The 62,593-nt window shown below is 43.2% G+C and overlaps 1 protein-coding gene across 1 annotated transcript; it reads right to left on the reverse strand.

Annotated features, from left to right (window-relative positions):
- Positions 1–669: 669 nt before the first annotated feature.
- Positions 670–31,983, reverse strand: LOC124622903 (myrosinase 1-like). The gene is made up of 11 exons (XM_047148693.1): positions 31,824–31,983; positions 26,674–26,807; positions 18,259–18,393; positions 18,043–18,165; positions 16,939–17,122; positions 10,430–10,524; positions 8,173–8,320; positions 3,751–3,899; positions 2,209–2,343; positions 1,150–1,256; positions 670–796 (listed from the first exon to the last, which is right to left on the reverse strand). The coding sequence occupies exons 1-11, from the start codon at positions 31,981–31,983 to the stop codon at positions 670–672; spliced, it is 1,497 nt and encodes a 498-aa protein (XP_047004649.1).
- Positions 31,984–62,593: the final 30,610 nt, after the last annotated feature.

Here is a 62,593-nt window from a genome sequence, read left to right on the forward strand (position 1 = left end):
TCAGCTACAGAATGTGAACGGTGCAGTGTTACCAATCCTCAATCACAAGAAGCTTCCTCAAACCACACTCAGTTGCTATAATCTTAATGTGTTTAGGCGGTGTTAAGCACCGTAAACAGCATCAATATGGATATTGTTTTATCTGAGCTACCCAAGCACGACTCACGCCCCGTCCTCACAGCTTCACTTGCCCGCGAAGGGCAAAGGTCCCGAGTTCGAGTCTCGGTCCGGCACACAGTTTTAATCTGCCAGGATGTTTTACTATGGTTGGATGTTGTACACGTATAAATTGTGTAGTTAAAGACAAGGATTGTGGTGGAAATCCTCCTAGAAGAAGTGTGCTTCAGTCATCCACCAGAATACAAAGCAGACGGTGAAGATTTCCTTTTGATGAAATTTAAGATTCTCCCTAAATTTTTAAATACAGCTGAGCGATAGAGCAACTTGTACATGGCGTCTTAAAATGGGAAAATCTGCACACGTATTTCACTGTTTTCCAGGCAGTTGAAGACAGATGAAGGGAGATCACAGCACTTAAGTCACATACCGAAGACTCACTTCAGGTATGTCTGGCATGGAATAGGGATGCAATGGAGATCACGAAACAAACATTAAGTGCTTTATTTATACAAATTTTTATTGTTTCGACTGTCCAATACTTCTTGTAAATTAGTTTAGGTACTCAGCAGGAAGGGTTTTCGTTTTGAAGATTTGTCCAAGAAATTTGCTGGACGCCTTGGGTGTCCTTGTGCGATCTGGATCGTTGAAATCCACATGGTGAAGTCCAAATCTGGTCCTGAAACAACCGAGAAGTACAATATCTGAACGATCTGTGTATGAAGTGGAGGAATTTTTATGGATCTAACTACAGTGTGTTTGTAATTATCAAGTTAAGTGCCCCACAAAAATACACATGATCTATTAATTTTGATGATGGGTGGCAATAGATTACAGGTAAGTGCTGAAGCCGGGAGAAATGTTTTGGTATAATAACAGAAATGCATGTAACACGTTCGTACACATAATGGACATCTTGCATATACCAAATGTTACTGAGCCATCTGATTGTGATACTAAGAGGTCAGGTGGTCTGAAGAGCTGTCCATAATGTTTGATGACAATAGAATGCGATCATCTGGCTTTACTTACGTGAATCCTGTGCCCCACTCGAAGTTATCCAGGAGACTCCAAGCTGTGTAGCCGATTACGTCAACACCATCTTCATTAATAGCCTTGAGCATAGCAGACAAGTAGGACTGTGAACAGAAAAAAACTTTATTTTCAGAAAGAGACCCTATGACATTACCTCAATCATAAGGATGACGAAACCACTGACAGAATAATGTAATGCTGTGTAACAGTTTCGTAAACAGTCAGACTGGTATCCCGCTGCTGTTCAGGGCGCCTCCAGAAGCTTATTCACTGGTCATCAGGGCTCAGTTTGAAGCAAGAGTCATCACTGAAGACAATTCTACTGCATTCCGTGAGATTCCAGGCCAAAGACTCCCCGGAAATTGATGGAATACTAACCTGGCTCTCCCCCACCGTACAGGCCGATAACCGGGAGTGGTGGTCTGGTGCTCCATTTCTTTTCATAGGAGGAACCCTTTGGTTGTCATCCGCTGCACCATACAGCACAACAGTATTTTGACAACATCCTATGCCCCATTTTGATGCCTTTCATTGGAAAGCCATCCTGACCTGACGTTTCAGCAAGATTATGCCAGCCGTCACATGGCGAGAGTTTATGTTGCTTGTCTTCATTCTTGTCAAACCCTACCCTAGCCAGCAAAGTCGCCGGATCTCTCCCCAGCTGAGAAATTTTGGAGCATTATGGGTGCGGTCCTCATACCAGAGCGTAATATTGAGGATCTAACATTTCACCTTGCCAGAATTGGCACAATATCTGTCAAGAGAACATCCTACAACTCTGTCAGTCAATGCCAAACCGAGAAACTGCTAAGAAAAGAACCAGAGGTGGACCATTTCGTTATTGTCTTGCTCAATTTGTGAAGATTGTTCTCATGAACAAATATTCTAATTTTCCTGAAATTGTAATCGTTTGTCTGTAGTTGTGAGTCCCATCTATCAGTTTCTGTTCCATTCTGGAAATTCTTTCGTGGTGCATCTTTTCTTTGTCTTAGAAGATGTACCAGAGAAGTTTATGATAATGTTGATCGAATCGAAAGAATTAGACAGAACACTCACAGCGTAGTAGTCTATTCGGCCCTGGTCCTCGAGCTCTCCAGTGTCCGACCAGCCGTTCTCCATGACGAAGATTGGGTAGCCAGGGTAGTGCTGCGCGAGCCAGTTGAACAGCTTGCGGAAGGCCCAAGGAGTGCTCTGCAAGGATAACGTGGCAATTAGATTGGTTACCAAATTCATTGATATTAAGGGCAACGACGCAAAAATACATGTACAAATGTTTCAGTTCGGATTGTCTTTGAAGAAGTAAAAACTGAAGCTCACAGAGAATCATCACGGATTTGTGTTATGAGCCGGGATTTTTCAGCAGAAAAATGTCTCTCCCCCAGAACATTGTGTAGCACAAACGCGAATGTTTATCAGCAGACATTAAAAGATCAAAGAATTGTGGAATTCATCTAACATTTAACCTCGTGGAACAAAGTGTGTAATAGCAACTCGTGGAGCCACAAACTGTTGCTCAAGTGTTTGAAACAACTCTGCAGAAGTATTAACCCTCGCAATATTAAGGGGGGGGGGCGGGGTTGCTTTATGCTCACCCTTTGCAAATATTGTAATCTAGTCACCTACTTAATATACAGAAAAATATTTTTGTTTTTAATGAATTCTCCTACCAGATTCGCCAAATGTTTTAATTTTTAGGTAAACTTATCCCAGGAATTTAAGTCTTAAGTAGCAGTCATTTTCCACATTGAACGTCATTTCAGTATCTGCAGGTTCAGGACTTTACGCACACATCAGTATCTCTTTAAAAGTATGTTGTTAATCTAATCCATCAACATTTTATGAATTTTGTTCTTTTAAACTTGTTTTGGGCGTGGGCATAAATATCGCCTCTCTCTGTTGAAACGCACCTTATGGAAAATTATTTGGTATTGCTAGGGTTCACTCCATAGTTATTACAGTTTGAAATGATCACGCTATTATTTGCCGTACAAGTCGATCACCTATTAATGACGGGACTGTAGCACAGGAACCAAAATGTTTAGTGAACGTTGTAGAGAATTAGCACTCATTTATAACAAACGATAAAGGTATTATCGGACAGACTGTGAACAGTACAACGTAAGTGTGAAAAACTGGTGAAGAATTTACGCGTTTTTCAGCACAATTTAGGAACTGTGTCATTTCGAGTATCACCGAGGATTGCAAAAAGCAAGAAAAAATACATCTTATAGCATAAATACAGGTGACAGAAACGAAACTTGAATTAAACTTAACGTCAAATTTTTTGTGATACGTAGTAGACGAATCGAGGGAATTTTGCTACCTTGTAAGACGAATACCGCATGATGAACGAAGCAAGTAGGATATAGTAAGCAGACGAGCAAATGTAAAGAGTGAGTTTCTTCGTAATAGAAGTCCCGCTATCAAACATGGCCTCAGTTGAGGAATAAATTTGTGGGAATTGTGTTATCCGACGCTGTTCTAAGCCGACTCCCTTCCAGCGCTCTGATTCACTTTCACCAAATGTCTCATAGAACACATACGCAGTACAGAAGACGGACAAGTATGAGTGATTCAGTGAACATAGAGACTACGAACCCTGAGCCAGGTGGATGCTGCCTGCGGTGCGTCCGTGTATTCCCCGATAACGACGCCCGCGTCAAATTCCATGGAGGGGTCGTAGCCGCTGGAGCCGTCTGATACTGGGTTGGCCGTGTAGTGGTTCAGTCCGTAGAAGTCAGACGTGCCTGAAACAGGTTAGTCCACTGTCACACATATTTCTACACTAGGTACAGCTATTTTATAAATGTAGAACCTCGTTTCTTTAACGATAGAAAATACAGACCATAGCATGTGTCCCAAAAGTGACAGATTTTTTTTCATATAGATGGAAAAGCGTAACATTAAGTAGCGTCAGCGTGAACTGCCACCGCAAAATGTCCGAGAGAAAAGTGTGTTCCCCTCCAGTTGATATTAAATTGGTAACAATAGCCCATATTTTTAATTAATATTATTAATTATTATTATTGCTTTATTTCCGTGCTGTTTCTGATGTGAATTCATTTTCAAATGTATGATACGCTACCACAAAACAATCCTTAGGTAAGTACGTAGAACAGTGTCATGTCAACTATTTACATAAGAGAAGTTAAACGATTGTGTATGGATAACGGCAACGCTTTCAAAACAGGAAATTCAGTGTCGCCAGATTTTTTAGTTGCAGAAGGTCTACGCCAACAGCGCACTACAGCATCGACGCCATTTAATGTCCATGTGGAAGAAGCACTGGAGGAACATATGGAAATACATGAGAGTCCCTGTGGGGATGAAATCTAATTTACACTTCCCTTTGCTGTTGACGAGGTTGTCGTAGTGGGTGACCAGGATGGTGCTGAGTACATGCTACGGAAGTTAAAAGAGGAGTATGAAAGATGGGGCCTGACAATAAGCATGAGAAAAATGGAATATCTGAAAACTGGCAGCAATGCCATAGAGATTCTGGAGGCTAGAGCCAGTAAGATCAGGGGATGTAACTCCCTTAAGAGTCTGGGGATTACGATGTCATCAAACGGAAGAAGCGAAGAAGACTTAAATAATAAAATTGTCGGTGTAGGAGGGCCCGATGGCAGCTGTACTCAGCCCCTTCTAAAGGACCAAACAGTTGATATAACGTTCATTTGTTGTAAACATCACTGCGTACGGAGCAGAAATGTGGATAATAAATAAGCGTCAGAGAAACAAGTTGCTTGCACTGGAGATGGGCTTTTGGAGAGGAAGATGCGGCATCTTTAAGTTGGACCTGCAGCAGATACCAACAGAGGGAGGCTATGGGGGCGACAAATCAGTAATAATCACATTAGAGACGACCCTGAACGTGCTACGAACACATAGAAAAAGAAATCCCCTACTGTGCAACTACACTATTCGTGACAATTGCTGGAAACAGTATCGACCGTAAAATATTTTCGAGTAACTACTCAGAGCATCTAACGTGGAATGAACACTCACAAAAAAAGAAGGAAATGCAGACGCCAACTGTAATTCATAGGAAGAATCTTCAGGAAATATAACTCATCCACGAAGGAAGTGGCTTAGAAGACGCTTGTTCGACCGATTCCTGAGTATTTTACATCAAATACGGTCCCTTACCAGGTAGAACTGATAAACAAATGCAGACGATTCAACAAAGAGTCGCTCACTTCGTCATGGGTTCGTTACAAAGATGCTCAACAAATCCAGTAATAGACGTTACAAGAGAGGCGTTGTGCATCATGAAGTGGTTTACTATTGACATTTCATGCGAGCAGTTTTCGAAAAGAGTCGGATAACATATTTCTTCCTCCCACAAACATCTCACGAAATGACCACGACGAGAAAATTGTAGAAACTAGAGCTAACACAGAGGCCTACTGACAATCATTCTTTCTACGCGACATTGGGGAGTGGAACAGGGAAGGGAGGGTGAGTTAGTAGCACCATAAGCACCGTCCGCCAGCATTAGGTGGCATGCGGAGTAGGAGGTAGACGAGAAGAACGACTCAGTCTTTTGACGCCCTGTGAATCAAAATCGCTTCCAATTGCCAACGACAGTGAATGAAGGTCCATTCACAAGTATTAGCAAGAGAACACTTTAAAGGGAATTGGACGCAGTGAACATTTCGCGTCCGTCACCTCGCAAGAGACCATCGATCATAGTCCGCAGCTTGTGGTCGTGCGGTAGCGTTCTCGCTTCCCGCGCCCGGGTTCCCGAGTTCGATTCCCGGAGGGGTCAGGGATTTTCTCTGCCTCGTGATGACTGGGTGTTCTGTGATGTCCTTAGGTTAGTTAGGTTTAAGTAGTTCTAAGTTCTAGGGGACTGATGACCATAGCTGTTAAGTCCCATAGTGCTCAGAGCCATTTGAACCATTGATCATACAGGCACATAAATAGAACAACAAGCATCATGGTGCTGGAAGAATGTGTGACTATATTTCTGGACGCTCGCCCACCATATTACAACTCGACTGTACTGAGAAATCACCCGACTTGAACTCCAGAGAAAATCTGCGGGACATGTTGGAACAGCGGAAAAGACACTGGCATCAGCATCCTGCAATTTGGTGGAATTGCGCAGTCAGATCCTCAGCGAATGGCTTGCACAGACTTGTGGGCTCATTTCTTAACCAAACTTCGTTAGTTATCAAGTCCAGGGAGGGAATCACCTGATGTTAAATGATGCTAGTAATGACCTATGTAGGGGTGAGTAATTTATTTGTCCAGTGAGTTATTTCCCCACGTTGTCATTTCCTGGAATTTGTATGAGGGTCTAGTCATGACTCATTAACAGCGTAGCTAACGAATACTACTTTGCGTTGCTTCATGTGGTCAGAAACTGTACATTTCGCAGCACTTTGGCCTAGTTTGGAGTTTGATATTTTGTGAAGAATAGCACGACGTTAGGCTGGTTTCGTCAGATAGCAATACCTAATTTATAACCCTAATGTCTGTGGGAAGTCTGGTCCTAGGATGCAGTTTATATAGTGGAATGCACTAACCAAAATACAGAATAGGTTACCATGTGTTCAAAGTATACACGAGGAAATATCGAGACAGAACATCCCATTTTGAGTGTCTCTTTAAAACACTGTTCTGTTCCATCCTGAATGACTTTTCTGTTTGAAGCAAAAGTGCAAGGAATAAAGAGAATTAAGTATTCCTCGAGTGTAACTGTGATGGTTCTCTATGACGGGAGACGCACAAGATCCTAGCTGTGTGGATGTTATTTGTGCATGGCTTTATTACAAGATTATTCATAAGTACCTCTGAAGCTTCAGAAGACGGCTGCGAAAAAGCTGGAAGAGGTACCGAAAATAAACGAATATCAGTGGGTACAGCATCCCACCAAGTTTTTAACTTACATAGAAGTGCTAAATGAGATGTGAAAATCACTAAAATGCTCACTCTTGCTATACATATCTGAATACGTCAGTGTCAAAATAAGTGTCTGCCATAATTAATCCTCCTTGCAACTCTTCCAAATTAAGTGCAGTGGAGCCAGGAACCCACGATCTCTTAGATAACCAGATCAGAAGACATCGAATGGATTAAGTCAGGCGACCGTGCAGGCCACTGAAGAATAGAACTGTCATGGTGGGACGCACAGTAAATCTAACAGTGTGGTAATTTGACATTAAGGTAATACGTATGTCGAAATAACGTGTGGTGGAGCACCATCTTGTTGCAAAACGAAGTCTCCCCTGTCTTGCAGCAATTATGCCACTAACCATTGCTATAGCGTGTACAAGTACATGAAACCTGTCACAGTTTTCTTCATAAAGAAAAACGATCCACAAAATTTTAAAAGGACATGGCACAAAATAAGTTAACTTTTTGTGAACCACAAATGTTTTCCACAAGCTTGTGGATGGTTTGTGCCAAAAACTCACACCTTATGACAATTCACCTTTCTGGACACATGGACCATGACTTTTTCACTGAATACCAAATTCAGTGAAAACCCATGATCCTGCAGTAGCCACTGTGAGTCGATGCAACATTCAGAACGAAGCTCATTTTCCTAAGCAGTCAACGCATGAACAACCATAGCCAGTACTGGTTTTACATGCAGACATTTGCGTACATTGAGATGGTTTATTGAGTTCTTTGTTCGTGTGTGTCGTCGATTTCTTCGGCTTCCTGACTCCCTTTCACAGTCCACTTCATCAGCTGACGATCCCAGCCAGCTTATTTTCTTCAGACCATATAAGCTGATAGTGTCACGAAATGTGTGGTACCACCCATGGATTCGTTTGTCCGTTGTAGCTTTTACTTGATATTTGGTTCCTAATTGTCGCTGAACCATCAATACTGATTCACATTTGGCCAATTCATGGACGTCCCTATCGTTATTTTTTCTGTATGTCTTTTAGCTTTTGCACAGCGTTTATGTGAAGCCAATACCTTATAATAATCTTTACAACGGCTGGTATTCAAGCCCATTAGGCCAGTAGAGAGATGCTGTGGGTAGTGTCGTTTACTCACCCCTGATGTATTCCACCTCCTCTGGCGTGAGCTCCACTAGTCGGGACCTGGGGTAGCCCGCAGCCTTACTGTTTGCCGCAATCCTCTGCTTCACCACCTCAGGCCAGTCTCCCTCGGCCGTGAAAATTGGGTGGTTGTACAGGCCAGACTGGAAGAGAAATTCATTAGGTATAGGCAGTTGCCAAGTACAGAATCTTAAGCCAATCATTCTTCCGCCCATACTGTCTCAAACCTGCAAAATGTGCACTGGTGTGGAACATCAAAAATGATTATGGCAATATGTATCAGATTTGTGTTATTCTTGGAGAGAATGTTGGAAGTAGTTAAGTGTCTGATACCGCTATAGATGTGGATCTTAAGACACGTTCATGCAGGTGTGGGCATTAACCCACTTGGAGGTGGCGTATCCCATTGTGGAAATGTATCCGTTATCAGGTGAGTCGTGCTTGACTACATGTACTTGCTCATTAGTGACTTGCTGAAACTTACGGCGACTGCAGCTGAGTCCACGGTCGCTTGTTTTCGGCATTTTCTAACAAGCTGTGCACCTACACTACTTACCAATTTGAGTCATGTAACAGCTTTTGTGCTGCACAAATTTGACCACTAGATTTTGCTGGAATTCTCAGTGATGGTGCTGCTGACACATTCTGACAACAGAATTGCTTCTGAGTTGGAAATGGATGGTACAGACTTTTGTTTGGCCTCTGATATTTGAACTACGCTTTGTGTTTTTATGTTGTGTGTGACTTTCATGTAGCGGTTTGGCTAGGGCCTCCCGTCGGGTAGACCGTTCGCCGGGTGCAGGTCTTTCGATTTGACGCCACTTCGGCGACTTGCGGGTCGATGGGGATGAAATGATGATGATTGGGACAACACAACACCCAGTCCCTGAGCGGAGAAAATCTCCGACCCAGCCGGAAATCGAACCCGGGCCCTTAGGATTGCCATTCTGTCTCGCTGAGCCCTTAGCTACCAGGGGCGGACACTTTCGTATAGTATGAACAGGACATGAAATAAAAAGAGGTACATGGTCAAGTTGACTGACTCATCTTAGCAGATACCTAAGCGAGGCTTGAAGTCGACAATTTTGCTGTCAGTAGGCGAAGGCAACACAAGTGAATACGAGATAAATGTTGTGGTAAGAGATTGATTTCTAGTATGGCCTGAGGAGTACCTTAATCTTTGGCAACGTTTGCGCCATATTTAATGCACGACATTATGACAACATCTGAGTTGAGCTTCATTGTTCGTTTAGACATTCCTATTTCCGATTTGAAGCCACTGTAGAAAAAATTTGCATAGAATATGAGGCACTTGTCTTTATCAATTTCTAAAATAGCAAGATACATTCAGAAAATCTGTGGTGGTGGTAATGCGGTGAAGACCCTGTACTCGAATTCGACGGGATGTTGGTTCAAATTACCTTTATATACTCAAATTATGTTTTCCATCCAGATACAGGTTTTCCATGATTTACCTAAACTGATTAAGGTAAATGCTAGGTCAGATCCATTGAAAACGGCCCTTAGATTTCCTATACTTTCTGGACTTAGGCTTCGACTGTAATGAATCGATGGGACGTTAAACCCGACTATTTTCTTTCTTTAGATTCCATTTTCGGATCCTCGCAACAGCTATAAGTTATTTTACAAATTCGCAATCCTTAACGTTCATGTCGTCTGAATGTGTAAGAAGCGACAATGCCGATAGGTAACTGAATTAAGTTCGACGGAACTATTGTTTTGTGTCCAAGATAGTGAATCATGCTACAAAAATTTCGGTGTAACTTTTTAAATGAAGGCAAAAATCGCCATATATTCTAGCATTTGTAGAACCTAGCTTTGTTAAACAGATACAAATGTTCACAAAAGTAACCAAAAGACATATTTTTCGTTCTTATGCGTATTGAGTTATGCGTATAAGTCCTGTAAACTTTACTGACAAAATCATTTAGTGGGTTGTATTTCGTCCGTGTCGGTCCCGATGAAAAATGTTTTCTTATCACTATTAGAAAAATCAGACACTTGAGTATTTCTAAAAACATTGTCCCATAATGAATGAAATACAGGCTTAAGTAACATTTCTTCAGATTTAGCTACGAATCAACGTTGAATGTCTCAATATTTACTTGATGTTATGGTAATCATGTTAACCAGAGTCTTCTACCACACTCTGAGAGAAATACACATTTTTCTTGTAATACGGTACTGCAATGCTATTGGGAAGAAAAGTTGCAAGAGTTCCTGGTACTTACATAGAATTGCATCTTGCGTTCTGCCGCCTCAATATCTGCCGGAGAGTCGGTAGCAGGTTCGTACCACATGTTGTTAATTGTGATGCCGACCTTCCCTGTGACAAGAGAGACGCATGTGAGTCATACATTCTGAACTATAGCTAAGAGTAATGATACATGAGGTGCTAATAAACAGACAACAATTAAGCAAAGTAATGTAAATAGAAAGCATTATAACATCCCTGACAGTTTCGAGGGTTGGAAATTTGTCTGTATTCATTAGACAGACATAGGATAGCAAACCTGAGACAAATGAATAACATATTCCCAAATTTAATGCAGAGGAAGTCGAAGACGATTCAAAGTTATACAGAAACTTCGCGTAAAAGTCGAGAGCGTCTTTACTTGATACATCACTGAGGGCATTTACCATAGGTGAAATGTAGTGATTGTACACTGTGTTGGGGTCTATTGTGTAACATTCGTGCTTAGTTAAACAAGTTATCCGGACCAAATATTTGTGGATTTTGTGAGTGCATACCAAATAACGGATAGTACCATCTTTAAAACTGATTGTGATGTGACTGTTCTGCGAAGCATCTTGCTTATTAGCAAAACGCGACCTTTCGTCACAGAACTTTATTCTCAGTTGTGGGCTAGAATCAGTACGTATATTACTAAATTGAAGAGTAGTTCAATAGCTTGGCGCTAGGAACAGAATTTTTTGAAATGCACTCATATGATCTGTCAGGTAAAAGGGAAGTCGGTAAGTATGTAAGAAAATACATGTAAATCGTGCATATTTGCGAAGTCAAATGAGGAAGTGCCAATACGATAATAATACTAGGGCACTCTCAATTACCTTGGTTAAATCCATTTCTAACTTTCTTTTTGTTGTTATGACAACATAATATTTTATTTGAGTAGCCGATGCTCAGGAAAAATTATTCTAATCATCGACAAACAAGTAATTACCGGCCACATTGCAAATACTTGTTTTCTGTTCACCACTTCATTATTTATTATTTGTGTAATATTACCATATTGCAGACGTTAACCTTAATGTCTCTAGTCGCAAGTAATCGGCACGCCACCCCTTTCTGACATAAGAATGCATGTGTAAACAACTCCATGAAAACGGGTATGACCACTCGCAACGGCACAATAAAATGGCACTGGAACAATGTTTACGGGGAGAAATTGCGCCGTTATTTTATAGGTTCGGAGTCTGGCACAATCTACGTACAAACTTCAAACTAATACGACAGGTTTCAAATTATGCTTTTAGCAAATTTGCTTCATTCTTTATGAATAGTGCAATACGTACGTTAACTCTGTTGGCAACTGTGCTGGCGTCTAAACTCGATCATACACTTTCTGATCAAAAGTGTCCAGCCATTCCTATGTAATGCCGAACTGACTGCTAGATGTCGTGAGAGATGGACCCTTCAGTATAAAAGGAAGCGGGGAATACTGTGCTTCCGACCCAACCAACACCTTCAATGGACTCAAGGACCCACAGAGAGCCCAAGTCCCTTTGCAATCGAATACACGATAAAGTGAAACTATTTATCACACCTTGCCACTCCAGAAAAAAATCGCCAAAGGTGATAACTCTCTGGACACAAAATGCCACAAAAAAAAAGAACTATGCTTCCGGTAGAGAAGCATTAACAACAGAATAGGTAGAACATGGGAGCTCTTTGATTTCAGACGTAGACTAGTCTTTGGGTGTCACCTGAGTAACATATCCATCAAGGATATTTCAAACGCTCTGAAACCGCCAAAGTTTGCTGTCGGGGTTGTGACTGTGAAGTGGATACGTGAAGAAACAAACAAAGCAAACCAAGACGAGGCAGAGATCATACTCTGACCTACAGGGACGTCTGTCATTCCAAGGTTGTCGTAACAAATCGCATGAAACCAGCTGAAGGAGTCGCTCGTGAACTACAGAGTACTACCATCAGTCCAGCTAGCACAATGACTGTGCATAGGGAGTTAAAAAATGAAGTATAGTGGTCTGGCAACTCGTCATGAATCACATATTTCGTTAGTTAATGGTAAGCTACGTTTGAGTTTGCGAAAGGAACAGCGCCAATGTACAGCGAATGGCTGGAAATGAGTGATTTTGAGTGATGCATCACACTGTTCACTGTGGAAATCCTGTAGAACGGTTTGGGTTTGGCGAATGCCTGGCAACGTTACCTGCCAACAAGTGTAGTGCCAACACTGAAGTACAAGGAAGTGGTGTTATGGTATTGGGTGTTTTTCGGGGTTAGACTGTGGTCCCGTTATTGCGCTTAAGAAAATGCTAAATGCGGAAGGATCTGAACACATTTTGGAGCTTTTTGTACGGCGTAAAGTAAAGGGAGAGTTCGAAGACGATGTATCAGCATGACAATCCGTCATGTCATAAATCTGCATGTCTGCGGCAAAGATCTGTGGATAGCCACATTCCTGAAATGGATTGGCCTGCCCAGAGTTCTGATCTGAATACTCTGGAACACATTTGGAATGAGTTAGGACACCGACGTTGCTTGAGAACCCAGAGTCAAAAATCCCTACCACGTGTGGTTTCGGTCTTGAATGAGTTACCGTCCTTCCATAGACATTGAGACACTGCATTGATAGTATCATCAGCAGAATCAAGCCGCCATAAAGGTGAAGGGTGGACGCAGCCCATATTACTGTGCATTAAAAGGTGTCCATATACTATTGATCAGACAGTGTAATTAGTGATCTGGCAGTGCCGGCTGGAGTGGCGGAGCGGTTCTAGGCGCTGCAGTCTGGAACAGCGCGACCGCTACGGTCGCAGGTTCGAATCCTGCCTCGGACATAGATGTGTGTGATGTCTTTAGGTTAATTAGGTTTAAGTAGTTGTAAGTTCTAGGGGACTGATGACCTCAGATGTTAAGTCCCATAGTGCTCAGAGCCATTTTAACCTTTTTTTTTTTTTTGATTTGGCCGTCCAGATCAGTGGTTATCGGATTATGTTCCGCAGAATATCTCTTTCATAAAGGTACTGTTGTGATTCAGTGAGAAAAATGGAGGAATTGAAAACAAATTAGACAAAATTTGATTTGAATATTAGGAAGAGACTTGTTTGGTACTAGGAGATAAGCTTATTAATCCGTACTACATTGTGCTACATTCTGTAACATGAGTTATCGAGGTGGGCTGTGCAAAAATGCTGGAGTATAGTGCGTAGCGATAGTGACAGGAAGGTTAGGAAGCATATGGGGGCAGTTGTTTTTGACTAGTTCCTTATGTAAACGGGACAGAGTAGGAATAGGCTAATATTGAAGGACTATGGTTTGTATAATCATGTGCGTACACATAACTCAGATTGGAATGTATACCGCAGAGACAGGCTGAACAGTGAAGGAGGAGGCGTGTTTATAGCGATAGGAAGTGCAATAGTATCGAAGGAAATTGACGGAGATCCGAAATGTGAAATGATTTGGGTGAAGGTCACGGTTAAAGCAAGCTCAGACATGGTAATTGGATGTCTATATAGGCCCCCTGTCTCAGCAGCTGTTGTGGCTGAGCACCTGAAGGTTAATTTGGAAAATATTTCGAGTAGATTTCCCCACCATGTTATAGTTCTGGCTGGAGATTTTAATTTGCCGGATATAGACTGGGAGACTCAAACGTTTATAACGGGTGGCAGGGCCAAAGAATCCAGTGAAATTTTTTTAAGTGCTTTATCTGAAAACTACCTTGAGCAGTTAAACAGAGAACCGACTCGTTGCGATAACATATTAGACCTTCTGGTGACAAACAGACCGGAACTATTTGAAAAAGTTAAAGCAGAACAGGGAATCAGCGATCATAAAGCGGTTACGGCATCGATGATTTCAGCCGTAAATAGGAATATTAAAAAGGGTAGGAAGATTTTTCTGTTTAGAAAAAGTGACAAAAAGCAGATTTCAGAGTACCTGTTGGCTCAACACAAAAGTTTTGTCTCAAGTACAGATAGTGTTGAGGATCAGTGGACAAAGTTCAAAACCGTCGTACATTACGCGTTAGATGAGTATGTGCCAAGCAAGATCGTAAGAGATGGAAAAGAGCCACCGTGGTGCAACAACCGAGTTAGAAAACTGCTGCGGAAGCAAAGGGAACTTCACAGTAAACATAAACATAGCCAAAGCCTTGCAGACGAACAGAAAGGCTGACCGAAGTGGCCGTGCGGTTAAAGGCGCTGCAGTCTGGAATCGCAAGAACGCTACGGTCGCAGGTTCGAATCCTGCCTCGGGCATGGATGTTTGTGATGTCCTTAGGTTAGTTAGGTTTAACTAGTTCTAAGTTCTAGGGGACTAATGACCTCAGCAGTTGAGTCCCATAGTGCTCAGAGCCATTTGAACCATTTGAACGAACAAAAATTACGCGAAGCGAAATGTAATGTGAGGAGGGCTATGCGAGAGGCGTTCAATGAATTCGAAAGTAAAGTTCTATGTGCTGACTTGGCAGAAAATCCTAAGAAATTTTGGTCTTATGTCAAAGCGGTAGGTGGATCAAAACAAAATGTCCAGACACTCTGTGACCAAAATGGTACTGAAACAGAGGATGACAGACTAAAGGCCGAAATACTAAATGTCTTTTTCCAAAGTTGTTTCACAGAGGAAGACTGCACTGTAGTTCCTTCTCTAGATTGTCGCACAGATGACAAAATGGTAGATATCGAAATAGACGACAGAGGGATAGAGAAACAATTAAAATCGCTCAAAAGAGGAAAGGCCTCTGGACCTGATGGGATACCAGTTCAATTTTACACAGAGTACGCGAAGGAACTTGCCCCCCTTCTTGCAGCGGTGTACCGTAGGTCTCTAGAAGAGCGTAGCGTTCCAAAGGATTGGAAAAGGGCACAGGTCATCCCCGTTTTCAAGAAGGGACGTCGAACAGATGTGCAGAACTATAGACCTATATCTTTAACGTCGATCAGTTGTAGAATTTTGGAACACGTATTGTGTTCGAGTATAATGACTTTTCTGGAGACTAGAAATCTACTCTGTAGGAATCAGCACGGGTTTCGAAAAAGTCGGTCATGTGAAACCCAGCTCGCGCTATTCGTCCACGAGACTCAGAGGGCCATAGACACGGGTTCACAGGTAGATGCCGTGTTTCTTGACTTCCGCAAGGCGTTCGATACAGTTCCCCACAGTCGTTTAATGAACAAAGTAAGAGCATATGGACTATCAGACCAATTGTGTGATTGGATTGAGGAGTTCCTAGATAACAGGACACAGCATGTTATTCTCAATGGAGAGAAGTCTTCCGAAGTAAGAGTGATTTCAGGTGTGCCGCAGGGGAGTGTCATAGGACCGTTGCTATTCACAGTATACATAAATGACTTGGTGGATGACATCGGAAGTTCACTGAGGCTTTTTGCAGATGATGCTGTGGTGTATCGAGAGATTGTAACAATGGAAAATTGTACTGAAATGCAGGAGGATCTGCAGCGAATTGACGCATGGTGCAGGGAATGGCAATTGAATCTCAATGTAGACAAGTGTAATGTGCTGCGAATACACAGAAAGATAGATCCTTTATCATTTAGCTACAAAATTGCAGGTCAGCAACTGGAAGCAGTTAATACCATAAATTATCTGGGAGTACGCATTAGGAGTGATTTAAAATGGAATGATCATATAATGTTGATCGTCGGTGAAGCAGATGCCAGACTGAGATTCATTGGAAGAATCTTAAGGAAATGCAATCCGAAAACAAAGGAAGTAGGTTACAGTACGCTTGTTCGCCCACTGCTTGAGTACTCCTCAGCAGTGTGGGATCCGTACCAGATAGGGTTGATAGAAGATATAGAGAAGATTCAACGGAGAGCAGCGCGCTTCGTTACAGGATCATTTAGTAATCGCGAAAGCGTTACGGAGATGATAGATAAACTCCAGTGGAAGACTCTGCAGGAGAGACGCTCAGTAGCTCGGTACGGGCTTTTGTCAAAGTTTCTAGAACATACCTTCACCGAAGAGTCAAGCAGTATATTGCTCCCTCCTACGTATATCTCGCGAAGAGACCATGAGGATAAAATCAGAGATTAGAGCCCACACAGAACCATACCGACAATCCTTCTTTCCACGAACAATACGAGACTGGAATAGAAGGGAGAACCGATAGAAGTACTAAAGGTACCCTCCGCCACACACCGTCAGGTGGCTTGCGGAGTATGGATGTGGATGTAGATGTAGATGTAGAGTGAGTGACATACAAGCAATGTACTGTGGTTGTGAAGTGATTGCTAAAAGCAGATTCAGGGCTACGGATATTCTAAAATAAATGGGCAGTGCTCAACCAGTCAAAAGTTATTTGCCTCAACATTCGAGATCCCCTGGCACATGGCTTTCGTGAATTGGTACTTATACTTCCAGTAAACACGGCTCCTTAAGACGATTTCACGACTTCATTTGTCGTTTCTCCATCGACCCTTAGTCAAGTTTGGGTATCATGCGGCTCACGTTTTCTCCACACCTCGCCAACCGTAGCACCTGCCGTGATGATTGACAATGAGTGTTTACCTTTCTGGGTCTCTCGGTACTTCTCGTCGTAGAGGCGGTAGGCGCCGGCGTGTGCCATGAGCACGGTGTAGGCCGCCATGTAGTCTCCCACGCCTGACGAGTTGATGCCCGGGGCGAACGTGTAGCCTCCAGAGTAGCCGCCCACGAAACTGGCCGGCTCGTTGAACGTCTGCCACCACTTCACCTGCACGCACAACATGTGGTTGGTATATGCTTTGTTCCTACAATTTACTTCAATACGTATCTACTTACTCGAGTCGTATATTAGACTGATAAATATTCGATATTGTCAAAATAAAGAAACTTGAGTGACATCAACACAGATACGGTAATATGGACAGAGTTTGAGATGAGGTCATATGTAGGAATTAGTGAGGGCTTAACTAAGTGGAGGAGGAGGGCATCTGTCAAGGTATGGCACCGTTGGGCTCTGCAATAAGTGGGATATACCCCATGCAGCGCAATAAAAACGAAGAGGATTAGGTTTGAATATCTCTAAAATAACGATATGATTCAAGACGAAGCGCAGGCTCGAACTGCGGAAGGAAATCGGCTGTGTGAATTCAAAGTAACCATGCGCGCTTCCGCCTTAGTCAGTTAAGGGAAACCATGGATAACTTAAAATTGGTTGGCCGGACAGGAGTTGAACTGAAAGTAACAACATCTACTCGAGCAGTTAGCAACAAACTACTGGTGTATTTCAGTGATCCGATCTATCACTTCTCATTTATCTCCAGCAGTTAGGTGAGGTACCAGCCTTACTTTCACTTCTGTATCTACAATTCCACCCTATTGTAACCAGTGAGATTCCTACCTAAGTTCTAAAATATCAAACAGGTATAGTAAATGTTAATTGAGATGCTACTCTCCCTAGCTGTGCATCCATGTGCAACTAGTAGACCACCAAAACGCCTAAGGCTCGATTGAGAACTTACTTACAGTCTCCATCTAGTAACCACCCAAGAAAAAACAATAGAAAAGGTAGAACAGAAATTAAGTAATATTAACTTTTGCCCTACTGTCCGGTTATTAGCTCCAGCATAATATTGACTATGAATATCAAAGTCCAGTATTACTTTACTTCAGTACACTCTACCCACATACCCTGTCGCCGTAGTTGTCGTACAGTACTCTCGCGTACTCGACAAAGTAGTCCGCCAGTCTGGGGTTGGGCCAGCCCCCGATGTCCTGCAGTGTCTGTGGCAGGTCCCAGTGGAACATCGTCACCTGCAACAAACGTATACAACACCGTGTGACGTCACATTTGATTAGTGATCTAACGTCAAGGAACAGAAGCCGGATCTCCGAGGTTGCTCTTACCACTGGAGTGATGCCGTTGGCAATGAGACCGTCGATGAGCTTGTTGTAGTAGTCGATTCCCTCCGGGTTGATGTTGTTGACGTCTCCAGTGGGGAGGACTCTGGGCCAAGATACGGAGAAGCGGTATGCGTCCACCTGCCGCACAAAAATAATATCAGCTTCAATTAAAACACCAGCTCCCGTCGATATTGCCCCTACACAACTTCCACGAACTTCAGCTGCAGCAATACTTTCCGGAAATCAGATTTTGCCACTATAAAATTATGACTTAATAATACTCTCCAACTCATCTTCATTACATTTCTAGAACAAGCCGATCAATAAGCTAGATACAACTCAAAACCACACTGCAATGAATATAAGATTTCAATTTTTATGTATTGTTACCTGGCTACGTAAGTCAGTCCGAAGGCCAGAGAAAGGCAACGGCACATCACCTTCAATAAGACGACGCCTGGTGATGCCCTGTGGTGTTCAAACGAATCTTATGGATGATGATGAACAAAAATGTTCAGAGTAATTCAAGAATACATAAATTCAAGTCGCTGACGAATGAAATAAATAGGAAACGAAGACAAGCTAAGAAGAAATGGCTCCATGAAAAATGTGAAGTCGAAAAAGAAATTATTGACTGAAGATCTGGTCAGCACACAGGAAAATCAAAACAACCTTCTGTGAAATTAAAAGCAAGGGTGGTAACGTTAAGAGTGCAACGGGAATTCCACTGTTAAATGAAGGGGAGAGAGCGGATAGGTGGAAAGAGTACGCTGAAGGCCACTGTAAGGGGAAAATTTGTCTGATGTGATGGAAGGAGAAACAGGAGCCGATTTAGAAGAGATAAGGGATCCAGTATTAGAATCAAAATTTAAGAGAGCTTTGGAAGCCTAATAAGGCAGAAGGGATAGATACTGTAACATACGACCAGAATTTCTAAAATCAATAGGAGAAAAAGCAACAACACAGCTATTCACATTGGTGTGGAGAATGTATGAGTCTGGCAACATACCATCTGACTTTCGGAAAAATATCATCCACACAATTTAGAAGACTGCAAGAGCTGACAAATGCGGGAATTATCGTACAATAAGCTTAACAGTTCATGCATCAAAGTTGATGACAAGAATAATATACAGAAGAATGAAAAAAATTGAGAATGTGCTAGATGACGATCAGTTTGGCTTTAGAAAAGGTAAAGGCACCAGAGAGGCAATTCTGACGTTGCGGCTGATAACGGAAGCAAGACTAAAGAAAAATCAAAACACGTTCGTAGGATCTGTCGACCGCTAAAAAGCGTTCGATAATGTAAAATGGTGCAAGATGTTCGAAATTCCGAGAAAAATTGGAGTAAGCTATAGGGAGGTACCGCTAATATACAATACGTACAAGAGCCAAGAGGAAATAATAAGAGTGGACGAGCAAGAACGAGGTGCTCATATTAAAAATAATGTAAGGCAGGGATGTAGTGTTTCGCCCCTACTATTCAATTTGTACATCGAAGAAGCATTGATGGAAATAAAAGGAATTTCAGGAGTGGAATTAAAATTCAAAGTGAAAGGATATCAATGATACGATTCGCTGCTGATATTGCTATTCAGAGTGAAAGTGGAGAAGAGTTACATGATATGCTGAATGGAATAAACAATTTATTGAGTACAGAATATGGATTGAGAGTATATCGAAGAAAAACGAAAGTAATGTGAAATACCAGAAATGAGAACAGCGAGAAACTTAGCATCAGGATTGGTGGTCACGAAATAGATGAAGTTAAGGAATGTTGCTACCTAGGCAGCAAAATAACTGATGACGGACGGAGCAAGAAGGACATCAAAAACAGACAAGCCCTGGCAAAAAGGGCATTCCTGGCCAAGAGAAATCTACTAGTATCAAACATAGACCTTAATGTGAGGAAGAAATTTCTGAGAATGTGCTTCTGGAGCACAGCATTGAATGGTAGTGCAACATGAACTGTGGGAAACCGAAACGAAAGAGAATCGAAGCATTTAAGATGTGGTGTTTTACGCGAATTTTGGAAATTAGGTGGACTGATTAGGTAAGGAATGAGGAGGATCTGCGCAGAATCGGAGAGGAAAGAACTATGTGGAAAACACTGAAGACGGCCGCTGTGGCCGTGCGGTTCTAGGCGCTTCAGTCTAGAACCGCGCTGCTGCTACGGTCGCAGGTTCGAGTCCTGCCTCGGGCATGGATGTGTGTGATGTCCTCAGGTTAGTTAGGTTTAAGTAGTTCTAAGTCTATGGGACTGTTGATCTCAGATGTTAAGTCCCATAGTGCTTAGAGCCATTTGATTTTTGAAAACACTGGTAAGGAGAAGGGACAGGATGGTAGGAGATCTGTTAAGACATCACTGAATGGCTTCCATGGTACTAGAGGGAGCTGCAAAGGGCAAAAACTGTAGAGGAAGACAGAGTTGGAATACATACAGCAAATAACTGACCACATACGTTGCAAGTGCTACTCTGAGATAAAGAGGTTGGCACAGGAGAGGAATTCATGGCGGGCCACATCAAACCAGTCAGAAGACTATGACCCAACAAAAAATGGATGATGGCAGTTTTACTTTCTTTTATCTTCTTATCGCTAACGAGGATTCTCTCTGATATATCCAAGCAGCCTTTTTCTCCACCAATATAATATTATGTACAATACTGTGACGCACGTTATTGATTCAGCTCCGTCTTACAAAAATTAAACTCCGCCTGAACAGGCCATGAAAGTCCAACCGACCGGCAGCCGTGGTATCCTCAGCCCACAGGCGTCACTGGATGCCGATGTAGAGGGGCATGTGAGCAGTACATTGCTCTCCCAGCCGTATGTCAGTCTACGAGAACGGAGCAGCTACTTCTTGATCAAGTAGCTCGTTTGCCTCACAAGGGCTGAGTACGCCCAGCTTGCCAACAGAGCTCGGCAGCCTGGATGGTCACCCATCCGAGTGCCAGCCCAGCCCGACAGCTGTTAACTTCGGTGATGTGACGGGAACCGGTGTTACCACTGCGGTAGAATCATTGGTTCCACCCCATCATTGCTTCTTTCTACATACTCCTCATTATTTCTGGTTTTTTCAGTCTCCATTCCTCTTTCTTTATCTTTCCTTTTCCTATGTCACTATTTTTCTGACGATGTCATCAGTCAGTTGCGACTGACTCTACCAGTTGTTGCCATGGCTATTGCTAATAACCAGTTGCTGTTAGCTGGCGTAAGTACAGCGATATTAAAAATGTTTTTACGACATTTTGACGTTACTCATAATTAGATATGTTAATACATTCTTTATAATCACCATTATGATTATTGTTATTTGCTTCATTATTGCCATTCTTGAGATGCTAGGAGCCCTATTGCAGATACTGTGTCCATCGTTAAGAAGGGATCCTTGAATGACAGTGAGGGATGGCCTGAGAACCAAATAATTGGCAGCGAGAGTAAGTACACAAATAAAATAAACGATATCGAGATAAAATCGACAAAATTTTAAGGAAGTCATGTCCCAGACGGCCCAGTAAGATTACTGCACTCTCAAATACACGAGTGATGCTTAACAAACTTAGTGGTGCTTCTCTGATGCTTAACCGTGAAATTGTGTGGGCGGTTGTCGTTAGTATGCAATAAATATCTACAAATGCATTAGGAATCTCTAAACGGTTACGTATTCTCCATCTGGTTCATAGTTTCGAGCGTTTTACAAAAACACCTTCCAACTTTTTGAACGTTTTCATCTCTGCACAATAAGGTCTACGTTCAATTCCAGCTATTCTACCACAAGTTATTTTAAGAATTATTCCCTTAAGGAAAAGGTAATTAATTGATTCTCCGTCAGTGCTTAGCAGAACATACCAATGATATCAAATAAGCAACATTTTTGCATCTGAAACTTCCTGGCAGATTAAAACTGTGTGCCCGACCGAGACTCGAACTCGGGACCTTAGCCTTTCGTGGGCAAGTGATCTACCATCTGAGCTAGCGAAGCACGACTCACGGTCGGTACTCACAGCTTTACTTCTGCCAGTGCCTCGTCTCCTACCTTCCAAACTTTACAGAAGCTCTCCTGCGAACCTGCAGAACTAGCACTCCTGAAAGAAAGGATACTGCCGAGACATTGCTTAGCCACAGCCTGGGGGATGTTTCCAGAATGAGATTTTCACTCTGCAGCGGAGTGTGCGCTGATATGAAACTTCCTGCCAGATTAAAACTGTGTGCCCGACCGAGACTCGAACTCGGGACCTTTGCCTTTCGAGGTACTGGCAGAAGTAAAGCTGTGAGTAGCGGGCGTGAGTCGTGCTTCGGTAGCTCAGATGGTAGAGCACTTGCCCGCGAAAGGCAAAGGTCCCGAGTTGGAGTCTCAGTCGGGCACACAGTTTTAATCTGCCAGGAAGTTTCATATCAGCGCACACTCCGCTGCAGAGTGAAAATCTCAGCCTGGATTTTTGCATCTGTTACTCGTCTTTATTTGATCAATAACCTCATTTTGGATGTCAGGTGACAACTGTCACATCTCATTTTATTATTTGCGATATTCAGTTGTCACCAGGTGATGGCATGCGATGCAGAATAACAGTTAGTGATTAAATACATAATATTTCCAAAATATCAGTAAAGTGTCTGCTTTTCTGTTAGTAAGCGGCACAAATACCTCGATTCTTTAAAGAATCTTCTTCAAACTTCTGATTACTGTACAAGTTAATTAATGTTTTAAATATCTGACTTTAAGCGTGTAAGCGTCAAAAGTGTAGGGAAGCATTAAAATTATGTTTGAAGTTTGTTGGAGGTCGCAAAGCTCCTTCGTTGTCAAACACTGGATGGGTATAGTCTAGGTAAATTTGAGCTCCTATTTAAGCAAAGGCAAGTTTTGCACGTATTTCAGTGTTTGTGATGTCAGATGTCCTGAAGCATGTGCCGTACAATGGCGTAATTTCCAAGTACATTCAGTGGTATATGTGGGTACTGTGTACAAACAGAGCCAGTAGTTAAGAAATAATAAACTAAAGCGTTATGCCTGATGTGGCGGTTTTATTGCATGAACAGTGAAAATATAGTAATCGATAAACTTTTTCCATTTCATCATTTCGTGGGGGGTGTCTGAGAAAAAGTTTGGTAAAGTTTTGAAAATATATGTTACGTTTGCACTAAGTGGTCTCATTGTCAGATAGTAGATGAATGAAGTCTGGATAATTGCGCGCCGTGTCTATTAATGAGTAGATTATGAGAATACTTAAAATGTTTATATTCGGTCAGTGATTTATGAAATATTGAAAGTCAAAATTTTGTTGTCTTGGAGGCTGTAAGGTAGACTACCAGCTGCTGTCCCCGTGCCCCGGGTTACTTTTTTACTAATATACAGAGTCCCCAGAAACAGTGTGAAAAGCTTGTAAGGTTGTTGCCGGGTTGGTTGTGCAGGAAATAATTATTAAGAAGAAAATTCAATACGTTGCGCCGTTTCGGAGTTCATTAGAATTGAACTTAGCCAACCACGCCGTTGGGCGCGCAGGTTGAAGCGGTCAGCCAGACGCAATTAATAATAAAATTAAACACCTACTGCCGCCCTTATGACGTCATTTATTGTACAGCTATCAGTTTCGGCGCTTCAGTGCACCTTCTTCAGGCCTTAGCTGATACTGACGGGGTTAACACCATCTGTACACACGGTGTATCAGGGGCCAACACAACTGGTTTACGCAGATTACCTGTAACTGTGATGTTGTCTCTTCAACCATCAAATGCCAATTGTCAATTGACAGTTGGTGGTTGTAGAGACAAAATCACAGTTTACTAGTTTATGCAGACTATCTGTAACTGTGATGATGTCTCTCCAACCGTCAACTGACAACTCAGTTTACACGACTGGTTTATGGAGACTACCTGTAACTGTGATATTGTCTCTCCAACCATCAACTCTGTCAATTGAGTTGACAGTTGGTGGTTGTAGAGACAGCATCACAGTTTACTGGTTTACGCAGACTGCCTGTAACTGTGATGTAACTCAGTTGACAGTTGATGGTTGATGAGACAACATTACAAACCAGTTATACCAGTCAGTCACTGATGCATCGTGTGTACAGATGGTGTTATCTCCTTCAGCATCAGCTAAGGTCTGAAGATGGTTCACTGAAGCGTCGAAATTGGTATATGTACAATAAGTGACATCATAAAGGCGGATGTAGGTGTTCCATTTTTTTACAATAGCGAATGGCCGTAGTCCCTCAGGCTCCAATCACAAGGATGGACATACGGAAACTAGACGCAACTAGTGTCAGTTATTGTCGTAGCACAGATGAATAGCGCGCGGGATTGCTCAGCCTTAGACTCGGATCGACTCTTACCACCGTCCCATGACCAATTTTTGTATACTGTCTTGTTCAGTTTTAGGAAACCAAACGAAGAACGCGATACCGTCTCCGGTGAGCCGCTTTACTTTGCTTGTGCAACGGCCTGATTGGCTAACATCAATGCTAATTAACTCCGAGACGGTGCAAGCTATCGATTTTTTCTCCAGATCAATTATTTCTCAGTACAATCTATCCTGCAACACCCTTAGACGTTTTTCGGAATGTTTAAGACGACCCTGTATAACGTGGACTCTAACAGATCTTCGCTATCAAAAGAATCTTCGCGAAGATTAATCACTGCTCTGGACTGACACGGAACCTGTCTCTTTGTCCCTGGTGCGGACCCTGCTCCACCAGCTGAACTATCCGTTGGAGCCTATTTAACTGACGCAAAGCCTTGCTCTATAATTACTAATCTCGTAGTTCTGCGACTTGTCTGCTAACCTCCCTGCGTTTACTGGCCGGAAGGCTATGGTACAGAATGACAGATTTACTGCTAAGGAATGGTGTTATGATGCGAGTCGGTAACCGCTATGTTCCGAGCAACCACATGTTACGTCCCCGCTGCTAATGATAAACGGGAGGAATGGGACAAAGGATCTTCTGCCGTTGGAATCTGTACAGGCAAACAGAAGATTAATTGACGTATGTGCACTTTAGATAACTGTAATTTACTCGACTTGTGCGAAAGAACTGCTACATTGTTAACAACTTGCGACAGCCGTGGCTAATTATAAGCAGAGGCCGCGCACGGACGTGCATCTAGGTGTACTGAATATTTGTCGGTAGGGCCAACTATTAACATTTGGGTGCACGTTTGGTACCAACTAGGGACAAGAAGCTAATCTTGACTAGAAGACTGGTACGTAGGTGACCGCCGCTTATAACACCGTCCTGGCCTTCTTCATTTGTCGGCGGCCTGGAGGTTCTTTATTGGCGTTGATATTCAAAGTGCTGGCTGCGGCGCCAGCAGGAATTTTCGAGGCGCCGGCTGCTGCAGTGTCGAGCGGCTACGATATTGCAAATAGTATCAGAGCGGAATGATTCGTTCATCAAATTATAATTAATCGAGGAACCATCATCGTGGATACTGTCTCCAGAAAGTTTGTATCGTTTTTAGTAGAAATCTCTTCCATACATTACTCGTGATACCGTACGTAAATTGATTTGACGCTCGACGCGGGTTTGACATCCTTTTCATTTCCTTGATTAGTGCTTCTACGGACACGTGTGTTCCCTGTGTGTTTCACGATGTGTTATGGACGCAGCGTACTGTAAACAGCAGAAAGGTCCGCAATTCATGTCGGCAACAAGCCGAGATGCTCTTTGTGTACGGCCAAGCAGATGGAAACAGCCGAGAGGCAGCAGGGCTATACATGTACGCTCGCAGACACCAATCACGTCAAACATTTCAAGCCCTTTTTGCGCGTTTGTGTGAGAATGGGTCGTTTTAGACAGACGAACGTGTAGGGAGGCGCAGACTGTGCGTATACCAGATTTGGAGGACCACGTTTTGCAGATATTGAGAGGAAACCTAGTACATGCTCCAGCCAAGTAGCCAACATGATGTAAGCCAAAGTGCGATTATTTGCATCCTGCACGACAACCGCTGCTATCCCTGTCACCTGCAATCCCATGGCAGCCATTTTGAACATCTGTTGTGAAGCGGATGTGATGCAGCTCTGTACTGTCTTCCGGGACGATATGTTATCGTTGCGTGCACACTGTCCGTTTCCCGGTGCATGTTCATAGGACCTTTTTTCCTCCATTTACAGTCAAGAATCCGTTAGTGTGACAAATAACTAGCCCATCCACTGTTATCGGAAGCTATAAGCTGAATAACTTTCCTAATTTTCAGCATATCTGCAAAATATAAGTTAATGACAGAAATCCTTAAGAGTGCACTACAAGCATGGGCTCTTGACAGGCTGTTACTAACTTCGAAAATGTGACGCTTTGGTTTGGATATTAGTAAATAATGAATCAGAAATCAAATTACATATAATTTTAAAATATATTTTGATTTTGTAATCACTGCTTACGTCCTAAAGTTAATACCACTACAAACAACACTCACGTTCATATCTTTGGCGAGCTGTATGTCTATCTCGTACTTGTGGTAGGAGTCACACGCCACGTCGCCGTTGCTGCCATCGGTGGTGATGTTGGGAATGGTGTGGAACATGCGGTCGTAAATGCCCTCACCCTTGCCTGTAACACAGATTGAACACCATTTGACATAGCGGAACACTGGACTATGGTTGCACAAGGGAAGCTTTTGTTCATTTCCGGGGTGCACACATTTATCAAACCACGCCACAGTGCATAGATTCCCACAGCATGAATTCAAGATACTGACAGAGTTACGAAACCCTGTGATAAAGTGCTTCGAATAAGAATAATATTTCGTTTTACTAAACGAATTTCGGTTGGAGGAGCGTTAGTGGATCAAACGTATGCTGACCAAATAAGAAAATAGATATTTTTGTTCTGTGCTGATAACATTTGACACTTCTCTGAGTCATGATAAGGCCTGTGATTCGCTGTGATATGGAGTCTGTAGTTTAGAATGTAGAGAGACCAACACGAAAAACTCCAGCGGGTAGGTTATATTATGTACTCGTAAATGTTCTTAAAGAACGTTCTAGACATTTTCAAAAGGTTTAAAATCCGGAGACTAGATGTATTGGTTCTGTTGCGTGAATGTTCCCGAAAATTGCTCACAAAAAGTAGCTGTGTCTTAGCGCAACAGATGCGACAATCGGCAACTTGGGTTACAGATCTGTTATGTTGATGTCCTCTTTAAACTGAATGGAAAAAAGGAAAAAAACAACGATACAGCCCCGCGTAACCGTTCTCCTTCAAGAGACTCGTCGCCCGAGGCAGAGAATCTATGGAGGTAAAGAATAGTAGCGCCTCTTTGACCTTGCAGCGTTAGTACGCAGTCATCTTAGAAAGCTTTCTAGGATTTGCAGTGAACAAGACGTCATGAGTCCTTCAGATACAGACAGAAAAAGTATTCACCTTTTCAGAAGAGACGTTTCCAGTCTTCCAGATGTCATTGTTGGCGCCGCGCCTTTGTAACTAGAGAGTTTTGTGGCGAAAAGAGCAAACGTCTGTGCTGCAGAAGTCAAACTGCAGGTACGATCAAATTTTGCGGCAAATGCTTCTTTTGCAAGAGATTGAAAAGGCCCAGCACTGGCTTGACGTAGCAGTTTCTGCCGCAGACCGAGAACGAGTTTCGCACCCAAGCTGGAAAAAGTGCTGGTTGTTGCTTACCGTCACGATCTTCTTTCAGCATTAATTCTGACGCGAATTCCTTCTAGAAGGGCATGTTTCCTACTGTCGGTTAACCCGTGAAATTGCCAGGCCATTGTCAGGCTCGTACCTTACTTTAGCGAGTCAGTCTATCTGCATTCATTACTGTTGATGGGTGGTATCGTAGTTCACCCAATGGTGTTGCAAGGGGAGGACAAAGATAGAGCCTTTCTAACCCCCCTCCCCCCCCCCCAAAAAATGAAACAAACTCACACCTTGAAATCAGCCAGTATAAAATTTTAGTTTCTATGTGAAAGTTAAAGTGCACCCCAAGTTTCTATCTTCACTGATGCAGAAGAGACAGACATGTGAAATAGGATGAATATTTTTGAAATACCAACTAATATATGATGAAATGCCAATTAAGTTCCACTGCTTCATTCAGTTCAGAAAAGTATTCTATTCTACTTCTCCATCCAAGACCACACTCGGATAACGAAACACTCGCCTAAGGACACAAACGCCACCGTGCATCCCGACCGTGGTTATTCTGGTCACTTGTCTACACTTGTACACCTGTCAAACAGTTTCCCGTGCTCCACTTCGTTCTAAACCGTCAGTAGGCTCTTTGATGCAACGGGGACCACAACCACACTAAATACAAGAATGATAAAATTTCGGCGCACTGGCTGTCAATGGTCGGATTAAAATATTCCATTGTCTTATATTCAATGCTGGTCAGATCCGTCAGTGTGGAGACTAGCAAATGATCGTCCAGAACGGTCTATCAAATGGAGAGGGTTGGGTTACAGTCAAAGAATGTATGAAGTCTAACATTAGTAAACAGAAAGCACAAGAGATATGACTATACACTGTTTGATCAAAAGTATCCGAATATTAATATGGAATGTGTCCACCCTTTACCACGACTTGAACTCGAATATAGAAACATTCAGTGAGGTGTCTGAATTTCTATGGAGGGCTGGCAGCTCACTCTTGATCAAGAGCCGTAATCAGAGACGGTAGTGATGCTGGAAGCTGGGGTGTGGAGCAAAGTCCGCGGTTTAATTCAACCCAAAGATATTTCACTGGGGTCAGATCGGGACTCGGTAGGCCAATCCCTTTCATGAATGTTATTGTTCACAAACTAGTGCTTCAGAGAAGCTGCTTTGTCGTGCTCATTGAGCCATCGTCTCTGAATTACTCCTATATTGCACGCAGAACACAATGCTGTAAAATTTGTTCATGTCCCTCGGTATTTAAAGGTTTTTAGCGCAATGAGAAGACCAGACTCTAACCACGAAAAAAAAACGGTTACCACAACACGACCTAATCCGTACTTCTACACACGACGGCAGGTGACATTCTCTAGATATCTCTCTCTCTCTCTCTCTCTCTCTCTCTCTCTCTCTCTCTATTCGTTTAGTCGGTTCCGACTCTTCGTGACCCCATGAACCAAATGACACCACTTTTTCCTGTCTTGTACTTTCTCCCGTAGACCTTCCAGGTTGGAACACATTGCTTCTGTGATGCCATCGATCCGTCTCATCCTCTGACGTCCTTTTCTTCTAGTTCCTTCAATCTTCCCCAGCATTAATGTTTTTTCCAGCGAGGCATGCCTTCGCATTGTGTGTCCAAAGTAGGTCAGCTTTTGTTTTAACATTAGACCTTCCAGGGAGAAATCTAGTTTTATTTGCTCCAATATTTATCTGTTGGTTCTCTTTGCAGTCCATGGAACTCTAAGAAGTTTCCTCCAACACCACAATTCGAAGGAGTCAATTCTTCGCCGTTCAGCCTTCTAATGGTCCAGGTCTCACATCCATACATCACAACTGGAAAGACCATAGCCCTCACAATTCGGATCTTTGTTGCTAGTGTTATATCTCTGGACCTTATAACCTTGTCAAGGTTTGACATTGCCTTTCTACCGAGCAACAGGCGTCTCCGGATTTCATGGCTGCAGTCGCCATCAGCAGAGATCTGGGAACCGAGATAACAGAATGTGGTCACTACCTACATGGTTTCTACTGCTATATCCCACGAATTGGTAGGTGTAGTTACCATAGTTTTCGTTTTCTTCACATTCAGCATAAGACCGGCCTTTTCACTTTCGTCTTACACCTTCAGTAAGAATGTTCTCAATTCTTCTTCACCTTCTGCCAAAGCCAAATTCCTTCATTGGGTTACCGCAATGTACAGCGTCATTCATCCCTCGATCCACTTCTTTCCAGTCATCCACGGCCCAGTGAGATCGCTTTTTACACTACCTCAGACGTCGCAGAGCACACTACAGAAATGTTTGGTTTGTGAGGAGTTCCTCAAACACTGCACCCCATTGTTTTCGACTCCCTGCGCACAGTCCTTGTGCTGACTCGATTGTTAGTAGCACTTCGGAGCTCACGACTGATTTCTTGCGCTGATATAATGCAGTTTGGTACAAAGACGCTTCGCAGTGCTCGTCAGTCCCTATACGTCAGTACATGAGGTCTACATGTGCTGGTTTGGCTGTGATTGTTCCTTCACGTTTCCACTTCACAATCTCATCACCAACAGCTCACTTGAAGAATCTTTGGAAAGGGCGAAACGTCGCTCATGTATTTGTCAGTCAGGTGACAGCCCGTGACTAGTCCATGTCCGAAGTCACTAAATTCCACTGAGTGACACATTCTGTCGGTACTCCTTCTCTGCCGACAACACGATACGCACCGCCTCCTTGTATACAGGCCGGTCCCTTCTCGTGACATCTAGTAGTCAGTTCCGCTCTACATGGGGGTGTCCGCACAATTTTGATCAGGTAGTGTCAGTGCCTTTCAGAACATCGACTGTAGTTTTCCTCTTCACCTGTATTACAAGTATACCAAGTGACATGGCCCAATGGTTAGCACATTGGATTCGTTTTCCGGCGGACGATTCAAATCCCCGCTCAGGCACTGCGATTTAAGTTTTTCCTGATTTTCACAAAAACAACCAAGGCGAATGCCTGCATAGTTCATTTGAAAATGGTGCAACCGATTTCCTTCGTCATCCTTTCTAATCTTAACTTGTGCTGGATATTAAACTCTATTTTTACTTCCAGCTATTTATATCATAAGTAAATTATGATTGTATCTATCATGTTTTGTCGGTTTTATTCATTATTCTTAAATTCAATATGGATTTTTATTCTACGTAAGTCCACTCCTTTCGTTCCGTCCGACTCATAAAATAGCTGCCTCAGCCTACTCTTATAACTCACTGACTATATATCGCACTCGCGTTCGAATGAAAAGTCCGCAGCTCGTGGTCGTGCGGTAGCGTTCTCGCTTCCAGCGACCGGGTTCCTGGGTCCGATTCCCGGCGGGGTCAGGGATTTTTCTCTGCCTCGTGATGACTTGGTGTTGTGTGACGTTCTTAGGATAGTTAGGTTTCAGTAGTTCTAAGTTCTAGGGGACTGATGAACATAGATGTTAAGTCCCATAGTGCTCAGAGCCATTTGAACCTTTATTTTTCGAATGAAAAACACATACTGGTAACACTACAATGTCCATCTTGTTATCACAAATTTGCCCCCGGTAGATGTGGAAGACTTCGGCTTCGCCCAGGTTCAACCTCAAAGACGCCTATTTTAAAAAAATATCTGATGTATGTATCAACAGCAAATTACCTCAATTGTTGTACAAGCTCAAAAACAACAGTTTTGTAAATGAAAAATATTATACTGGAGTTCCTAGTATTCTCACCAGTTATCTGCAGTTGTAGAATTCACCGCTCTCCTCATGAAGAAATTAATCTACACCGATATTTCCTATTTACGAATTTAGCATTGTCCAGACAATGAAAAGGTTTGACTAAGAACTGCTTTTGCTCTCACTAATCCCAGAGGAGAATGATCTTCCCATGCATTTCTATCATTTGATATATAAAAGAAAGTTTAATGTTAATCAATGGCAGTATGTAATTTTTCAGATTTCGAAGTAAAAGAATTCTCACCGCCCTCATTCCAGGCCCCTTCCACCTGGTAAGACGCGGTGGCAGCTGCGAAGATGAAGTCGTCAGGGAATTTGTTGGCAGGTTCCGAAGCTCCAGATATTCCCGGGCGACCCAGGACACTGGCTGCCAGAAGCAGGAGCAAGGACACAGATGACCACATGTTTAGTGTTCCCATCCGTCATTGTCTCACGAGATGCATGTTTGATGAGCTCGAGATTTAATGCGAATGTAAGTAAAGCTCTTTTTGTTAGGGCTACAAGAGCTGCTTTGTTCGCTAAATCTAGTGTGTAATTTCTAAAGATGTCGGTGTTTACCTCTTCCGGCAGTTTATATGAGGCGCGGTATTTTGCACAGTCACTGGACTTGCCTTACGGCCCCTTATCTCTTGCTAAAACGCAGTAATCTGCCAGAGCGAAGGTAGCAGCCGAGATCATACGAGGCGATAAAAGACGTCGGCAGGCATGCGTTCTTTTCCTCAGCCAATCCTGCTGCGCCGTTCTGCTGCTGTCAGTTCGTCACTCTATATCGTCATTGCTAGTCTCTGTGCGTTCTCATCAGTACCTCAATTGTCGGTTATCCAGTTCAGTATGCTTTTACACGTGGAGTGTAGTCGGAGCAAACGACGGATTAGCTAATTTTTCATTTTGTGTAAAAACTTTATGTCATTACGCAGTTCTGCACATTTCGTTGATCATTGTGGTTCTTGTACTACCGTGAAATTCATACTGAATAGAATAATCGTCGAATGCCGTGAGTAGTCCACGAGAAATCTGATTATTTTTAGTTCCGGTAAATCCGTTACGTACAGGATGAAGAAAATAAGTAAAAATGTTTGGAGGTATGATTCGCATTAAGTTATCCCAGGTACTAAACATCTGCTTTGGAGAGTTAGTGAGCAATCGCCAGACTAAAAATCGAAATATAAAGTTTATTTCAGACAATGCACACATAAATTATTTGATGGCTAAAATGGTTTCAACTAACTTGTCAATTCCAATAGACCATTAACACTTCTTCCACAATGAGGCTATTTCTAGAAGTCTCTAGCAGGAAATCTTGAGTCGTAGCATGGAATGACGTAATAGACTGAGAAGTGCTTATGGTCTATCATTAACGACTTGTCAATTGAAAGCGGTATAGCCATTAAACAATTTATGTGAATAGTGATAAATAAACTTTATACATATAAAGTAATGTACTCAGCGATTCTTTCTGCCAATAACGTGGCAAATACTGGGATTTTTTCTGCAACGTATCGCTTGTCTGGCGTGTGGTCCGATTTATTACTGTGAAAGTTGCCAACTTGCTCCGTCCACTTGGGGCTGGGTAACTCATTTCAAAGATCACAGGAAGTAGAGCTTGTACGACCTACAGCTGAGCCATTCCTTGTGAAGCACTGCGGGTAGCGAACAGCTTTTCCTTACCGTGGTTAATAAGCCAAAATAACTGCCTTTTCTGTCATCTCCCCGCCAAATACCTCATAAAGATGGGACAAGGTAGCATTTGTAGTGAGTTCAGTTGATCCATATTGCTCCAAATAGCGATAAGATCGATCATCATGTGACATCTGAACTCCAAGTGAAGTGAACAGAGTCAGTATTTACGACACAAGATTAACAATTTGGTATAGGAACTGTGTTACGAAGAAAACAGACCTCGTGTACCAACTACCAAACTTATGTTGACTTTGTGCGCCAACCACCAAACTTAACACTAAGCGACGGCTGTTAAACGTAAATGTATGGATTTTACGACGCGTTATGGAGCATGTTTTCTAGGCATTTACTCGGCAGGCTTACCCAGATTAAAAGTACTTTTCAAGCAGTTTTAATTTCGTCATCCTGTATGGCCATTCTAGATCTACATCTGTGTTCTGCTGGTCGCCTTACGATCTGTGATGGAGAATACTTGTGTACCACAATCACTTCTTCCTTTCCTACTACGGCGCATAGGTAGAGTAACTTCTGATAAGCTTCCGTCTGATCCCGACTCTCTCTATTTTACCTTCATCATATTTTTTTTCCGTGAGACGCATGAAGGAGGATGCATTGTGTTGCTTGACTCTTCATGCAAAATGCGGTCTCGAGTTTTCAACGGTAAATCACAGTGTGATGCATATCGACTCTCTTGTAGTGTCTGCCTCAGCGGTTGCACGAGTTTCCTCTTGGCGCTTTCACTATCACGTACTAAAGGAACCCATGACGAAAAGCGCTACTCTTCTTTGGATTTATCGATTTCCTATATCAGTCCTGTCTCATAAAGTTTCGGACTGTGAATTAATACTCAAATACTGGTCGAGCGGGGTTTTGTAAGCTATCTCCATCGTGGGTGGACTACACTAATTGCGGATTCTTACAATCTCAATCTGGTGTGTGCCTTTCTTAGGATTAGCTCTAAGTGGACGTTGCACTCTAAATAGCTCTGTACACATACTCGCAGCTATTTAATAAAAGTGACAGTTTTCAGCTTTTGTTCATCAATCGTGTAAGCAAATAAAAACGAGTATTTATGCTCACTTATTTTAAATACTTTACATCTGTTCATGTTAGCATGAAAGCTGTGGATCTAGCGTTGATCCTTTCTAGGTCTTCCTGCGCTTTCGTGCAGATTTATAGCGCTGTTGACTCTCTGTATACAACAGCAACTTCCGTGGACAGTCTCAAGGAGTTTCCGACGTCGTTCACTAGGTCTATATGTATGTATGTATCTATATATGTATGTATGTATGTATGTATGAACTGTAATGGTTCTTTACAAGTCACTTGGCATACTCCCTCAACTGCGTTTATGTAAGACACCGGCACCTTTACAAAGCGTTGCTGCAGTGTTTGTCATATTTATTCGTCGTTTGGGTGACATTTGCGTGTATGTGTGGTAACATTGTTCATAGGTGGAATGTGGGGCTTTACGAGGACTGGTGATGTTAATGGAGAGGTGTTTCCTTCTGCATGTCTGACTAAACTTCGCGCCATGGTAGTCCAGAGACGAAGCAATGGCGCCGTACAGCTGTCAAAAATACATACACTGATCAGCCAAACCAGTATTACCATCTGCTTATTAGCACGTTGGGTTTGGCCGCAATACAGCAGAGACTCAGCATGACGTAGATTCGGCAAGTCCTTGGTATATATACAAAGGTAGGTCCATGTGGCACTAGGCGCGTACACACAAGTCACACATTTCTCCTTGAATCACGGGCCAGTAAGTTGTGGTGCAGAGAAAGAGGTCAATAATGTCCGAGAGAGTTCCATCGGGCTCGGATCAGCCGAATCTACTGGCCGAGACATCAGGCTGAATTCAATATCATCCTCCTCAAAATACTGCAGCACATTTCCGGCCTTGTGACAACGTTAGACGGAGATTTCCGTCTATCCAGGATCACAGAGTCTAACAATTTGTGACTCTTCAATTTCTCCCGATGTACAAGTGTTTGTTGGTCGAACACTCCACAGGTGTACTGCCAGTTCGTAGTACCCAACGGGCACAATCTTTCGGCGATCAGACATCAGGTGCGCTGGCGAACTGAGCTCCTGACTACGCCGTTGCCACCGCGATCCGCGCCCCGTGGCGGCGGTCGCGGAGACGCTAGCATCGGCGTCTGTGGTGCCGTCAATGCAGGTGCCCCGTTCACCCTGGTCGCCAGATCCCTCTGGCAGCCTTCTTAACTAAACTCAGTGCTGCTTACCAAGCCGTTTTGTGATTACAGCCGCAATCTCGGTTGATGAGATCGTCCGTAGTGCGAATTTCTATGGCCCCTCTTAACGACTCTGTCCCTGCATTTGGAAGTCTGTGCCAAGATTCTGGTACGTTCGTACTCCATCGCGTGATTCTCGGACAAACAGTGATCTGCGACCGTTGACTTGTTGGGATACATCAGTCGAATGTACCTCTGGTGTTCTCTGCAACGATCTTTGATGGTGCGAACTGTCTGCCCAGTGTGTGCCTTACCACATTGACATGGAATCTGGTATACGCCGAACTTCCGCAAACCGAGATCAGCTTTGACGCTTCTCAATAACTATCGCGTATAATGTGGCTGCTAAAGAACAGTTTTTACTTGGTGCTTCTTCGATATGCATTCGATGTTCCCCAATAGTGCGCCAGTTTATGTTATGAAGTTGGTGGCTGCCTCTTCCATCGCGACTTCTGCGGTCTCCACAGGTTGTACTTCTGTGGTGGGGCGGAGTGTGCGCCTAATCTGCAATTCGGGGTACCCGTTTTCTTCCGGTATACACCGTGGCCTAGAGTGCCATTAGCTCTTCTCTTTACCATGACGTCTCCACAGTGGATTTGATGTTGGGATGCATGAAGTTCAAATGTGTAAGGACGTCAAGGAGTTCATATTTTCCATGTGGCCAGATGACGGACGTGTCATCCACATAACGGAAAAAACACGTCGGTTTCCATTTGGATGATGCAAGAGCTTCCTCCTCGAAGTACTCCATATACAAATTTGCGACCACAGGCGAGAGAACGCTCCCATTGCGACTCCGTCGGTTGGTTCATAGTATTCTCCATTAAAAAGAAAATACGTGGAGGCCATGATATGCCTGAAACGGTCTGTGGTCTTCTCGTCAAAATGCTGACCAATGAGCTCTAGTGGCTCTCGAAGCGTCACCCTGGTGAATAATGAAACGACTTCAAAACTCACCAGGATATCGGAGTCTTTCATCCTGTCGATGTCGGGGCGTTTTACAAAATCCACAGAATTGCTGATACAATGAGTATGTTAACGCACATAATGGCTTATTGTTTCCGTCAGGTATTTTGCCAGCAAATATGTAGGTTCGATAGTGTTGCTGATAATGAGGCGCATCGGCACCCAATCTTTGTGGACTCCATAAAGTTTTGGCGGTGTAGGTCATTGAGGTAACAATTTCTTAGCGACCCCACTGGTAAATCCGTTTTCTTGAGAAGAGCCATAGTCTTGTTTCCACCTTCTCTGTCGGGCCAGCGTTGATTTTCCTGTAGGAGTCGTCATCTAGCAGGTCTTCCTGTAGGAGTCATCATCTAGCGCATCTCCTCAACGTACTCCTGGTGGGATTGAACAACAGCAGCCTTGTCTCTGTCAGCCAGCAGGTGAGACAGCAGACTCAGGATAGTCTCTCAGTTAGCGAATAGACACCCTCTCTCTGCTGGTAATGTTCGACTTTGCAGGCTTTGTTGTTGTCAGAGCTCGGCAGGTTTCACGATGTACTTCTTCAATTGCTTTAGGGTGGCGAGGAGGGGGGGGGGGGGGTAGGAGCAAAACAACGAAGTTGAGCCCTGCACAGCAGCTCGTGTTCATGCCATTTATTGTTTGTCATCTTCTATTACGTTACTACCGTCTCGTTTTCTTATTCCGTTTACTGGCGTTACTGACTTACTGCCCTACTTACCTGTGAGCGGCAGCAGCGGTGCACTGTCGTACCATCTCTGGAGCGACTGATAGTATTTCCAGGTCGTCGTGTGTCTGGCAGTCAGGTCGAGACGGACCAGCAGTGCAGTCGGGGCGGAGCCGCAGTGAGGTCGGCACAGCCAGTACCAGCGGAGACGACCGCTGGTTGGTCGTTCGTCTAATTGACGACGTGTATTTGGGTCGGTTCCTTCCTGTGCATAAACGTCGGTTGTGTTACCTTTACATGGTTGGTGTCGTCCGTCCGAGGGAAGAAAGTCAGTTGGAGACACACCAGCAGTGCAGTCGGGGACGGAGACCCAGTGAGGTCGGTACATCCACTACCAGCGGCCACGACCGTTGGCTGGTCGTTCGTCCCATCGACGACGTGTATTTGACTCGGTTCGTTCTCTACGAATGGTGGTGGCAGCTGTGTGCATGCAAGTACAGGTCAGTGTGCGTTTTCTTCCGGTACACATTGTGGCCCAGGGTACCATTAGAAGTTCTCTTGACCATGTGCGTCCATGAATCGTAATCTTACTTCTGCTTCGGTCTCCATAGTGAATTTGATGTTGGTATGCATGTAATTCACATGTGTAAGAAAGTCAAGGAATTTTTACCTTCCATGGGGCCAAATGACGAACTCGTCATCCACACATCGGAAAAAAACACGTCTGTTTCCATTTGGGTGGTGCTAGTGCTTCCTCCTCGAAGTAGTCCATTTACAAATTCGCGACCACAGGCGAGAGTGCGCTCCCATCGAGATTCCGTCCGTTTGTTTATAGTATTCCCCATAAACAAAAAATACGTGGAGGTCAGGACATGCCTGAAAAGGTCTGTGGTTATCTCGTAGAATTTCTGACCAATAAGCTCTAGTGACTCTCGAAACGGCACCCTGGTGAATAACGAAACGACGTCAAAATTCACCAAGATATCCGAGTCCTTCACCCTGACATTGTCGAGGCGATTTACAGAATCCACAGAACTGCGGATATAATGAATGTATTTAACTGCAAGAGGGCTTATTTTGCCAACAAATATATAGGTCACCTAATGTTGCTGACAATGGGCCACAACGACACCCTATCTCTCTGCACTTCATAAAGTCTTGAGATAAAAGTTTTTTGGCGTCGTTCAGAATGCCCTAGTCTTGTTCTTCAGGTTCCTTGTAGAGTCAGCGTTGATCTTCCTGTGGAGTCGTCATCTTCTCACTGTAGCTCTGGTGAGAAAGAACAGCAGTAACGTTAGCACTGTCAGCTCTTAATACAACAATGATAGGCGCTCTTTCAGGTCCCGAAAAGCTGCCCTCTCCCTACCAGTTATGTTCGACTCCGTAAGCTTAGTTCTTTTCAGACCAGGGCAGGTTTAATGACATACTTCTTCAGCTGCTTCAGGTGCGCCCTCATGAGCTCAGTCCGTCAGTCCACCTGACGATGACGATATGTCTGACCCCCGAAATATTGCACTCGTTGAGCACTATGAACCGGCAGTACACCCGTGTACTGTTCGATCAACAAATATGCCAAGAGAAACTGAAGAATCACATCATGTACATCACATCATGTACCTTTATAGGGAGGAGATGTATCGCAGCGTGAATAAACTACACATGATGTGCCACCAAAGATGCCGTTTGCTGAGTGCTCCTGCATTTCTGAAGATATGTCATGTCCATCACATTGTACCGATCTTTGATAAGGTCACGTATCATATCGATTCTGTAGCAGCCAGAAGAATTAAGAAGCGAGCCTGCCTTGGTACGTAAGAGGGTGGACTTTACCAGCCGGAGCCTTGAATACAATTCCCAGGACTATTTAGACTACATTTACGACTGGATCTGGGACTGGATTGATAGTGTTACGTGGGTTGAAGCGGATTCCGCTCATAGGAATGTCACAGGACTTTATAATTCAAAACTCTTACGTCTCTCTGACAAACCACCACCGGAGGTCCCATGAAGACGGCCATCAATCTGGCTGACAAGGAGCTGAGCTACGGTGTGGTATCAGGTCTGGAGAAGGGACTACTGATATGTCTGGGCTAGTAGGCTAGAGCGGCTTAGGTTGTGGAAAGGGGCCAAAATGAGGTTGCTGTCAATTGCACTCAACATACAAACTTTATTTGCCCACACACAAGATTACACAAGAATGCAAAACACTCAAAACTTTAATCGAACTCCTTGATTAACTTTAGATCGGCTGAAGGCCACACTTAAAATCCAAGACGAAAGGCCTAGGTAAGAAATTGACGTAGAAGGTTCTTCTGGAGGTGTCACCCAAAAACATTTTGTAAATCTTCAATCTAAACAGGCTGAAGGCCTTAGCACTGTAATTTTAATGGGACACGGCTGGGGGCCGCATATTAAGTAATAAGAAGTGTTTCAATGCAACGGCGGAAGCCTTTATCTTAAAACAATTGAAGCAAATTTAGCTGAAGGCCCCATACAAAACATCACAATCGTATGCCTTAAGGGCAAGACGAGAACATTAATTTAAGAGACATTAAAACTCGGCTGATGGCCACACATCAACACAATAATTTAATGGCTTAAGGCCTTAAAAGATTTGATGTAAGATTCGGTTGAAGGCCCCTATAAGAACAACAAACTCATGCCTTAAGGGCAAGACAAGAACATTAATTCAGGATATATAAAACTCGGCTGAAGGCTACACATCAACCAAATAACTAAAACTCAAACAGGAAAGTTACTATGTAACAAACACGGAATGGCGCTCAGAAGTTCCAGGGGTCGGCCTGGATTTTCTAGTATGATAAAAAAAATTATTAGGTTAAATATATTTCGATTCTTTCAATTTAAATCTGTGTTTCATACTAGAATGTCGTGTTCCCAGTTTGGCACAGCTTTGCCACAGAAAACACGAAATCAGTCGAAGATGTCCGTCTTCTGGTCGGCTCCTGATCGTTCTCAGAAGGAGGTTAGTTTTTGATTACGCAAAGGCTTCTATTATTTGGAAAAGAACAACCCGAATTTCTTTACGTAGTTAGTATGAATTTTATAATTACCTAAGGGACCTTTAACAATGATCAGTAAAAAAAATTCATTTGCAAATGAAATCATTAATAAATGGGGCACCTATGAGTTGTATAGAAGACAAGGGACGGCCTTCTGTACACGACCAGGGTGCCGCAGTATTCTCTGCTGTAGTAAAGGATGTTTGACATTTATAAAAATAATATGGCATGGGGATTAAAAAAAGTATAAAGGAAAAGAACAGAATAAGAAATCTGGTAAACACTAAATACACTCCTGGAAATTGAAATAAGAACACCGTGAATTCATTGTCCCAGGAAGGGGAAACTTTATTGACACATTCCTGGGGTCAGATACATCACATGATCACACTGACAGAACCACAGGCACATAGACACAGGCAACAGAGCATGCACAATGTCGGCACTAGTACAGTGTATATCCACCTTTCGCAGCAATGCAGGCTGCTATTCTCCCATGGAGACGATCGTAGAGATGCTGGATGTAGTCCTGTGGAACGGCTTGCCATGCCATTTCCACCTGGCGCCTCAGTTGGACCAGCGCTCGTGCTGGACGTGCAGACCGCGTGAGACGACGCTTCATCCAGTCCCAAATATGCTCAATGGGGGACAGATCCGGAGATCTTGCTGGCCAGGGTAGTTGACTTACACCTTCTAGAGCACGTTGGGTGGCACGGGATACATGCGGACGTGCATTGTCCTGTTGGAACAGCAAGTTCCCTTGCCGGTCTAGGAATGGTAGAACGATGGGTTCAATGACGGTTTGGATGTACCGTGCACTACTCAGTGTCCCCTCGACGATCACCAGTGGTGTACGGCCAGTGTAGGAGATCGCTCCCCACACCATGATGCCGAGTGTTGGCCCTGTGTGCCTCGGTCGTATGCAGTCCTGATTGTGGCGCTCACCTGCACGGCGCCAAACACGCATACGACCATCATTGGCACCAAGGCAGAAGCGACTCTCATCGCTGAAGACGACACGTCTCCATTCGTCCCTCCATTCACGCCTGTCGCGACACCACTGGAGGCGGGCTGCACGATGTTGGGGCGTGAGCGGAAGACGGCCTAGCGGTGTGCGGGACCGTAGCCCAGCTTCATGGAGACGGTTGCGAATGGTCCTCGCCGATACCCCAGGAGCAACAGTGTCCCTAATTTGCTGGGAAGTGGCGGTGCGGTCCCCTACAGCACTGCGTAGGATCCTACGGTCTTGGCGTGCATCCGTGCGTCGCTGCGGTCCGGTCCCAGGTCGACGGGCACGTGCACCTTCCGCCGACCACTGGCGACAACATCGATGTACTGTGGAGACCTCACGCCCCACGTGTTGAGCAATTCGGCGGTACGTCCACCGGCCTCCCGCATGCCCACTATACGCCCTCGCTCAAAGTCCGTCAACTGCACATACGGTTCACGTCCACGCTGTCGCGGCATGCTACCAGTGTTAAAGACTGCGATGGAGCTCCGTATGCCACGGCAAACTGGCTGACACTGACGGCGGCGGTGCACAAATGCTGCGCAGCTAGCGCCATTCGACGGCCAACAGCGCGGTTCCTGGTGTGTCCGCTGTGCCGTGCATGTGATCATTGCTTGTACAGCCCTCTCGCAGTGTCCGGAGCAAGTATGGTGGGTCTGACACACCGGTGTCAATGTGTTCTTTTTTCCATTTCCAGGAGTGTATATTCAAACAATTCTCACTAGCAAATCAGGGCTTATTTATAAACAATATAACTTACATAAGTACTTTTCTAACTGTAGCTTGTTTCAGGTTGCAGCTTAACATAATAAATGGTATTTTTTAAAATGTTTTTCATGGTACTTCTTTAGGTCTACATGGTGGTAAAGTCCTTTTATTCGTCCACTAACTGGATCTGCCAACACGTAGCAACCAATATGTGGCTTCCTGACTATAACAAACGGTCCTTCGTATAGGTGTTGCCACTTACGATTTTTACGTAAGATGAGAGATGGTTTGAAGTGTGTCCTCAGAAGAACACGCTCGTTCAGGCGATACGACAGAACTTTATTGACATGCTTGTCAAATGCCTTTTTTCTTAAATTGGCATGAGTTGTGAGAGAGATCAGGGCTTGTCTTAACTTATTATCTAGGTTGACTTCTGGACCTTGTATCTTGGGGATGGGATCAGCCCATTCATAGCTTTCCTTTTGCCTGGAGATTAATTCTGAAGGTGTGAAACCCGGAGAAGTGTGCGGAAGATTATTTACAATCTCTTCAAATGGAGTAACGAAATCGACCCACCGTGTTTGCTGGTTCGGTACATAGGTGCGAATAAAACTATTAAATTCTTTGAAGACTCGTTCTGTCGGGTTACTTTGAGGTCCAAATCTTGAGATTAGAATCTGTCTAATACCATTATTGGCAAGAAACTGTCTCCACTCTTTTCCAACGAAGTTTGAAGCATTATCAGACAACATTGTTTTCGGCTTACCAAAACGAGGAAAATAATCCTTTTCTATTCGTCTTATTAAAGATTTTGCACTGGAAGACTTCATCGCGTATAAACGCACGTGCTTAGTGAAGAGGTCTAGCAAAACAGCAAGGTACTTAGCACCTCCTCTTCCTCTAGGAAGTGGACCCGCATAGTCGAGACTGACTATTTGGTTAGGACGCTCAGTGTAGATAGGATTCAAAGGTATGACATTCGAAAGATTGAAGGGCTTTGCCTTCTGACAGATTAAACAAGTGCTTGGCAGTTTATGAATTCTCTTATGCAGATTGAGTACGTAGCAATAGGCAGAAATCTTTCTTTTACGCTTCTAGGGGCCATAATGTCCCCAGGATAGGTGAGTGTACCATATGAGATATTAAACGTACTCCTCAGGAATACAAACACGCCATTGCTCCGCCAACATAGATGTACGATGAAATAAAACACCATTGTGTGATTTATAAAATTTCGACAAACGATGATTAGGGTTGTCTTGTAGAAGCTGTTTGACTCTCTTCCATTTATGGTCACTTTCTTGCAGATTACCCATCTGTCGGCAAAGACGTAGAAAATAACTACGATTCAAGGGATCTTTCATAAGGAGTATCTTGTGATTGGAAATCTGTTCTACAAGTTCCGTAGGCTCCGGCATACCTTCCGGCATGCGTGACAGTGCATCTGCAACGATGTTGTTCTTGCCGTTCACGTAAACAATTTCGAAATTGTACTCCTGTAGAAATAGGCACCAGCGAGTAAGCCTCGGATGATAGAGCTTACACGAAAGGAGAAAGCTAAGAGCTTGATGGTCGGAATACACTTTGATCGGATGGCCATAAATGTAATAGTTAAAACGGCGGAACGCCCATACAACTGCCAATCCTTCTAACTCTGTAACAGAGTACGATCTCTCGCACTCCGTCAGCCCACGACTGGCGAAACTAACTATCCTAATCTCTTCTTTATCTCCAGTTTTCTTTAGCTGGAACAAACAAGCGCCCAAGCCTTGAAATGAGGCGTCACAAGAAATGCAGAATTCGGAGTTCATATCCGGATGACTGAGGATATTGCTATTCAGAAGAGCTTGTTTGATTTTGTCAAAGGCTTGCTGACATTCAGAGGTCCATACCCAATGAACGTTTTTCTTTAATAGATTGTGGAACACTGGACTGTTCATGGATTGATTTGGTATAAAGCGACGAAAGAAAGACGTTAACCCTAGAAACCCTTTTAATTGTCTTTTGGTGCAGGGCACAGGGAAGTTCCTTATTGCAGACAGTTTGTTAGGATCGGGAGAGATTCCCTCAGAAGAGATAATATGACCAAGGAATTATACTTCCTTTTTTACAAACTTTGATTTCTGTAAATTGGCAGTAACGCCAAAGTTAGCAAACCTCACGAAGATTTTCCGAATCAAGTCAAGATGTTCCTCCCATGAAGTCGAGGCTACTAAGATATCATCGATATAGACAGTTATTTTGTCCAGTAAATCATGACCTAAGCCATGGTCAAGTGCGGCAATAAAGACACCTGAACTAATATTCAAGCCAAAGGGTACGACACGAAATTGATATGACCAACCCGCAAAGATAAACGCCGTGTACTTCCTTGAAGAGGGCGACAACTTCACCTGCCAATAGCTACTTCGAAGGTCGATGGAGGTTAGAAATTTGATACCATAAAACCTTTGCAGTTGCTCCTCCAATGCTTCCGGTCGGGTACACACAGGAACAATAATTTTGTTGACGTTCCTAGCGTCTAGAACAAGTCTAACACTTCCGTCCTGTTTAAATATAGACAATAATGAGCTCGAATATGGAGAGTCAGAGGGCTCAATTATTTTCCAGCTTAACATTTTGCGGATTTCCTGTCGTACTGCTTCCTTGCGGGATTGCGGAACTGCATAGGTGGTTTTACAGTAGGTGCTGTGAGGCTTAACCTTCATGTCGAATGCATAGTTGGCTATGATTCCCGGTTCCTTAGAAAACACATTGATAAATTGTGTCAGCAGGTCGTATAGTTCCTTTCTTTGTCGGTCACCTAATCCATCAGATTCATTAGCATTCGTCAGTAATTCTTCATGTGTCGGTAATAAGTCAAAGTCTTCGTCCGCATCTCCTGACTCGTCTAAATAATCGAAATATTGTTGTCAAGATGTGAGCTTGCGGAGCTTTACTTTATGTTCTTGGCTGGACAACTTAACTTTGGTTCTCATAAGTCGAAACACTATACTCTTATCACTGAATCTGAGAGTACACGTGCCTTCATACAAATCTATGATGACACGATTCTTACGTAGAAATTCCATTCCTAGGAGGCACGGTACTGACAGATTTTTAACAACTAGAAAAGTTCATGGTACGGTGTCCGATGCAAATCTCACTGGTACATGAATTTGTAGCGTCACGTTTTGAACTAAAGAGCCTACAGCTCCGGATACAGTACACCCTTGTACTAGCAATGACAGAACTTTTGCTACAGAACACACTTTCTTATATACACATAAAGACAAAATATTGATATTGGCACCAGTATCTATTATAGCGACAAGTGGTACATCATGAATATGAATCATAGTGGATGCCTGAACCTGGTTTTCCCATAAATCCTCACCATTCAAAACGTCATTCTCCTTCAACAAGTCATCCCGTAAATCACAGTCATTGTCATATCGTATAAGGTTGATTTGTCCTCTAATGAAATCGCCCCCAACATGTTCCGTAGCTTCCCCAAGGAGGCAAGAAAAAGGAGCTGCTTTCAGTTTTCCGCATGTTCATTAGCTTGAATTTCGCCCCCAATTACCTTTGAAGTACCGGGTGGTACGCTCGGAACGAAGTTTGCTTCCGTTTTCCACCTATGTTGCGGGCTACTTGCCGGAATTTCAGCCGAAATGGTGTGTGTTGGCTGGTTTGCTCGGGCATAATAGATGCGAGAATTTTGAGGTTCATGATTTTGAACTTGATTGTTAGTAAAAGGTGACGGACTATTCCTAAAGTATGGCGCATACCGTTGTTTGTATTGCTTGGAAGGATCTGGAGCATTTATCCCTTGAGAACAGTGCTGGAATTTAGGCTGGTTACCATACTGCTGTTGACTGTTGGTGTTAATCCAACGTCCTTTTCCACTGAAATTATTATTGCCTTGGCGATTGTTATTGTAGTGATAGCGATCATTGTAATTAACCGATGAATTACCGTATTGCTGTTGTGTTGTCTGGTATATGGTGTAGTACCTGTTTTGATCCTCGAATTTATGTATCTGCTTCCCGTTGCGGCGATAGTAGTTGTTATTATCACACGGCACGTCGTGTCCTTTACTGTTGTTGGGTTGGTATGACATACCTGAGTCTGCGCCTACGCCGTTCGTCTGTGTAGTGTGCGGGCCAAGATTAGAATTACTCCGCGCACTTGCACACACGTCTTCTTGAATCATGTCAAGGTTGTCAAGTACTGACAGAAAAGCCTCCGTGTCGTCGTCACTGACATTTACTAACTTCTCCCTGGTTCATATCGGTCGCTTTGACTTAAGGATCATAATTACGTCCTTAGTGGAAATGGGCGTGTCCCAATATTGTATTTTTCGCAGGTATTTCTCAAAGTACCTATGGCGACTAGCACTTCTCGTATTAAACAGTTCAGCATTATATACTTCCTTTCTGAGGCGTTGTTGTATGCCTGAACTCCAGAATTTGTTTCAGAAACTGTTTTCCGAAGTCAGCGTAATTATTACATCTGTCAATCACTTCTGTTCCCCAGACAGAACCCTCTCCTTGAATGTAACCTACTATAAAGCGCATAAGTTGCTTGTCATCCCAGCTTTCAGGAAAAACACCATTAAATGACTTCAGAAAAACCATTGGGTGGATGTTGCGTTTCTCTGGCAGAAAAGGCTGGAACACGCGGTGCTTGAGAACGCTTTCTTCTTTCATGAGCTCGACAAATGTTACTTGAGCATTCTCGTTGCGTATTAACGGATTCTTACTGCTGTGACCATGAACAAGTGCAGAGAATTTTACAGGAGACACGGGATTATTATTGCATTCGTGTTCTGAAGAAACAAAGTGTGAATACTCACTTCTATTGTCATTAGGAAAATCATTGACTTGTTGTTTCAACTGGTCGATTTCCTCAGTGAGGTGTCGTTTCCACTCGGGAAGATCTCGATGAAAAACTCTACAAATCTCTCCTAATTCACTGAGAAGCGTATCTCCTGATGTACCTGGAACAGCTAAAACTTCAACTACGGCTGACTTAACAGCTTCTTTTAAGTCCTGTTGAACCTTGTTTTCTACGTACTGTTCTTTAGTCTCGACACATTCTACAAATTTTTTTCCTATCGTGGAACGTACGTTTGCGGCAGCATCATTCACCCTCTTTTCAATGTTAATGTCGTAGAGCGCCTGTGTCAGGTCATTGCCTGGCCTTGCAGAGTGATGACGTTGTCTGCGAGCTTGTTTACTTTAGTTCCGACCTCAGCGGACTTCTTTGAGACTTCCGTTGTAACTGCCTGGCAACTTTCGACTTGTACTTTGAAGTCTTTGTACGTGTTACCTGCTGTGCTCTCACATGCATCTACCTTCTGCAGAATACCTTCTACCCTTTCATTAACTTTAGTACTTAATTCCGCGATATATTCCACCGTGACTGTCCTTATTCTTGCCTCTAAGTTGGCATCAATATTATCTAACCGAGTTTTCATTGTACCAATGGTGGTAGTTAGATCAAACCATTTTCCCTCTGTCTCCTGTTCCTATTCCCTTTCTTTTTGTTCCCTTTCCTGTCTATCACGTTGTTTTTGTAACTTATACGCTTCCCTTTCTTGTCTGTCACGTTGTTTTTGTAATTTATAAGCACCCCTTTCCAGTTTCTCCTGTTCTCTTCCTTGAAAAAAAAATTCTCATCATTTCAACCATCGAATTTCCTCCCACTTGCTGTGACGATGATTGCTGTGACGATACGTCACGCACACTATCATCGTCTGCCGTTCTCTCCATTCCCGAATCGGGTCTGCCTGTTCCCGTTCGCGAACGTAGTGGGTATGACTTGACAACTGTGTCATCACCGTCATCCACACTGTTTGTCGGCTTGCCTCTGTCATCTGCCATGTTTATTTTCAAGTTTGTGACGTAACTGCTGAAAGAAATCTTTCGCGACACGCCGATCGTCAACTCTCAGATGCGCACGCTGCGACGCTTCCTGATAGTCAAACGTCACACCGCGGTGGCTGACAATTGCAGAGCTATGCCGGGTAGAAGACAAGATGGCACCTAGCTTTGAAAATAAGTGACAGTCACCTACTAGACACTGAATCCTGCTATTATGGCATCCATCTTGTGTTCTTAACCGTAGCAACAATAAACATGCTAATAATGCTAACAAATAAAGTTTGCATTAGAGATGGGCAAACTGAAACATGTAACTGTTTCGAAACAAATGAAACAGTACAATGTAATGTTTCGATACGCTGTTTCGAAACAGTGAAACAGTTTGTGATTTGTAATCTAATAATCCTACACATTTTATCATCTTGAATGTCTACTGTATAAGTATGCCCATATAAACACAAATGAGGTGCGAGAGCACTAATCATATCGCAGAAAGTATGAAAGTCTCACTTAGGCGTCTTGGCAGTTTCGTATTTCCTGCAGCAAATGCGCTGCTTTCGTGTCGTGTGAATTTCATACTTTTCAATTGGTTGAGGACAGCCATAGCTGAAGACAGAAGAACCACCACGAACGGAACTGGAGATGGGAGCAAATTGCAGAAACAACGGATATGCTACTGGGATTCCCACATTCCGTTAGTATGGGTAATATACCCATCCTGCTAATTTCCATGCACACAAAGGGAATCATTGTGGATAATAGGCACAGTGACTATAGACTCACAAATAACGCCAAATAATTCGAATAAATAACAAAATATAACAGAAAAAAAATTTTGTCTTGCAAGGTGTTTCGAACCGTTACTATAAATTCACCGTGCTTCCCAGCCCTTCCCGTTCACCATTGCTCTATCAGTGATATTTCAAACAGATTGCTTGCAATTATACCTACATCAAATTTATGTATATGTCTAATAATTGTCACTCTACGCCTTTTTTATTCAAAATGTTGTAGGCTTACTTGCGTTTCTTAATATGATTACTGTACATGAACAGAGAAGCGTATGTTATTAAAAAAAGGGTAATTTAACTCAATGATTTTCACATATTTATTATTTTGAATGTGAATAATATGCGTTGTTTTATTGTTTGGTTAGTGTTTATAAAGCAGATGTTACGTCATTTCGTAATAGGACAGTTAGCTAGAAACGAAGCTTTAATTTCGGATATCTTAAGCTTCATGCTATTGCTTGTCAAAAATATTGCGACACTCTTGAAAGTGTTTCATGAAGTGATATGTTGTGTTTCAGTACCTGTGCCGAGCCCGAATTTCGTCCGACACAGAGCGGAATGAAACATCACTGTTTCGATGCAATTAGTCCGTTCTAAGCACACGTAGACTGAAACAGCCTTATTTTGAAACAACGATACAGTTTCTGTGTCTGGCTCGAGATCGAATCTGGTCCGGTTATCCGAGACAGGGGCGGAAAGAAACACCACTGTTTCGAAACAGTGAACCACAGCCGTTCCGAAACACTGAAACAGTTCCATGTATCGATACACTGTATCGAAACATAGAAACAGTGGCCAAGTCTAGTTTGCATGAAGAGATGATCAGAACTGAATTGTAACTATGTAAATAAGCAACTCTGCAAGGCAATCAACAGCGATAGGATAAAATGAAGCAGTAAGGAAAGAAATACCGTAAATCAGTTTCTTTTTATATAAGACGCGAGATTCTATGCGTAATGAAAACCGTAGACTACTTACATCCGTCGTTTTGCGCACTGCTGCTATTTTTTGAATTTTTTAAAATACTTCCACGGTTTTATTCAGTACTTCCTTTACGGCTTCCTGATGTCCACCGGATGATGTCATGAAACAATAACAGAACAGATTAAATTTTTTTTATCACGTCCCTGTTCGGGCGCCACATCTAGTATGATAAAAGAAAAAAAATTAGTTAAATCTATATTATTTATATATTGTGTTTCATACTAGAATGTCGTGTTCCCAGTTTGGCACAGCTTTGCCACAGGAAACACGAAAGCGGTCGAAGACTTCCGTCTTCTGGTCGGCTCCTGATCGTTGTCAGAAGGAGGCTAGTTTTTGCTTACGCAAAGGCTTCTACTATTTGGAAAAGAACAACCCGGATTTCTCTGCGTAATCAGTATGAATTTTATAATTACCTAAGGAACCCTTAACAATGAACAATAAAAAAATTGAATTTGCAAATGAAATCATTAATAAATGGGGCAGCTATGAGCTGTAAAGAATACAAGGAGCGGCCTTCTGTCTACGACCAGGATGCCGCAGTATTCTCTGCTCTAGTAAAGCCTGTTTGACATTTATAAAAATAATATGACAAGGAGGTAAAAAAAATAAAGGAAAGAATAGAATAAGAAATCTGGTAAACACTAAATATATTCAAATAATTCTCACAAGCAATTAGGGCTTATTTATAAACAGTATAACTTACATAAGTAATTTTCTAACTGTATGGTGCGATCAGATTTCAGACTGTCCTGTGCTAGCTTCTTGGTTCACGCTTTTATCACAAATTACAGTCATTACTTTTCTCCTTCCTTCGAGACAATTCTTGCACCGTTCAACACCTTCATAACAATAACTTGCGATTTACAGTATCGAACATAAATTACTTGAATTTTATTACTCAATAACTATTGTCTGCACGCTGGCAAGACCGCTCACTTTTGTGGCTTAAAGACGGCCTTTACGCTTTCACATTACAAGCAGAAGTACGATAAAATCTGGAAATCTACAAAGATTTTTACTGTCATCTTTTATTTAGATCGCAGCGGAACGCTCAGTTCAGCTTCTGTTAAAATGTTTCTTTGACTGAGCAATCGATGTATTAGCGTCCGCGCTAGAGGCGTATCTTTACAGTTTCGTAAATTATATAAAAGAAATGTCTTTCAAAGACTAGGTCTCATCTCATAAGTTGATCATTTAATACACAGCTAGGTGAATGCCTTTCCAAGGATACTCACAGCTTTCATACGACGTAAAGCCCAATAATATTACGAGCCTCAGAGACCCAGAAATGTGGTGTCTATTGCTTCAATAACTGTACCGCCATTTTAAGAAAATGTATTGCCAGTACGGATATGAATCGGTGTAACAAGTTTAATGCTCTCATTCTATCGCAATATTCCTATTGGGTGTGGAAAAAGAGATTTTTTTCTATAATATGTAAAGTCAATGAACGGATGCAAACCTTCTGCATCTACAACCATATTCTGCATACTGCTGTGAAGTGCGTCGCATCGGGTATTTCCAGTTGTACCAGTCATTAGGTCTTCTTCTCATTACATTCACGTATGGAGCGTTGCAAGAGCGGTGGTTATTTAAATGGGTACGTTTATATAAAATAAATGTATGTTATTTTCATATGTATGTAACATGCTCGATGAATATTACATTGATAAAATCCAGACGGCGATTGTTTGACAGAGACAAAGCTTTAACATCAGGTGTGCTTCAAGAAAACGGTAAAGGGCTCTTAATGTTGTTAATATAGGCTAAAAGTTTCTTCGTTGAATATGCTTTCGTCTACGGGGAACTATCGTCACTGGGCGATACTCAGGAAAAGTAGAAAGACTTGCACAATTTTTCGCGGAATGTAGTGAATTTAAATTTGGATAAATGGGTTAAAATGCTTATAGCAAAGAGAAAGAACCCCAATGGTATACACTATGGTGTCCTTCTTGAGAACTTCGTATAAATACACTCCTGGAAATGGAAAAAAGAACACATTGACACCGGTGTGTCAGACCCACCGTACTTGCTCCGGACACTGCGAGAGGGCTGTACAAGCAATGATCACACGCACGGCACAGCGGACACACCAGGAACCGCGGTGTTGGCCGTCGAATGGCGCTAGCTGCGCAGCATTTGTGCACCGCTGCCGTCAGTGTCAGCCAGTTTGCCGTGGCATACGGAGCTCCATCGCAGTCTTTAACACTGGTAGCATGCCGCGACAGCGTGGACGTGAACCGTATGTGCAGTTGATGGACTTTGAGCGAGGGCGTATAGTGGGCATGCGGGAGGCCGGGTGGACGTACCGCCGAATTGCTCAACACGTGGGGCGTGAGGTCTCCACAGTACATCGATGTTGTCGCCAGTGGTCGGCGGAAGGTGCACGTGCCCGTCGACCTGGGACCGGACCGCAGCGACGCACGGATGCACGCCAAGACCGTAGGATCCTACGCAGTGCCGTAGGGGACCGCACCGCAAATTAGGGACACTGTTGCTCCTGGGGTATCGGCGAGGACCATTCGCAACCGTCTCCATGAAGCTGGGCTACGGTCCCGCACACCGTTAGGCCGTCTTCCGCTCACGCCCCAACATCGTGCAGCCCGCCTCCAGTGGTGTCGCGACAGGCGTGAATGGAGGGACGAATGGAGACGTGTCGTCTTCAGCGATGAGAGTCGCTTCTGCCTTGGTGCCAATGATGGTCGTATGCGTGTTTGGCGCCGTGCAGGTGAGCGCCACAATCAGGACTGCATACGACCGAGGCACACAGGGCCAACACCCGGCATCATGGTGTGGGTAGCGATCTCCTACACTGGCCGTACACCACTGGTGATCGTCGAGGGGACACTGAATAGTGCACGGTACATCCAAACCGTCATCGAACCCATCGTTCTACCATTCCTAGACCGGCAAGGGAACTTGCTGTTCCAACAGGACAATGCACGTCCGCATGTATCCCGTGCCACCCAACGTGCTCTAGAAGGTGTAAGTCAACTACCCTGGCCAGCAAGATCTCGGATCTGTCCCCCATTGAGCATGTTTGGGACTGGATGAAGCGTCGTCTCACGCGGTCTGCACGTCCAGCACGAACGCTGGTCCAACTGAGGCGCCAGGTGGAAATGGCATGGCAAGCCGTTCCACAGGACTACATCCAGCATCTCTACGATCGTCTCCATGGGAGAATAGCAGCCTGCATTGCTGCGAAAGGTGGATATACACTGTACTAGTGCCGACATTGTGCATGCTCTGTTGCCTGTGTCTATGTGCCTGTGGTTCTGTCAGTGTGATCATGTGATGTATCTGACCCCAGGAATGTGTCAATAAAGTTTCCCCTTCCAGGGACAATGAATTCACGGTGTTCTTATTTCAATTTCCAGGAGTGTATTTAAGGATTGTTCAAAGAAGCGATATGAAGTGGGACAATCGCGTAGAAGTGTTCAGGGTGCAAGGGTTCAGGGAAAATGCAATTAGAGAAAGTTGTACAAGATGTCAGTACCGCTAATTCTTGAGACTTGATGCTGCGTTTGGAGTTCTTTCCATGTTAATATCACAATAGGTATCGAATGAATTCCTAGACACTTTGGTAGGGGCGTATCAGACGGGCACAGCCCATGTGAAAGTGTAGCAGAAATACTCAGGGTACTTAAATGGCAATCGTTGGAAAAAAGACAACATGATTCCTACGAAAGACTATCGGGTACATTTACAGAACTTGCATTCGAGGAGCATTGTGTGACGGTTCGGTTGAAGCAATCGTATATCTAGCGTAGAGGCCGTCAGAATGAGATAAGAGAGATTGTGTCACTTACAGAGGTATAAAGATAGTCGTTTTTCCCTCGGTCGATGGATGGGCTTCATATCAGGCAACTTGGGTGACCAGATCGTTCTCTCGAATTATACACAATGTTCTTCAAACCAATCTCGAACAATTGTGGCCCAGTGACATGGCGCTGCGTTATCCACAAAAACCCTATCTTTGTTTGGAAACATGAAGTCCATGAATGATTGCAAATGGACTCCAAGTAGCCGAGCGTAACTATCTCCATCAATGATCAGTTCGGTTGGACCAGAGGACCCAGACCATTCCGCGTAACACAGCGCACACCATTATGGAGCGACCACTACCTGGCACAGTGTCTTGTTGAAGATTTGGATACATGGCTTCGTGGGATCTGCGCCATATTCGAACACTACCATCAGCTCTTACCAGCTGAAATCGGGCATTATCTGACCAGGCTACGGTTTTTCAGTCATCTGGGGTCCAACCGGTATGGTCACGAGCGCAGAAGAGGTGCTGCAAGCTATATTGTACTGTGAGCAAAGGCAATAGCGTCGGTCATCTGCTGCCACAACCCATTAATGCTAAATTTCGCCGCACTGTCTTAACGGATATGTTGTTAGTCGTACGTCCCACAGTGATTTCTGCGGTTATTCCACGCGTTGTTGCTTGTCTGTTAGCACTGACAACTCTATGCAAACGCCGCTGCACTCGGTTGTTAAGTGAAAGCCGTCGGCCACCACACTGTTCGTGGTGAAGGTTACGCCTGAAATTTGATATTTTCGGCACTCTCTTGACACTGTGGATATCGGAATATTGAATTTGCCAACGATTTCCCAAATGGAATGTCCCCTGCTTCTAGCTCCAACTACCTTCCGCATTCTAAGTCTGTTAAATCACGTCGTGTTGCCAGATCATGTCGGACTCCTTTTCACACGATCACCTGAGTACAAATAACAGCTCCGCCAATGCACTGCCCTTTTACACATTGTGTACGCGATATTACCGCCATCTGTGTATGCGCATATCACTATATCATGACTTTTGTCATCTCAATGTATAGTTCCATGAGGGCTGATTATTTACATGGAGATGTAGATGAAATACATTATAGTCTGTGTTGTTCAATTTCTGATCTAAATCTGCAGAGATTGTGCTTGCGTAGTTCGCAACAAAAGAGTGTTCGGTACCTCCAGAAGATGAAGGGAAGGAAAAGAAATGTGCATCGTGTGGATCCCACATTCCTGCAGATCGCATGGCATGACTGCATCTAAACGCATTGTAATAGGTGTATCCAGTATTAATCGATTGTACAATAATGTCATATCTTTGTTCTCAAGCTGTTACATGTAAGCGAGCAGCGACGTTGTATGCTATATCGCAGAGTTAGGTTATCATCTTTGGTGTGCGCATAGGTGCCATAGCAGATAGTAGTTAGCTGTGTTAAAGTAAGGAAGCAGTTGTAATGTTATGTATCAAATGTGGTCTCAATTTATCGATCTGTTTAATCAAGATGATTATGTAATGGTAACTGATCTGAGAAGAAGGAAGTGTAATGGAATCTTTTATTTCCTTGAAGAGGAATTAGAAGGTAATTTTTTTGAAGTCACTCTTTTATCATTGCAGCACCATTTTTCACCTACCTTTATGTTACAATTCTTAACTAATCGTGGTTTTTTCCAAAGTAGAAAAGAAACCAAGTGTGTTCCGAAAATACTACGATTTGCAACTAACGGAGAACTCATTGCACCTCACGATTGTCTCTATGTAGATATAGTAATTTGCAGCTTTAGCATAGCGACGCTCAAGACAGAGCAGTACTCCGACGCATTATCCAGATTTGCGCAAAATAGAGGTAAGGACTAAATATTTTGATGTTTTTTTTATTATTCTATCAGGGCCAACTTATGTCATTCAGGGACAGTTGGATTTTTTCTGTGTTGTGTATCAGTTTTAGTTCTGGGATCAGTTTTGCAAACTAATTATCGTAGGTTTTATGTCAAAGTTCATTATTCAGGCAGTTTATATTGTTCAAAATTCTTGCAGTCAGATTATTCACTTTACTAGTATTAATACTATGCTGTCCGGCGACACCATAGCGCGAAATAGCGGTGAAGGCCAGCGATACTACAGTGGTGACAGTGGTGTGTGCACAGCGTCATTCAGTGGCCGACGTCAACACAGTGGTGTCTTGAGTATAGACAGTATCACAAAGTGGCCGGCGACAGCGTTTTAGTATCTTGTCCGCTCTGTTGGTGTTTTGTTTAGGTAACAATAAGTTAGGTCAAGGCCGGCGATACTACAGTGGTGTCGTGTGCACAGCATCATTCAGTGGCCGACGTCAACACAGTGGTGTCGTGAGTGTAGATAGTATCACAAAGTGGCCGGCGACAGCGTTTTAGTATCCTTTGCGCTCTGTTGGTGTTTTGTTTAGGTAACAATAAGTTACACACCTCAACAATTACTTGCCCTTTCATCATGGCAGACGATACGATTATTTACGATGAATGCTCAGTCGTCTTGTCTGACGTTTCGGACGACTTGGCCGAGTGGCAAGAAGACATTGAATATCAAAAAAAGGAAAGTGAAGCAGAATCGTCGGAAGATAGTGAAATACGTCCAAGAAGAATTCAGCCAACGTTACGGTTGCCAACTGATCCGGATGAATCAGAAGAAGACGACAGTGCACAGTGGTCAGACTTTGATTTACCGACGACCAATAATAAATTTGAAGGATCTCCCGGTCCAAACAAATTTCGAAGATATAGTAGAATTGTATATTGGGAACGATCTATTAGAATATATTAGCAACGAAACCACCAAGTACTACATTCAAAATTTCAATAGAAGGAAACTGAATGAAAAAAAATTGCCAAATTTGTCTACGTTATGGGACCCGAAAAAATGGTTTGTGCTTGCTATCATTATAGAAATTGTAAAAAGAACAAGGACCGATGATTATTGGTCAACGAATCCTTTAATAGACACACCGATATTTCGCAAAGCGATGTCCCACAACCGATTCAGACAAATATTATCATTTTTACATTTTTCCGGCAACAACAATAAACCAGATAATGCCGACGGGCTTTTCAAAGTGCAATTATTTTTCCAAAAAGTTTAAAGAAACCTTTAATCAACTGATGAAGGAATGATAGCGTGGCGTGGACGGTTAAATTTTAAAGTTTACAATCCTTCGAAAATTACGAAATATGGCATGCTCACTCGGATGCTGTGTGATCCGAGTACGGGATACATTTTCTCATTCAAAGATATATAACGGCGCTGGACAGCATTTAGCAAAAACAGTGGTGGAACTATTGACACCTTCTTATGGAAAGTGGCATCACCTCTACGTGGATAATTATTATAACAGTGTAGAACTTGGAGAGAAGTTACTTGAAAAGAAAATTCGAGTTTGTGGAACTATACGGCAAAATATATAATTCCCGGAAAAATTAAAGCCCGCAAAAGTTAATGTGTTTGAAGCTCGTCATCAACGGAAAGGTGAAGTACTCGCATAGGTAAGGAGAACTTCGAAAACTAAATCGATAGGAATGATTATATAATATATAATGGCACTTTGACTGACACTCATAGAAAATGTAGGAAAACCAATTACACAATAAAAAAACCTGAAAGTGTATTAGACTACAACAAACACATGAAAGGAGTGGATCGGGCAGACCATTATTTGAGTTATTACCCTATATACAGAAAAACTATAAAATGGTCAAAAAGGTTTGCATGCACCTCTTTAATTGCGAATTCAAATAGTTCAAATGGCTCTAAGCACCCCACGGGACTTAATATCTGAGGTCATCAGTCCCCTAGACTTGGATCTACTTAAACCTAACTAACCTAAGGACATCACACACATCCATGCCCGAGGCAGGATTCGAACCTGCGACCATAGCAGCAGCGCGGTTCCGGACTGAAGCGCCTAGAACTACTCGGCCACAGCGGCCGGCGAATTGCCCATTGCTTAATGCGTTGCGTACATGGAAATATTTCTGTACAGACAACAAGAGTCTCCGATTTCACGATTTTTTATTGAAAGTGTCTGATTCGTGGATAAAAGATGAGGTACCTGCTTCTGAGCAAACCTTGGGGTTGCCACTAAACCGCGTACGTCTCATCATGATCCGGTTGACAGACTTTCCGGTCACATAAAGCAACACCAGCTAATACTTATTTCCGAAACGAATAAACGAAAACGAAGGCACTGCCATGTATGTTCCAAAAACAAAAAAAAAGGAGAACAACGAACTTAACCTGCAAGTCTTGTAGAGTTGCGTTACGTCTTGGAGACTGTTTTGCTGCAATTCGCACGAAAGAGAAGTACTTTACCAAAGACAATGCAAATTAGCAAATATATGAAACAAACAAATTTTGTTTTTATGTACGTACGTATATCTCCGACATTTTATGAAAGTGGGGGAACAGGACTGTGAACTCATGAGAACTAACGACGAGATCTTAATAATTTATAATCTCTCGATAATATCAAGAACGGCCGGCGATAAACCAAGTAATCCGAACTAGCGATGCCGGCGCCAAGCGAATGCATTTGTACGAGACGTGCGGACGGCAAGGTGTTAAACGCTGGCCTTCTCATTTCAACAGTTCAGTTTTCTATTACGATTCATTAATAGCTCTGCACAGCTCTTGTTATTCAAAACAGAGTACGTCAGTCATATTTTTATTATGTAAAGAGAACTTCAATTGCTCTTGCCAAAAGGTCAAAAATGGTGCAAGCGATGGAAGTATTCTCTTTTGTCGGATGTTAAAATTGGATGATAAAGGGTCTCGTCACCTCTGCCGTAGCCCATCGGTGGCAGATGTTAAAGTAATCAGTGATCGGATTATTTGAATCTCTTTGTTTCCAGCACTGTTCAAGTGAAGCGTACCTTCAGCAAGACTATACGCTCCAGAACACATCCAGGTGGTTTGAGAAGGCTGCTTGTGGCGCGACTCACGTTTCCTGTTTTCGTTCAGAAACGTTACCTGACTGTGAATATTGTTTTGAAGTGCACCTGCATTGTGTGCCATCGTTTGGGCACTGCCGCTCTCATTCGATGCCGCCGCGGGGGATTAGCCGAACGGTCTTGGCGTTGCAGTCATGGACTGTAAGGCTGGTCCCGGCGGAGGTTCGAGTCCTCCCTCGGGTATGGGTGTGTGTGTTTGTCCTTAGGATAATCTAGGTTAAGTAGTGTGTAAGCTTAGGGTTGGCTCAAATGGCTCTGAGCACTATGGGACTTAACATCTAGGGTCATCAGTCCCCTAGAACTTAGAACTACTTAAACCTAACTAACCTAAGGACAGCACACAACACCCAGCCATCACTAAGCTTAGGGACTGATGATCTCAGCAGTTAAGTCCCAAAAGATTTCACACCTCCTCATTCGATGCCTATAAAAATACTTACGTGGAGTTCAGTTCACTAGTACGCATAAAAATGAATTACACGCCCAGCATACGAGTAGGAGGAAACTCTTGAAAGAAAGAAGAAAGTACGCCAGACTTTGGACATTCAAGCATGCAATATATTTACAGTATGTAAGCACGTAATTAATACGGAATGAGCGACCACACGGTGTGACACTCAATAGTGCACTGAAAGACTAATTTTGTTAACAGATTGGAAGTTACTCCATAGAACATTTAGTTATGTACTTTGTCTAATGATCCAATAAGAAACGAACAACGAAAAGAAATAGGATCCACTAGTATTACTACGCCTCACAGTGACCTCATACAAATCCTTGGGTGTAACATTTAATACGGATATGAAACTAAACGATCAGAAATGCTCATTTGCAGATAAAGTAGATGGTAAACTTCGATTCAGTGGTAGAATTAATAAAATGTAGTGAGTCGACAACGGAAACTGCTTACAAAATACTTGCATGACCCATGTTAGAACATTGCTCAAATCTGAAGGACCCAAACCAGATAAGACTAACAGGAATAGACAACATATAAACAGGACAGGTTTGTTTGAGCCGTGGGAGAGTGTCAGGGAGAAATTTACAAAACTTAGATTGCAGACTCTGGCGTTAGGAACTTGGTTATTCTGTATAATAAATATTAGTAAATTATAATAATGATGCTGTCACTATTTGTTGGTAATATTTACTGACAAAACGCAACCTAGCGCTAGATTGACTGCTTACGGCTATCCTGTGTGGCTGTTTTTTAGTACGACTTAAAAAGAGTGAGATATTATTAATTGATCACCGATGCGTCAGTTCTCGATTGTGTTCAGGAGACGTACGGATTGATTACGCGAAGGGATTTTCTTAATTGACCTTTTGACCCGGATTGCCTTCACGCAATCAGAATCTTCGCTGAAAATACCTAAGGGATCTATTTGAATATAAAAATGGAAATGAAATCAAATTAGTGGAATTTCGTAAGAGAAAGATTAACAGATCGGAAGTTGAATACATTAGTGGTCTCCCAAATACAATCGAGACACCGCGATAAAGAGAGAACCTGTAACAAAGCTCATATACAATTTGAACATCATTTTTGGTTAGTGAGAGAAAAGAATAGGAAGAAAATTACTGCATCGTAAAATATTAATATATTTTTAACAAAGTGGTTTTAAACTTCTAGACACTGACAAACACACACTAAATGCATGACTTACATCTGATATTTCTTTTGTACATGGGGCAGTCCAATATTCGCTGCTTTGTCAGTCCTTTCCTTCTTAAAATTAAATGTCCTTGCGTGTGCGTAAGTGCGTTGTATCCTCACCCGAGTTACCGAAATGTTTGTCGTCGTTTCACGTAGTCTTCACACAAAATAAAAATATGTCTTGTAGCAATGCTATGTAGTACGTCTTAACATGTCGGCGACCAAAAGTACAAGGGATAATGAAGTCTCTAGAATATTTCTTAACAAAAGATAGATTGCTCTTTCTTCTTTTTCGCAGTTTCTTGCCATCAAGCGCTGGGGTAATGATTTTAAATATCTGCGCCCAGCGTATCATAGTGTTTATCTAGAATATTTAAACCCTGGACGCGCGTCTTGGTATAGGCGCACTTTATAAAGATATTTCGTCTCTACTCTCGTGCTGTGATGCTTAGCAATTTTACGAACTACAGGTCGTTGGCTGTCCTTTTCTTTCACGACAAATACCTCATATGCAAAGTATCTGAAATCCAATAATATTACAAGACCCTCGAAGACAGAAACTTTTCTACAAAAGCCTACAAGGTTTCAATTACTATCTTCAAGAGAGGAATCCAGGAATATACTACAATCCCCTATTTATTGCTTCTGTAGCGATTATGAAAACAAGATTAGAGTAATCAAACTGTGGAACGGGGTCTATTGGAGTTATAGACAGCAATGGATTTCGCCACTCCTCCCAAGCGTACGGGCACCTTTGGTACAGATGAAGTATTTCTTCCTCCATCCTAACCCCTGCACAGTCTGACACAAACAACGTGTACCCTCATGCCTCCCCCCCCCCCTTTCCGAGGTGTTTACATGTTTTAATGTTCTATATTTAACTTTGTTAAAATAATTGAGCACAATTGGGCTATACCACTACTGCTGCCACTACTGCCACGATTGTGTGTGATTCAGAAGCAGGAATGGTTTTATTTATTGTTCGAGCAAGAACGTCAGGTATTTTTATTTAAACAATTATGCTCAGGCAGGTACATTTTATTTTAACAGTTTAATATGCAAAACATTGCGCTAGGTACGCAGGTCGTGTACATGGCTGCTGCAGAGGGATCAGCCACACTCCACTCCTGGGGCTGCACCCGGCCGGTATCTACTGCCACGACAGGCGAAAGCTGCACCACCGCTAGTGCTCCACATCCCTTGCCTCTTCACTCCCCACTCCCCAATCACAGCAACATTGGCTGGAAATCAGCACAGTGTTTTGCTACTCTACAGAGAGAGGCTGCACCTGCAAACTCCCCACATATTGGATTCCGCCGTTTCAGGTGCAGACAATAGAGCGGCTCGTACACCCAGGTCACTTCGATCTCTTAAGCTATTCCTGCATCGACGCCAACCATACAACCATGTAACAGAACTTTTGCATCTAAGGGTTGCTGCCTCACTCTCTGTTTTGCGTTGTATACACTGATAGGCCAGAACATTACGACCACCGACCTACTACCGATATAAACCCGTCCAGGCGATAGGAGAGTCACTTTGCGAGGAATGACGATTAATCAGACGCACGCATGGCGTATGTAGTATCAGTGAACGTACTGTCCGTTTGTTGAATGGGGAAGGCGTGCGACCTATCTGAGTTTGACCGAGGCTAGATTGTAATGGCCTGGAGGTTTGGAAAGACTGCTGTGGTAAATGTCTTCAATACGTGGCGAAACCAAGGTGAAACTACATCCAGGCCACCACCCCCAATACAGATGTCGGATGTGGTAGGCTGGGCAGACTCGTAAGAAAGGACAGGCGGCGAACTGTCGTAGAACTAACATCAGACTTGAATGCAGGGCAGAGTACAAGTGTGCTTGAACAAACAGTGCACCGAACACTACTAGCAGTGGGACTGTGCAGCCAACAATCCACGCATGTGCTAATGTCATAACCAGGGCGTTGGCAACTGTGACTGAAATGGGCACGTGGTCATCGGTACTGGACGCTGGTGCAGTGTCAAAGCGTCGCATGTTCTGACAAACCCCGATACCTTCTTCATTTGGTCGAGGGGAGAGCGTGAATCCGTCCTCTTCCAGGGCAACAACTCCTTGACACCTACACTGTGGGGCAGAGACAAGCTGGTTGGATCCCCATTATACTCTGGAGAACATTCACATGGGCCTCCATGAGTCCACTGGAGTTCGTGCAAGGCACCATGACGGCCAAGGAGTATTGTACACTGGTTGTAGACCACGTACACACATTTATGGCAGTCGTATCTTCCGACAGCAGTGCCACTTTTTCAGCAAGATAATGCGCCATGTCACAAGGTGGGGAGCGTGGTGGCGTGGTTCCAGGAACACGGTGGTCCTCTCCAGTTGATGTGCTGGTTCCTCAACTCGCCAGATATGAACCCATTCGAACAAATCTGAGATGTTATTGAACATGACGTCAGAGCCCATCGCCACTCTCCCCGGGGTTTCCGGAAATTATTTGTCTTGTGTGTGTAGATGTGGGACAAACTCCCTCCAGTGATCTACCAAGGCCATATTACTTCATTGCCACGATGCGTCGCCACTGTTATCCTTGCCAATTAGGCAGGTGGTCATAATGTTCTGGCTGATCAGGGTATGCCGGCCGCAGTGGCCGTGCGGTT

The sequence above is a fragment of the Schistocerca americana genome, chromosome 7, assembly GCF_021461395.2.
Source record: "Schistocerca americana isolate TAMUIC-IGC-003095 chromosome 7, iqSchAmer2.1, whole genome shotgun sequence".
NCBI lineage: Eukaryota > Metazoa > Arthropoda > Insecta > Orthoptera > Acrididae > Schistocerca > Schistocerca americana.

What these genes read in the sequence shown, in the direction of transcription:
- LOC124622903 (XM_047148693.1), bottom strand. Translation starts at nt 31,983, where the DNA reads ATGTGGTCATCTGTGTCCTTGCTCCTGCTTCTGGCAGCCAGTGTCCTG. An exon ending in AGGGGCCTGGAATGAGGGCG is followed by an intron (nt 26,808 to 31,823) that starts GTGAGAATTCTT and finishes TCTGTGTTACAG; the next exon opens with GCAAGGGTGAGGGCATTTAC. An exon ending in CAGCATCCACCTGGCTCAGG is followed by an intron (nt 2,344 to 3,750) that starts GTTCGTAGTCTC and finishes TTATCCTTGCAG; the next exon opens with AGCACTCCTTGGGCCTTCCG.